The sequence below is a fragment of the Nycticebus coucang genome, chromosome 5, assembly GCF_027406575.1.
Source record: "Nycticebus coucang isolate mNycCou1 chromosome 5, mNycCou1.pri, whole genome shotgun sequence".
NCBI classification, from domain to species: domain Eukaryota; kingdom Metazoa; phylum Chordata; class Mammalia; order Primates; family Lorisidae; genus Nycticebus; species Nycticebus coucang.
This window is the reverse complement of record NC_069784.1, coordinates 103,667,706-103,739,794: the sequence shown is the minus strand read 5'-3', so window position 1 is coordinate 103,739,794 and position 72,089 is coordinate 103,667,706. Positions and strand designations below refer to the sequence as shown.

Sequence of the window (72,089 nt, the reverse complement as noted above, 5' to 3'; positions counted from 1 at the left end):
CCCATGCCAGGTGTAGGTACACCATGATGCAGAGTGTCACAGAGCCAAAGACATGTACTCAGAGCTTCAGATTTTCCCAGGTTAGACTCAACCATTGGCTATGAATGAGTCATAGTCACACCTACTGCAAAGCAAAATGTGTTTCTCCTGGTACTGGAAAAAGAGATAAACTATGGTGATAATAATAATAATGATAAAGTTTTCACTGATATACACATACACTAGGCACCATGATGAGCATTTTATATATCAGTGAATTTCCACGACTGAGTCTTTTAAGATCAATACTATTAATATTAATATCTCCATTTTACAAATGAAGAAACTACGGCACAAAGAGATAAAGTCATTTGCTCCAAGTCAAACAGTTGCCAAGTGAAGAACAGGGAATTAAATCAAGCTGCCTGGATCCCTGGTCATACTTATAACCACCGACATCCCTGGAAGATATCTCACTGCAATATGGTGAACTATTTTTTTAATATTTTAAGTTTGCTAGCACTTTTTAGTGTTTTCCCATCATACATAGGTAAGATTTGTGCTTTTGCTTTTGCTTATTTTTGTGCTTGTGCATGTTTGTTACAATTTTTCTTTATTTTCTATTTTTGTCAGACTTTATGTTTTATACTTTTATAAAATTAGAACTTTTTCATATTTTCTATTTATTAGCATAAATAAAAAGCATTTAACCCTTAAAAATCGAAAAATCGAGCATAAAATTCTTTGAAACTGAAACTTTCTTACAATTAATGAACATACAGCTGTGCAAAGTATCATCTTAAAATTTTTGAATATCCTTCATTTCCGGGATGTGCTAGGTCAGGAATTAATACAATGAGTAAGTCAAAGCCCTGAGAATTAAAAACTTTACCATGAATTCAGTTTTTATTATGTCTGCTTTCTGATTTCCAAATTATTATTTGTAAAGTTGCTTTGAATTTTTACTTTTGAATTTGTAAAACATTTGTGTATTTCATTTCATTTGCTTTCCCCACAAAATCAGTTCTTAGATTCATTAATTCTGTATTTCCTATTTTCTTCTATATAAGTAATTCACTTTAGGGTTTATATTTACTTTCTATCAAAGCTGGAATTTTTTTTCAATTTTAAACATGTTGGTTAATTTTTAATCCCCTCTCAATAAAATGTAAACTCAGGGCGGTGCCTATGGCTCAGCGGGTAGGGTGCCGGCCCCATATACTGAGGGTGGCGGGTTCAGGCCCGGCCCGGCCAAAAACTGCAACAAAAAAATGGCCAGGCGTTGTGGTAGGCACCTGTAGTCCCAGCTGCTTGGGAGGCTGAGGCAAGAGAATTGCCTAGGCCCAGGAGTTGGAGGTTACTGTGAGCTATGACATCGTAGCACTCTACCAAGAGTGATAAAGTGAGACTCTGTCTCAAGAAAAAAAAAAAAAAAAAAAAAAAAAAAATATATAAACTCATAAATCTATAAAATTTTTTTGAATATATGTTTGGTTACATCCCATATATCTTGATGTTAGTATTTTTATATTTATTGAATTTAAAGTGCATTTAGCTTTTTCTTTTGTTGTCAATTATTCTAGTTGTATGAAAAAATTTAATTACACATCAAGATAATGGGATGTTTATGTTTATAATTTTGCTTCTAAATTTGGGTATGTCATTATAATGGCCAAATGTTCCTTAAACACTTGTATTATTTAGAATTTGTTGAAAAATTTCAGTAGTTTTTATAAATGTATATAAATATAATATGTTTATGGAAGATAATATTTTGTGTTCTTTAAGGTATTAGTATTCTATTAATTAAATCCTCTATATCAATACTTTTTTAATCACATTTGACCTGAACTCATATATAAAAATAGTAATTGATATCATTAAACTTTTTTGTCCTGGTTTGTAGACACCCCTGTATGAAGCATATATTAATAGTTAAATTAACTTATTAAAAATTTGCCTTTTCCTTTAATAAAAGAGGTTCAATCTCTTATTGTTATTGTTGAAGATTGTTTTCCTGCCTTCTTTCACAGAATGCTTTTGTTTTGTAAACTTTTTTTGCTATTTTCCTTGTGGTCAGACATTTGCCATGTGATTGTTTCCTTTGTTTTCTCTTCTAGTGGTTATTCAAAATTTTGTAAGTGTTCCTCTTTAAATTTTTGAAATCAAGTTAAAAAAATATGTGAAAGAAAATATATGACTTTTGACTTAAATGACACAGAACTTGGAGGTTTTCACTCTTTCTCCTCTTTTTTTTTTTATAAATTTAAACAAGAATAGATACACATTTTCATATATATTGTGAAATATTAATGTATTATATTATTGTGCATTGAAGTTTTTAATCATAGTAATTATTACAGTGTCACCTCTTTTACTTAAATGATCAGAGTATTTACTGCTTTTTATGCTATGTGTGTTTTGCTCTTGCTCTTGAGTCTATCTGGAGTGTGTGTATGTGTACATATCCATATTTTATATATATTTTATATATATATGTATTTTTTACAATAAGATCTCAGTCTCTTGCCTGGTAGGAGCATTCAGTGGTGTGATCACAGCTCATTGCATTCACCAACTCCTGGGCTCAAGCAATCCTCTTGATTCAGCCTAACAAGTAGCTGAAAGTACAGGCATGTACCATCATGCCCAGCTAATTTTTCTGTTTTTTGTAGAGATAGGCATTTGGTATGTTGCCCAGGCCAGTCCCTAATTCCTGGCCTCAAGGGATTTTCCTACCTTAGGCTCCCCAACTGCTAGGATTTCAAGTGTGCACCGCCACTGCGCCAGGCCTGAAATATATCCGTAAGAAATGTTTTCAGGACATCAACATGATAGAAAAGGAGCTTCCTAATGTCATCCCCCCACAGAAGCATCCATTTTACAGCTACATATTTGAGAGCACTTTTGTGGGAGTCTGAGAGTCTAGCAGAGAAGTTTCCACATACCATTGGAATAAAGATCTGAAAATGCATACATTGAAGAGCATAAGAAAAACAGTCTCACTTTGCCTATGTCACGCCTCCCTTAAGGTGGCACAGCTCAGTGCCAAGTGAGATCTCCTCAGCCCATTATATCTCCCGTAAAGGAAAGTGAGAATACAGTGAATGAAGTCTCAGTGACCTAGCTGTGTGCAATACTACCCAAGAAGCCCACTTCTTTTATCACTTAACCTAGATCACTGAGGTGATTAGCAGAGCTGAGAGGTTGGGATGGTTGGGGCAGGGAAGAGAAGATGCAGACTCTTCTAACTGCTCCAGTGAACTCGACTAGAAAGTTTGCCCACCAGCCACTTGGGATGCCTCACCTATGGACTCTCCAACTGGCCCAAGGACACCTCATATACATCTTTCACTTCACCCACCCCTAGCTCACTCCCTGAGCATACCCCCATGGAAGGTAAATGCAAGCATCTCACACAGACAGGTAAGTCAATGCAGCAGAACAGGGAGAAGGCATATGAGTAAGCATTTCAAAGCACTATTCTAGGGAAAGCAAGCAGATGGCACTCAGAACCTGGTCTGCCTTTGCAGGATTGAGAGAAAGCATACAATCTTAGACTTCATTCTACAAGATGAAGTGAGAGGTATGGAGAGGACATATGTGTAGAAAAAGTCTGAGGAAGCCTCAGAATACCTAGCAAAGCTGACTAGTGAAGGCGTTCCTCTCTCAAACCCAAGTAAAGGGAAGGATGTGAGTGCTTTATTAAATGCAAGACTTCAAGGAATATGAAAAATCTGAGAAACATGACATTACCAAAGAAGACAATAGGATACTTATAACTAACCCCAAAGAAATGGATCTATGAATTTGCCTGAGAAAGAATTCAAAGTAATTGTTCTAAGGAAGTCAGTGAACTATAAGAAAATGCAAAGAGACAGCTCACCATTATCAGAAAAACAATACATGAACAAAATATGGTCAATAAAGAGATATAAATCATTTTAAGATACCCGAACATGTGCACATAACTTTATTATAGTATATTGTTACAACTGTTCTATTGCATTATTATTTATGGTTGTTAACCTCTTATTGTTCCTAATTTATAAATTATACTCTGTCATAGGTATTTATGTACAGGGAAAAATAGTATATTTAGGGTTTGGTATTCTCCATGGCTTCAGGCATCCACTTGTATTCCTGGACATATGCTCTATAGATAACAAAAGAATACTACATTAAAAAAAATGTTGTGCACCTCTAAATAGATATAAGCCTCAATTAAGCCTTAATAAACTTGAAAAACAAGAGCTAAACAAAATTTTAGAAACAATTTTGGGTAGTTTATTTTCTTTTTTCGTATGGATTTGAAAATATTTTGCTGCAGTATTCACATATTGAATGTATAATAAGTTATTCAAAGACAAATGCAATAGAAATCATTCCATTTAATTCTGATACTGAGTGTTATGGAGAATTTTTCATTAGGTTAATTTCCGTAATTTGTTGGTAATCTATTCTATCTCTTTGAAAGTTTTAAGTTGTTTAATCTTGAATTTTTTTAAAGTTTCAACTGCATATCTAAAGTTGGGTATCTTGTCATTCTTTTTTTTTGTCTGGGATTTTTTTTATTTGTTTCTATTCTTTTTTCGACTGGAATATGTTGACACCAAATTATGTATCTTTTTTTTTTAATCCCTTAATGAAGCCTTTCATGACTCAATATACTTATCTATAAATATAAAATAAGAGTAGTATCTACCTCAGAATTTCTGTGAAGATTAAATATTTCCTATAAAGCTGTGAGATTTAGTAAGTGATGATGATGATAATTACATTTCTACATGTGAGGCACTTTCTAGTTGCACAGAATATCAGAATGAATAAGATGCACATCCTTAGTCAATTCAAGTGTATCACTGTCGGTGTCGCTCGGCCCCCGACCAGCAGGGAGGAACACACCAACGCAAACAGCTTTCAGCAAGTTTATTATCGGGGGCAAGCAGCTTGTCCGGGGAGAGCAGGATGGAAAAGCTCTAACCTTGTTTACAGCACTCTATATTTATACTCTAGGACACTTCCTGTTGTGGTTTCTTGACTTAGACATCTCTCCAATGAGCGCAAAGGGCACGGGCGACAAGGTTGTTGCCAGGGTGCAGCCTGCCGAGCAGGTTGCCTAAAGTACGCCTCAGCCATCCTGTTTTTGTGCCTGATCGATACATTGTGCAAGGGCCCTCCACATATCACAGTTTTGCTCTTGCATCTAAGTTATGCCTATTACTGGGCTGTAGACTTGACCTTGCTGATCACTTGGTTGGGTGTTCTCCCAGAAATCCATGCTCAGGAACAACTCAGGAACTTCCAGTAGTAAAGCCTGTTTGAGTACAAGGATGGATCTGTCATTTGCACTAATCTTGGCATTTATCTCCCCTTGGAGATACATCTTTTCTGTGAATGGAAATGAGACTGCGCAGCAACTTAAAACCTTAGAAGGCATAGAGGTTGGAAGGGGTGTCATGGAGCACACAGCAGCAACACAGAACACCACAAAGAAGAGGACAAAAGCCTCTCTCGTTTCTCCACAGCTACTACAGGTTTCAGGGCTACCTCAGCTACTCCCATCTCAGTGAGCAGGGTGGAAGGTGGCAAGTGTCCAGAGTGAAACCACCATGCCTAGCAGTAGTAGGTTTTACATGACCATTTACTGGGCACTTGATCCGACCTGTTGATCAACATGTGTGAGACATTTCCTGGGACAACCAAGAAATATAAGTACTTGTGGGAAGAATGTTATAAAGATTAGGTTCCTGTATGAGCCGCTGTGAGGCAGAAGCCATTGAAATATAGATAGTCCCTCAGTGGGACCCTATCTGAATCCACAGACTGTTACAATATAGGATTACTTAGTTTACACTGAGAATTTAATGATGAAAGACATTCCAAAATGGCGTATAGCATTGATAAGTGGAGTTGGTTAAGCAGAGTCTGAAGAAACCACTCAGTGGACATGTGTTAGATAGAGGATTATTTATTTATTTATTTTTTTATTAAATCATAGCTGTGTACATTGATATATTCATGGGGCATCATTCACTAGCTTCACAGACCGTTTACCAAGTTTCACATATACCCTTGTAAGATGCACCGCTGGTGTAATCCCACCAATCCCCTTCCCTCTACCCACCTCCCCCCTCCCTCCCCTCCCTTCCCCCCTTCCCCCTATTCTTAGGTTGTAACTGGGTTATAGCTTTCATGTGAAAACCCTAAATTAGTTTCATAGTAGGGCTGAGTACATTGGGTACTTTTTCTTCCATTCTTGAGATACTTTACTAAGAAGAATATGTTCCAGCTCCATCCATGTAAACATGAAAGAGGTAAAGTCTCCATCTTTCTTTAAGGCTGCATAATATTCCATGGTGTACATATACTACAATTTATTAATCCATTCGTGGATCGATGGGCACTTGGGCTTCTTCCATGACTTAGCAATGAGAGGATTATTTTAAAATGGAAAAGTAAATGGCCACTTAAGATCCCTTCTAACTCTGAAATTCTTTGACTCTAACACTCTTCAGAACTTTAAAGTGAAGTTCTTTCTATTCACGGGCTGCCAGCTTCTTTTGCAGCCCTTCTGATTTCTGCTTTCTCAATTTTGTCGACAGTTTGCTTGCATTGCATAGTAGTCCATTAGGATATGAGATGTCCCAGGAACCCAACCTCATTCACTTTGTATTGGTAGTGAGGATGACCATGCTGGGAGTTTGGGGGGTGGAATTGAAAGGAAGTGTGTTGGTACTTACATTTTTTCTTTTAAGTTATTTTCTTACTGGTTTTGTTAGTTTCTATTTAGAGATGTTCCTCATTATTGGACTCGGAAAATATCTTTTGACAGTGAGATTAAAGGAAACAAAAGCCTTGTCATGTATCCTCTTGATTGACCCATATAGGGCAAGAAATGTACATGTAATTTTAATACAGTTTAAATATTGAGGCAATGTGACATTTATAAGTTAGTTCCATTTGATATTCTAATGGTTAAAACTATTGCAGAAATTGTTTTATTTGTTGCTCTTTTGTGGCATAATATAGTGGGCAGTGATTTGAAATGTTAAATATCCTTTTGGAAGGAGGGAAAGGCGGGCTAATATTTTAATATGGATCAGACTTTTGAGCTAAATACACGAAGCTCTGGTAATGAAGCCTCTGGCGTGATCATACAAGTGCTGAGATTCCTACCCTCAGAATTGGATCTGGACCCTTCTACAAGGGTGAAATGACTGGAGAAAGCACTTAAACTTTTTAGGTTTCAGTTTCAATTAACAAAATGAGGATATTGAACTAGGTGTAATGCCCTTTTTAGTGCTAGCTTTTTACAGTCTTTCATTACCATTTCAAGTCTATTTTATTTCATTATTTTCCAAAAGTATTAGTGACAGAATAAAGTCCTTTTATATTGCTTATAAAGCTTTTTTCTTGAGTAACAGTTACTTCATAGTTTGTTTCTTACGAAGAAAAGCAACAAAAATGAGGAAAATTTAAATATGAGAATCAAATGAGCAAAGAAGAGACAGAAAAACTGTAGAGGTAGTAATGCTTATGGATTTGGTATTTTATCCTTTGGGTTTTAAGGAGAAATTAATCATTTTCTCTTGGAATGCTCATTTCAAACATATGTGAATTGTGACCAAATTTTATCTCTTGCCACTGACTCCACTGGGGAGCTTCTGGCAATAAATCTCCATGTCAGTATACACTGTCTCCCAGAATTGCAAACATGTCGGAATGAAGAAAATCTGGGCATGTTGGAAATAACAAAGATAGGCCAGGGTCATTGCTGTATGAAATGTCTTTTTTTTTTCTCCTTTAAAGAGAAATGGCAAGGTCTATGTTTTTTATTTTTTTTATTTTTTTATTAAATCATAGCTGTGTACATTAATGCGATCATGGGGCACCAAACACTGGTTTTCTATACCATTTGACATATTTTCATCACACTGGTTGACATAGCTTTCCTGGCATTTTCTTAGTTATTGTGTTAAGACATTTATATTCTACATTTAGTAAGTTTCACATGTATGGCAAGGTTTATGTATGAAATCAGAGACTGTGTTTTGGGAAATGTGATGAAAGACACTTAAAGTCTAAGAAGAATATGGAGCAACCACATTTTAAAAATGTGTATTTTGATCATTCTGTTTTAAATTGAGGGAAGGGGAAGAGCAAAACTTTGGGTGAAGTGCTAACACTTCGAGAGCTAGAGGACACATGAGGCACCAGAGGGCACAATGTCCTGCAGGGTAAGAGACTTGGGAACTAGGGGCTCGTTCCCTAATAACTTTCCTGCAGTTCTGAAGAGAAAGTTGATTTGTGGCTGGGTAATACAATTCAGGGAAAAGAACCTTCTTGGTAGGTTCTTTGCCAAGGACCATTTTCTATGATGGCTTTGAACAGCACGTTATCTATACCTATTTGGAAAGTGTTATTAAATAATAATGATGAACTTCTGAAGAAAAAGGGGAAAGGAGAGACGTCTGTGTGCCTGTGGCATAGAGAAGTAAGCACCCTGGGGATTGGAACCCAAGAAACAATGGAGAGAGATTTGCTCCAGGCTATAGGTGTAACTGGAGAAACCTATGTCAAAGTCATGGAAAAAGTATAGTTTAGCTTGACTTTTTGAATTTACCATAACGTATTTAAGGCATGTAAAGGCATAAAGAATAATATAATGATCATCTGAGCCACCACCTAGTCCAGAAATGAAATGTTATTCATGTAGTAAAAACTGGCATTTCCCCAGCATTCTCCTTCATACATCCAAGTTACCAATATCCTACACTTGGTGATTATTTTTCCATGACTTTCATATAAATATATATGTAATAATATATATTATATTTACATTATGTATCTTCTTAAATATATATGTATCTTCTTAAATAAGGGCATATCCTTAAACAGTATATAATACATTTTTAAACTTAAATAGTTATTCTTTGACATTATTCTGCAACCCACTTTTTTTTTAATTAAATCATAGCTGTGTACATTAATGTGATCATGGGGCACCATGCCCTGGTTTCATAGACCGTTTGACACATTTTCATCACAATGTGCAACCTACTTTTTAAAAACTTTTTGCTCAATACTTCATGTTGTTTCTAAGAATTCTTTACATTTATCCATGTTCCTTTATTTTCTTTATTTACTATATTTCACTGTACGGACATATAGCACTCCATTTATCTGTTTTAACATAGTCATTTAGGTTATTGCTAACATTTTGCTATTACAAATAATATTTCTATACACATATGTTAGTATTTTTCTAGGTTCTCCAATAAATACCTATGAATGGGGCTGCTGAGTCTCAGGATACATAAATCTGCTTTATTAGAATTCACCATATTGTTGCCCAACATTTACATTTAAAGTTATTAAAAATTTAACCCTATTTGCCCATATTCTTGGTTTCTTGTGGGTATGTTGTCACTTCATTTTATTTGCGGTAGTGCCAGTGAATTTTTGTTTGTTTGTTTTTTGCAGTTTTTGGCCAGGGCTGGGTTTGAACCCACTGGCACCCTACTCCTTTGAGCCACAGGTGCTGCCGTGCCAGTGAATTCTTTGTTTCACTTATCTAATTTTTCTTGTTGAGGGGTGGGTTAACCAAATCATCATTATCAATTTGACTGAAATCCACTCTTTTGCTTAAATCAAATGTTAAAAGCAATATTTCAAAGTTATTATAACTTTGAAAAAAATAAAGATAAGAAATTAAAGACAATTTAAACAATGGTTATATTATTATCATCACATATACAAGAGAGCATAAGACAACAAATATCATGTGATTTAAAAAATATGTACAAGAAACGTTGTATAATCAACTCTAGGTTGTTTTTCCAAATTTAGGTACAGTAGCCTAGTGCCACAATTTATCTCTTCTTCTAGAAATATGACTAATCTATACACAAAGACTTTCTCTATGAGAATACCAAAGTTAGACAAAAAAATGTAAAAATAAGTACACAATCATAATTCTAAGGCCTAAATATCTCCAGGTATTAGGTCATTTATCTGTAACACAATCAAATGTACACATACACTAGTGTTTTAGAGTTAAATATTTATGACTACTTATGCCTTTGCATAGTAGCACATCAAATAGTTGTTGAGTGAATGAATGACTTTTCCTATTGTACTTCAAACACCTGTGATTATTTTACAAATGTGAGATTATAAATCCAGCACTTCAGAGACCTTATTTCCTCATGATATGCTCATATGAGGTCATACTCCTGCCAGATAAAAGATAACACTTTTCATATCATATCATAGTCTGAGATTAAACTTTTGATATGAGAATAAATGTAGTAACATAGCTTTCCATTCAATGGGGCTTTTTCCCATAAAAAAGATTTTAATAATTAAATAAAATAGAAATATTAACTAATCCTCTATTTGAAAAAATATCTTTTTAAGGGCAATACTAACGGATTAAAATACATATGACAAAACATATCTTTCCAAGCAGTTTGTGACTTTGACGGATTACTATTACTTATTCATTCATTTATTCAATAAAATTAATGCTTGAGTAGTTTGCTCTAATTTTTAATACATTTTTATTTTCTTCTTTTTGGAATTTCTCACATTTTACAAGTATTCTGCTAAAAAGATTCTCTTTTCCTTCATTGGACATTCAAAGTACATGAACATATTAAGGATTCTAAGAATTTTTCCAGTAGAGAAACTAGATTATTCAAATTAATTTGTTTTAAATTTCAAAATATTAATGGGGTACAGATACTTTTGTTATAGGGAGAGCTTTTGTATTGCATGTCTCAGGGCTATTAGTGTACCCCCATCATTTGAATAGTGTTCATTGAATCCAGCAGTGTTCATTGTTAGGTAGGTTTTTGTCCCTCCCCTCCCCACCTTCCCACCCCTACCTTTCCACCCCTGCTTTCCAATGACTTTTACTTCTTTCTGTGACATTATGTGTCCGTGAGTTAGCTCTAACTTACTGGAGAGTACATGTGGCATTTGTTTTTCCATTCCTGAGATACTTTACTTAGGATAATGGTCTCTAGTTCCACCCAATTTGTTGAAAAAGGCATTATTTATTCTTACTGAGGAGGAGTTCTCCATAGAATATACATCCACATTTTGTTAAATGCAATAGATAGAAACCTGGGTTGATTTCTCATCTTTGCAGTTGTGAATTGTGTTGCAATAAACATTTGAGTGCAGGTGTCTTTTTGACAAAATGATTTCTTTTCTTTTGGGTAGACAACCAGTAGGGTTACCAGATGAAGAGAGTACAGCTGCCTGTCACTGTCAGCCAATATGCAGAGATGGACGGTTAAGTGGACAGGTCCACTTAACCGTCAGAAAGCCAGTGATTCTGGAGAAAATTGAGAGTAGCCTCACCAAGGCTGTTCTGTTCTTCCATTTCCAAAATCACAGTTTTATACATAAAGGTTCAAAGCAAAGACAACATTAACTCTTATTTTAAATAATAATCAGCACAACTCAGTGACCTGTTACAACATTTCCAATGCAAAAGTTAAATTTCCTAAATTGATCCTCCTAAACTATTCCAGGCGGGCATCTTTAGGGTAGGAGCTAAATTTACAAAACAATAAGAATGGGAGACAGGAGGTGAAGGTCACCTAGGACCTAAAGGACCAGACCAGCCGTGTCAAGCCGGCTCTTGCTTGATTGACTCCATCTTACTCTCACCACATACGCTAGCAGTGAGTTGCTAGATCTTTGAGAAATCTCCATATTGTTTTTGATGGAGGTTGTACTAATTTGTAGTCCCAAAAATAGTGTATCATTTGTACACCCACAGTATATAAATGTTCCTTTCTGTCTGCAACCATACCAGCATCTGGCATTTCTGGACTTTTAAATAAATGCTATTCTAATGGGTAAGATGACATTGCATGTGGTTTAATTTGTATTTCCCTGATGATAACTGATAGTTTGACAACCTCTTTCCCATTTTGGATACCTTTTTATTTCTTTTTGTTGCCCGATTATTCTAGCAGGACAGCTAGTACTATGTTGAATACAAGTGGTGACAGTGGGAACCCTTGTTTCAATTCTGAAGGAGAAGCCTTTCAACTTTTCCCCATTCAGTACGAAGTTGGATGGGGGTTTGTCATATATGTCTTTTATAATTTTGAGATATGTTTCTTCTAGTTGACTGAGGGTTTTGATCATGAAATGGTGCTGGATTTTGTCAAATGTATTTTTTAAATTTATTGAGATGATCACATATTCTTTGTTTTTCCTCCTGTTTACATGGTGAATCACATTTATTCATTTACATATGTTAAACCACCTTTGCAACTCTGGGTTGAAGTGCACCTGGTCAGGGTGCATTATTATTTGATGTGCTGTTGATTTTGGTTTGCTAGTACTTTATTGAGAATTTTTGCAACTATATTCACAAAGGATATAGTATTTATCTTTTTGGTTGTATCTTTTTCCTGGTTTTCATATCAATTTGATACTGGCTTCCTAGGATGAGTAGAGGAGGATTCCCTCCTTCTTAATGCTATGAAATAATTTCTGTAGTATGAGTACCAGCTTTTCTTTGTAGGTCTGGTAGAATTTGGCTGTGAGTCCATCTGGTCTGGCTTTTTCTTCGTTGGAAATTATTTTATTACTGTTTTGATCCTGCTGCTTATAATTGGTCTGTTTAGGAGTTCTATTTCTTTCTGCTTGAGTCCTGGCGGTGTATATTTAGGAATTTGTTCATTCCTTTACTAATTGATGTCTATAGAGATTTTGCTCTGGGCTAATAGATTTGCAGACTCTGAGTAGCTAGCTCCCGAACCGTCCGAAGTTCTGAGGTGGTGGAGGGAGGCCCCTCACAGTTCTAGCTGCCTGCTACTTTTACTCCTCTCCTTAAATGTAGCCCCCTGTGAGTTGCTTCTAGACTCCTACTTTCCCTGCTCCCAGCGATGTGAATTATATTGGAACATTCAAATTAACCTTTGAGATGGTAGGTGATAGTCTTGGCTAAGAATCACCTATGCCCTATCTGATTGAGTTAGTAGATGCTATAGTGGGCTGTATAAATTTTCCTTGTCAGGAGGTGGTTGTGTGCAGGAAAGAGTCAGCAGCAGTGTTGTTCTTTGGGGCCTTTGATCATCTCAAGTCTCTTTGGAGAAACACTCAAATGCTCTAGGCAAAGGGTGGGGCCCTACAGCTCCCAGGGATTCCTTGTTCAGCACCACAATAGAGGTGGGTGTGGGAGCAAGGCTGCACAGGGCTGGGGCAGGAGAACCTGTCTTCAGGCAGCCACAAGAATTATCACAGCAGAGATCAAAGGTCAGCTCCCAGGATAGAAAGGCACCATAGAGGGCTTGAGCAGCTTCACAAAACAAAGTTTGTTCATGAGGAAGGGGTCATCTGGCATTCACAGACAGGCTATTGGGAGTGGATTTTACTCTTCTCTCTCCTCCCCTGCTCCATGAGTCTCCTTCCAATGTCTGGTTGCAAATGGGATCCTGAATTTGCTGGGTTTACCAGCAATGGTACCACAGTCTGGGAACTTCCTTGCCCAATGTCCTCCCACTGCCCAGTCTGAAACACAGCTTTCATGTTTGGGGTGTGGGTGTGGGTTGGAGAGGGGGTGTACCATTAGTGCCCCGCTTGACACACACTGCACTCTTTCAGTCCTGTCCATATGGGTTCCCTTGCCTCCTCAGTTCACCAAACTCTCCTCTGTGCCTAGGAGTAACCTGATCTCATTCTATGGGTATGGGATCTGGTCTATGGGCCTGCCTCCTGGACTCTTACATCCATTCCCTGACTATGCAATGAGAACTAGGCTGGTCCCAAGTTATTTGGGGAGTGCTCAAGCAGGCTTAACATCCCTCCACTTCTGGATAAGACCTCACTGAGGAGTGCAGGCAGGCAGACAGCTCCCAAACTCAGCACCCCTACATACACTACAGGTCTCCAAGGAGAGAGATGTGGAAAGCCTCAGTGTTGTGGACACACCGACTACTTCTAAGAGTATTGCCTCACAGCTGCAGTGCCCAGGGCATACTGGGGGGGACAGTAGGGAAGTTAAAGTATGAACGGAGGAGAGCCAGCACTCTAGCCCTCTTCATCCCTCTACTTGGAAGGAAGCCCACATGAAATGTCCAAGCATGGGGATCATGCAAATTTTCTGAGGCCTACCACCATCAGTTCAGAGTTAGGAACCACCTGTACGGGAGTGACATGAAAATCGAAAGGCTACAGCTCTCCAAGTCAGAAAAAGGACGAGTACAGTGTGGTGCCTCTTCTCTCAGCTCCAGACCATTGCCACAGGGACTGACCTCCAGAAGCTCAGAAGTCTACCGGCTACCAGAGGTGTGAAGAAAGGAGAAATAAACCCCCCACTTATTCTCCCTGCCAGGCTCCAAGCTTCTCTGTGGTTTACTCCTCTGATACTTTGTTTCTTCCTGTTCTAATTAATCTGCATTTTTCCCCCTTAGAATCTCAGGCAGGCTCTGCCACCTTTATCTCAAACTATACCTGAGCTGTTTGCCCCCCTTTTATCAAAAACCTTTTTTTCCCCTCTGGATCCATATGGCAACTGATGTCTCTAGTCAGCCATCTTCCCTCTCTCCTTCCCTCCCCCCTCTCTCATTATTAATCTTTCCCCAAATTATTCTGCCACAAAATGTGTCTATTCATGTAATACCTATTGCTATGTACCAACCACAGAACATAGTTTGGGTAACATTTTTCAGTTAATAAGCTCCTCTATAAGAGAGGTATGTTTCAGTTCAGACACTTCTGAATTGCAGAAATATCTGGCACCAAATGCTCATTAGAATAATTTTTTCACAAAAAGTAATAACTGTTGGACTAGTTACTCTGAGAAAGTGGAAGCTGCAGAGTGCCTTTGCTGGATGTTGTGACCAGACCAGGGTGGCTTTCTAGTATTGGATTCCAGAGGTGGCAAAAAGCCAAGGGGAAGATGAAATGTCTTCAAAGTCAGAAATTTCTGCAATGAAGATTTTTGACTTCAGGAGTAAGAAGGGTGAATTACCCTCAGGCTTCTTTACCTGGCAAAAACGGCACTGGCATTGGGGATGAGAAGGGTAATAGTGTCTACTCACAGTCCAGGTATCAGACCTGAGTCAAAAATCTCTGAAAGCTACACAAAAGCTGCTGGCATGAGTAAAATACTAAAGTTCATCATATCCTTTTGATCAGGAAAAAATGTCTTGAATGATAAAGATGACTCCTGGTCAACAGAATGACTCCCCACAGCTGAGATGCTCTAAGTTAAAACAGAAGCAGGTGGCAATGGCTGGGTGAGGGTGCCGTTACAAATTGTGTTCTCAGAAAGATACTGAAAAAGTATCACAAGAGCTCCCTTTTGAAATCAAGCCAAACCAGTTCCTTTCGCTAGTGCCAACATAAACTGCCAACAGAAGTCACCCCAACCACCTTGAAAGAATCAACTGACACAGGGTTTTCTGGTTGCGGGCTTAGAACCCATCCAATCAGAGCTCACCTACCTTGGCCAATCAGTGCTCAACTACATTAGCCAATCAGGGTTTAGTTATATTGACCAATCAGAATTCAGCTATATTGACCAATCAGAACTAAGCAAGTTTCAATACTTCATTTGCATAAATGGGCCTGATTAAGGACGTGGACAGGAACCTTTAATGTAATACTCGGAATCTTCTTTTTGTTCTCTGGATGACACCTTGGTTTTTGCACCAAAGGCAGCATGTTCCCAGTTTTCAAACTGTTCATTATTACTAAAGACTCACTCCTCCAGATTCTTTTTCAGAGAATTTTCATTCACAGCAGGCAGTAGGAGCTACGTGAGCTGGGGGGGGACTGAGCTGGGGGCAGATGTGGGAGAATGACCCTTCCCAAGCCCAGAGCCTGAACCCTCTCCTCAGCAGGGGTGCTCTGCTTTCTGCCTTCCATAGGCTCCACAGCACCTGGGGTACAAAAACTTTGGAAAAGTGGAAATTTCAGGCTATTTTTATGGGCAAGAAGACAAAAAGAAAACTTGAGCTGGTTTTCTATCCAACTGGCAATTTTAAAGTGATTTAACCAACAAAAGTAAATATATACAGTCTTTTACTTTTAATATATACATTTAAAAACCTAATATACAGTAGAAAAGTGCATAATGAGAGGAATAATTTCCATAGCATAGCAAGTGCAGGGCTAAAAATTCTTCAGAAAAAATCCAATACTGGTTTTAGATCAATGAATACCTATATAAAGTACAACGTATATGCTCTTTACTGCGGCAAACTTACTGGGAAATTTTGAAGTGGGAAGATGGTTTCATGTTTTTGAATGGGAAAACTTAATTTTCTCAAAATGTGAGCTCTTTCTATGTTTATCAATTTTACGTAAACCAAATAAAAATATCAAGATTTTTAAAAAAGAAAGTAATAACTGCCAGCTATAATTAGGAAAAATAACTATTCTTCAATGTAATTTTCCAGTGTCTTTAACCTACAGCTGTAATTAGGAAAAATAATTTTATTCTTTGATGTAATTTTCCAGTTTCATTAACCTAAAGGAAGGAAAATATTTTACAAAAAATACATAATTCTGCAATAAGATTTAATACAAAGTAAGCATTTTATGATTCCTTAGGCATTTTCTCAAAATTTGCATAAATGATAAAGCTTATTCATGTTGTAAAAATTCATGTATTTTTTAGAATGATAGTATGGAAAGGAATGGTTAATGTCTGCAATGACAATTGGCTATAATATTCCAGAACTTAAGCCCTGATGAACTGTCAAGATTTTATAATATGGGCAAACCTCAGTGTTCAAGGACTTGAGATTTTTGGTTTGTTTGGCTTTTTTTTTTTGTAAGCAATCAGCAACATGAGACTGAAAATAGAGCACAGTATCTATTAGCAGGTGAAGGGGGTGCTGTGGGGAATTCATTTACTTATTTATTCAGTCATAAAATATTCACAGTCCCTGAGCTCAGGCACCTCTTCATCTCCGGCACAAACGAATAGACAACCACAATGCAAAGAAATGTACTCATATTTCATGGGAGCTTAGGCATGACCTATCACGGATGGGAGTGGAGAAGTTGGGGCTAGTGTTTAGGGTCATTCTACTTCTCACCCTCACCCTGCTTTGTTCTGTACTTCAAGAGGCCCAACCTTAGCAGACTCTGTTTCCTAACCTCTTGAGTCAGCTGGTTTTCCAGAGACTATGAACAGGTTGGCAATAATGGGAAGCAAGGAGGCAGATTACTTTTGTAACCTCCACCAGGATTCCTGCTTCCTCCAGTTGCTTTCAGTAATGATGTCTCCTACTTTTGTTTTCCCAGCTTAGGCACCGTTTTCTTGCTTTTCCTATGCTCAGGGTTGACCCGCTCTGTCCTAATTGGATTTTTAGACTCTTTGCTCATCTGCAAAATCAATTTCCTGTAATAATTTCTTGTGTATTAAATATTTAGAGTAATTTCTGTTTTTCTCTTTGCCCCTTGATGCAGGTAAAATGTGAATTTTGATATTAGTATGTCAATATTTGTACTATCTAAGCAAATAAGAGAAACAGAGCACTCGTTCAAGTCTAATGACAATCTAAATTAAAGCATGTCAACTAACCTTCTTAAAACTAGATAATGTTTTAAGAAGGTTAAAGTATATCACAGTGACCACGTTATTTTCTACAAATTCTATTTTTTGGACAGCCAAAGTAACCTATTCTAAAGGCAAGTTGCATGTTAAAAATTAAAATTAAAACCTATCCTTAATATCTTGGTATCCCTTTGAGCAAGATGACAATAATTTTTTTTTTTTTTTGGCACTAAGTTTGAACCAATTTTATCCTGTCCTAATTGTTTATTTCCATGAGATGTAGAAAGGGGAAAAGAAAGAACTGGTTGGTATACTCTCCCACAAGGTAGTATCTTTAAAGATTATCCCAATCTTTACAATTGAAGACATTGTAAAGTTGTTCAATGTTAGAGGGAAGGAGTTTTACAGTAAATTTTCTCTCAGTAAGCTCTTGGAACTTCCCTGCGAATTTGTCTGCTTCTCACCTGTGTTCAATTTACCGAGAGTTTAGATGAGAAGACGTCTGTAGAACCAGTAGAGTTATTCTATTGTACACTTCTCCCAAGTAATGGAAAATGTTACATAATAATGGAGCTCTTGAAAGTGTTCCCAACAGAATTAATAAATTTCCAGAAACAAAGACATCCTAGCACATTTTAAATAAGATTTAAATAATAGCCTCTTTCATTTATTTATTCAGTCATAAAATATTCACAGTTCCTGATCTCATGCATGTCATCATCTCCTTCATGAGAAAATAGACAACCACAATGCAAAGAGATGTAATCATATTTCATGGGAGCTTAGAATTGCGGCTCCCTGACTTCATCCAGACGTAATCTTAGGCAAGTTACTCAATACCTATTACTCTTTTTCTTTGTGACATGAGAATAATAATGCTTAATTTTATTAAGAGTTAATATGAGAATTGATTGATGAAATATGGTACATAGTTGATAATCAGCAGATACTAACAACTTTAATTTTCCTATCACATCTGCAGGCCTAGTTTTTGAAACACATGATAAATGTTTGCGAGGCCAAGTAGGGTTTTCTGGTAGAATGTAAATTAGTGAGAACCAAAAAATAGTAGTAGCCCATGTATAGTTATAGCAAATGAGGGAGTCATTTATCCACTGATACATTTATTCATGAATATTCTTTCAAATACTTATTAGGTATCTATTATATGTCATAATTAGGGTAGGCCCCAGGATTTAAAAATGAACAAGACATAGTCCTCAATTCATGGTACAGAGGAGGAAGAGAAATATCATAACGGGAGATGTGATCTGATATGAATATACACTAAATGACATGAAAAAACATAGGAGGAGTGACTAGTTGAGTTTTAGAGATACAGGGAAGGCTTTCTGGAGATGTTATCCAGGAAGAATTAATCAGGTAAGGACTAGAGAGAAGGAAATTTCATGAAAGTAAGCAGCAAATGCAACAACCCAAAGGTGAGGTAATAAGGCACCATTTTTAATTTTCATAGGAAATTGGATAAACAACTACAACTCGTCAATGAGGATCTGAATAACCTTTTCTTAACCTTTCCAGCTGTGTCATTCAAAATAATTTTTCCTATACATATCTAATAGCTATATTTTGCTCTGAAAATTAAAAGTATAAAAAAGAATATCAAATAAGCTAATGATAACTAATGCTAACCATAAACATCTTTCTTACTAGCAATTACAATAAGATGTTTCTCTTCATTTCACTGCATTGTTGGCAGATGCTCAACTTATATTCAATGTTATCCTCATTTGTTCTGCTGTTTGCAGGCCTACATCTCGCATACTCCTAGAAAAGAAGTCTGATCCTATTCAAAGCTGTGTTTTTTGGCCTGCGTAGCTTAGACAAATGGAAGTAACATTTAAAATCTAGAAAATTCACATAACATAGAAATTCATAATTTCTTGTGCAATGTCAAAAGTCTCAGCATGGTCATGAGCAGAAGCAGATGTGGAGCCTTCCCTCAGCAGGCTGGGCCTGATGCTGTTAGCTACAATCACCAGCACTTAAGGTCTACAAACCCTGGACCACGTGCCCTCCAGGAATCACACGCCTGCAAAGATATCTGCCTGGCTGCTTGCGTGAAGCATGTTCGTTTATAACTCTATCCTAAATTTCTCTCGTTTTTATCGGGATCTTTTTTCATCTTTTTCCATTCTTCAATTTACTACCTTGCCTTTATCCCCAATGACTTTATCCTGTTTCTGTCAGCCTCTTTCCAGTAAAGTAAGGTTATATTTGCCTTTAATATTTAAAGATTAACTCAGCCAATAGGATAAATAATAAATACTTTTATGTTATAAATGCATTCGTTTTAATGGGCATTTTGCCTGTATTAAAAATGCAAAATGGAGCTGAGATTATACATCAGCTAGTGTATGGGCACAAATGGACTTTTTACACAGTGTGAACCTCTTCAGAAGTATCAAGTTGCAAGAATCCTAATTTCTTCCAAGATATATTGCTGCTTACCACACGCAATGAAAGCTGAAGGTTTAGTTTGGATAAGCAATAGCAGCTTTTAAAAATCTATGTATTTTAAATTATAAATGGTCTTAGTTTAGATTCATCTGGTTGATGGAATTCTTAACTACGTGATTCTTAACTGTATGTTTATTTAAGCACCACGTATAACATTTAATAACATGGGGATTTTAAGCTTAATAAAGCAGATGTAACCTAACTGAAATATCAAGTGAAAAAAGAATTTAAAACATATAAAAGCAAAAAACAACACAAAGTAAGACACAAACCTATTTTTCTAATCAGTTAGCATCACACACACCCCACACACCTGTTTAAGTGACTGATTGCATTGTCTTATTTGAGCTTAGCAACCTGAATCAATTGGATAGATATTCTGAACCCTCTCCTTAACAATTCAGAAAATTCAAGACTAAGCAACCCGCCAAAACTCAAGTAGATTATCTCTTTATTGGGATACCTGGAATTGAAACCCAGGTGTCTGAATTTAGGTTAATTCATCTGTATGATAAATTTTTATTGATTATATGTTGTATGGTGGTTTTCTGCTAAATCCTGGAGCTAGGGTATTGAGGAAAAGAGTTGCTGCCACAAATACACAAATCAGCATCATATGGTATGGTGGAGAAAATAATGAAGATATTTCAAGTGCATGACAGAATACTCATAAGGTTGCCTTGGGGTGGGAAGTCAGGTTAGAAGGAGATAAAATGGGTATGAGGAATGGAAAATGCACGATGAGGGCAGAGGGGCCAGAATAAACAAGGGTGTTCATGGAGGGGAGAAGCAGTCAGACATGGTTAAGATAGAAAGGGAACATGGGAAGGACTCTGGAATGCTGTTTCTTTTATTTATTTATTTTTTCATTAATTTACTTATTTATACATTGTTTTGGGTGCTGATTGCCAGAGTGTATTTATTTTTCTTTGAGGAATTTCCCATTGTGTGAGTTTAGATGGGAAGGAAGGCTCCCAAGGGGATTGGGCATTCTCGTTGTACAAAGGAGCATGAACAATTCAGATGCACCTGCCCAGGAATTGAACCTGGTATGCCATGATATAAGAATATCAAGTGAGCACTCATGACAGTGGTGGGTCTTCCTGAGTCTCATGTGGAATGGAATGAGCAAAGAGAGGAAACCAGCTTTCTGCAAGGTAAACTTGACCACATTTTCTGCTATCTAGTTCCCTTCTATTCCCTCTGATCTCCTAAACTTGCTTTTGCATCCTTCCTAGAAATTTTATGCACCATTAAATATAATTCTATGACTAAGTTTTCTGCTGTATTCAATTTTCTTTCTTCCCCACCCCCACCCCCTGTGTAGTAAAGTCAAAGAGAAAGACCATCCAGGGACTTTGTCTAGGGTGAGCAAAGTAGTGGACTATGGAAGGACTAAAGAAGGTGGCCTGGAAAGGCCAACATTAAAACAAAGGAGAATGAATCTGGAAGGAAGTAGAGAATTGGATCCCCCCAAAAGAAGTAGAGAAGAAAGAAAATGAAGAGAGTGTGATATCTGGGAAGTGAAAGGAGTTGAAAATTTTAGGGAGATAATAGTGCCAAATGAGGAAGAGGCTTCAAAAAATTGTTTGTTTGGAAAATATCTGCTGAATTTGGCAATTAGAAGACTGGTGATGACTTTATAAGCACTGCCTCAGTAGATGATAGAAGGTATTGAGGGGAGGTGTTAGAGAGAGAAAGTGTATGTAATCCAGATGTTGTTCCTTCCTTATAACTCTCCTGTAGATGGAAAAAGTAGAGGTCACCCATAATTCCTTGTGAGCTGTAGACTCAGTAGTTGCCCTTCCCGTGTTGCTTTCAACAACTCTCCCCTTCACTGCTGGTTGTACCCAGTCCCCTGAATAGATTGCTTTCTGTTTTCTTTATCCAGGAAACAATGGGGGAGTGAAAGTAGGGTAGGTCACATTTGCCATTATGGCCCATTTACTTCATTTTCTACAATATCATCACATAAGGTACAAATATATTGGGTTTACTGACTTGGTCAGGATCATTAAAGGGGGAACATTGCTATTTTTTGATGATTGTTTTTACAGTTCAAGGGCAAAACCACCTACTAGAAAGTTTGTCACAAGGAATTCTTCATGAAAGTCCTATGAGAATCCAAAGTTTCTATCTAGCTTTGCAACCCTGTCTTCAGGGTTTTGCTTCCTTTTGAAAGTCTCATCTTTCTTAAATCACCTGGAAGCCACTCTCCATCACCTTCCACAAAATCCCATTTCCTGGTTGTATTGTATGGCCTCTTCCAAAACAGTTGTTTTCTCTTTCTTTCTACATTACAGTTCAGTTCTGACAGAGGAAGTAAGACCAGAGTTTCTCAGCAGGGATTCTACAGCACCTCTAGTGTTCCAGAAGATGACTGGGATTCCATAAGTGAGGGACAGAAAGGAAAAGAAGTTTCTTTATGTTCCCGAATGTTATGTGATCAGAGCACTCAGTGATAGACATTGAATAAAGCTCGGCATTAGTCATTTGTTAGCAGTCATCACCCCCATTTGTCAGTACACAGTAGGATCATTTTCCAATGGTTGAGGGATTTTTAGTTGTATTTTTTTTTACTTTTGACATGACTTTTTAGAGGCCAATTATAATGCATGAGCAGGGAATTGCACAGAGGGGGAAAAGAAGCTGATAAAGTGAGCTTCTCCCTCCTATGGTAACTCTGACATCTTCCTCCTGCATGTTGTCACAAACACTCAGAAGCAAACACACTCTTCTGGCATAATAAAAAAATCAAAACACACAGTTCACTCTAATGGAGAAAGTTTTATATGCGGTGATTTGGCTGCTTCCCGGACACTTCACTCTTATTGCAGAAGCATTGTGAAGCTTTTATATTTTTACACTTTTATCGTATAGCTTTTCTGCAAACTTTTACAATTTATTTATGGTGCTCTGTATTTTGATGGTCAAATAAGGCAATTCTTAAAGATGAGCTAAGAGCAGAAATCTACTCAGCTGAAAATGGAAAGTCTGTGTAGTTATCTCAAATGCAATCAAAAACTGAGTACACATATAGCGTGGTTTTCACATTAAAAAGACATACATTTTGCACATATATAGGTCTATAAAATTGTATTAGGCCGTATGTTTATTTATATTTCTTTAACTTGGGGGTTTAGTAATGTTACTATGCTACATATTAACAAATTTTTATATCATAAATAAGACTAATTAAAATCAATTTACAACATCTATTTAAGTTAAATCTACTGAGCCTACTTTTAGAAAAATATCCCATTTCAGCTTTAGCCAGTTATATAACAGAAATTTACTATGTTTGCTAACTTAGAAAAAGGAAAGAAAAATTTATTTCAAGGCAAGTTAAACTATGTATAACACATTTTTTCCCAAGAAAGTTTGGCTGTAAAGTAATTTTTTGTTCCTAAGATGGAAGAAAAAACATGTATCATGGGACATAACTTGAGAGCACCTTGTATGGTGGAAATTTGTGATATGAGTTTTGGAACTGTTTGGATAAAGTAGCAAAGTCAAGACGAAAATTTAAAAAAGGTAGAGCTGAAGTTTCCCATGCCTCCACTACTGACTGGTATTCAAGCAGCCACACAGAAAGAGCAGACTAAGAAGTAGTTGGCTGAAATAATCAGCTACAGAAAACTATTGTTCTCTACTCAAGAGAGCGTTGACAATTATTAGTGGATTATTACATCTACAAATGATTAATGTAAATGTACCATGAGTTGAAGAAAATTTAATTGTTATGCAGATTTCTCTGAGCCTCGAAAATGATTTCAAATATTTCTCCAAAGTAGAAAGACTGAGAAAGGCCGGGTTAGCCCAAAACTCTGGAGAGTTCCAGGCAGATAAAACGTGGTGGCAGATAAATCCATAGGAAGCAAATTGTCTTAATCCTCTTGAGCTGCTGTAACAAAATACCATAGACAGGGCTGCCTAAGCAATAGAAACTTATTTTTCTCACTGTGGGAGGCTGGAAGTCCAAGATCAGGGTGCTGGCAAAGCTCAGTTCTGATGAAGGCTCTTTGCCTGACTGGCCTACCCATAGCATGCATGTGTAGGGGGAATTTCTTCCTCTTTTTATAAGGCTGCCAATGCTGTTTGATTAGAGACCCACTCTTATAACTTCATTTAACCCAAATTACCTCCTGAAAGCCTTATCTCCATAGAGAGTCACATGGAAGGTTAAAGCTTCAACCTATAAATTTTGCAGAGGGATCAAATTCAATCCATAAAGAAAGGGATCACGTTGGCATACTAAGCCCTGTGGCACAGGCCCATGTAAAAACAAAATCGGTAGGCAGGGTACCCCTTCCAGGCCTCTCCATCAGTATGTAAATATGTGCTTCTTTGCTGTTTTAAAGTTTCTTTCTTTCTTTCTTTTTTTTTTTAATAAATGTGTGGGGTATAAGTTAATTTTGTTACGTAGATGTGTTGCACTAAAGTGAAGTTAGGGATATTAGTGTATCCATTACTGAAGATAATGTGCTTTTCTATCTTTCAGAGTGATCAGCAGGTAACTGTCAAATCGCACTCACACAAACCTTCCTAAGGACAAATATTCATTCTCATGAGTACTAGCATTAAACTTGGAAAAAATGAAGAAACATAACATTAGCAAATAAATAGTATTATAATTGATGTTGTTATATTTTCTGATCTGGTATGTAAAAGTTTCATTGGCAAGCTCATAAAATGGCATTTCCACCCACAACTGGGAAGTGAGAATTCATGTTATTAAAATTATCCTAAAAGTTCCTCAAATTAGTTCTTGATTTATCAATTAAAATATAAATTATTTTAATAGGCTATCATTACATTTCAAAAATTACAAATTTATGTATAGTATTTGTATTAATTCAAGCAAAATGGTTGACTAAAAAGAATACCTCATTTTAAAATCCTTCAAGAAACAGAATCAATTCTCTTTGTCATAATAATTTTCACAAGGTTCCCTGTCATCTCTATACTCATTAGTATATACATTATGAGTGTATCTGTATAATTTCACTAGCTATGTTAGGAACAATGGAATGGCGTATACCAATGGAATAACCAGCATCAAATCTGCCCTTTCATTTTGGCTGAAATAAATCTATTTTCTGTAGAGTATAATACTCAACCTTCCTTTTTACTTCCCCTCAGTGTAATCCCTTCTCTCTGGGAAGTTTCACTTTTTTCTCCCTTTCTGTATAATCTAGACATTGGAAATTTTAGGGGAAGAAGAAATCATAAAATAATTAAGTCTAAATTTAGCTTTGTAAAGATTAAAAAAAAAAAAAAATGAAGCCAAGAGAGGAGGGATTATTTGTCCAAAGTGTCACGTGTACTGATGACAGTACAGAATAAAATTCGGTTCCCATGTATTACGCCGAGGGTTCTTTTTATTGAACCTAATGTGTGTATCACACCGTTCCCACCTCAATGCCTTTGCTTAGTCTCTTTTTACCACCGGGATGTCTCCCTGTTATTCCCATTACCCATTCAAAATTAAACCCTTTTGTCAAGCTCTTATCAAGATTTCAAGTTTTATTTGATGCATCTGCCTTGCCCTACTTCTTAATGTAACCATTGCTTATTTCACAATATCTTGATTGTATCTATTCTATTTTACATCAGTTTCTATATTTTAGCTACAAGAACTCAATTTTAAAAAGATAATAACACCAAAGTATCACTTAAAATTTCAGTCCTCTGAAAATCTGGACTCCAAAATGCTCCAAAATGCAACATTTTTTGAGTTTGCTGATATGCTCTCATAATGGAAAAGTCGACAACTGACCTTATGTGACAGGTGGCAATCAAAACACAGGTGCACAACACATGGTTGATTTAGTGTCCCCAAGGGGAAATAGTACCTGTAGATGGCATGGTGAAAATGTGTGATAGGCTTATTGAAGGACTAGAGAGCAGAGTGCATTCATAGCAGAATAGAAATTATGTCAGTGTATAAAAATATCAGAGAGAGACTTTTAAGGCAAAACCCACAGTTAATAAAGCAGATGACTCTGAGGGAAACATTTTAAAAAGCCATCCAGCAGAGTGCTTCCTCATCCCTAGAGGACCCACTTCCTGATCCCTCAGCTGCTTCTGGTAGTTCTTGTCACCTAAAGTAATAAAATAAAGTGGACAGTAAATTTTTAGTCCAAATATCACACTGTAAGTAAAAACTGAAAGTCTTCTCTTGGTTGCTGTTATTTAACAGCTGACTTAGGTATTGCGGTGATACATGAACACACAATTTGTTTTCACTGTATTAATAGTATGTTTTATTTTTCGCTATTAAATACTTATGTGTGAATAAGAAAATGGGCTGGGTACAGTGGCTCACACCTATAATCCTAGCACTCTGGTAGGCTGAGGCAGGTAGATTGCTTGAGCTCAGGAGTTCAAGACCAGCCTGAGACCCCATATCTATCCAAAATAGAAAAACTAGTAGGTATGGTAGAGGGCACCTGTAGTCCCGGCTACATGGAAGAGTGAGGCAGGAGGATTCTTGAGTCCAAGACTTTGAGGTTGCTGTGAGCTATGATACCGGGGTACTCTAGCCTGGAGCCACAGAGTGAGAGAAAAAATAAAAGATTGCTTATTAGCAGCATACAAATTCAGAGTGGAATGATCACGATGCCAGACAACCACATGTTGTCCATGCAGGTGGCTGAGCTAGTGCGACACTTCTGCTTTTTGATGGTTCAATGTGTAGGACCTTTGTTTCATGCACAAAATTATTAAAAATATTGTATAAAATTAACATCTGTATAAGGTATGTATACAATATGAATGAATTTTGTATTTAGATTTGGGTCACATCCCCAAGAAAGCTGATTATGCATATGGTAATATTCCATAATTATAAAAATATGAAATCTGAAGCAATTCTGCTCTCAAACATTTTGGATGGGTAATACTATATTTTACACTTTTGTGTAATATAAGTAATATTAATATAACTTAATATATTGTACTATATTATACTATCTAACCTATACTATAACCTAATTTTTAGATTATAGATAAGGCAGCTAAGGCACTGAGAAGTTACAAATAACCCATCCAGTCTCACATAGCAATGTGTTAATTTTGCACAGAAACCTTATTATAATGTACCTATATTTCACTGATTTTAATCTGCACATTTTGCTATCTATATTTTTTTTACCTCTGAACTTGGGATAAATATTATAGTCAGTAGCACTAAGTATGCCCTAATTTAATTTGCAGTATTTTTCCTTTTTGAGTCATAGTTCAGTGCATCTTAAATTTGAGGAAACATTTTTTTGCTGCTACATCTCTTTACATCTGTTGCAAGAGTTACTCACGTGCATGTTTTTAGTGAATTTGAATTAACCTCAGGCAAAGAGAGTCCAGTGAATGATGTTTGGGACTGAAGATAGTATGGTCATGTGTCACTAGAGTGGAGAGAGATTCTGAGAAATGTGTCCCCCGGCAATTTCATTGTCATGCAATCATAGAATGTGCTTAACACAGACTCAGATGGCATAGTCGACTACACACTCAGGCTGTGAGCTGTAGCCTGTTGCTCCAGGCTACAAGCCTGCCATGTTATTCTACTTCAAACCAGAGGTGACTGACACAGTGGTAAGTATTCATGACTATAAACATATCCAAACATAGAAAAAGTACACTAAAAACACGGTATTATAATCCATCAGGACCGTGTCTTATATGCAGTACCTCATTGACTGAAATGTCCTTACGTGGAACCTGACCGCACAGTATTAGCTTATGATTTGGAAACCCTTTCTTTGTCTGCTGGCTTTGCATGACCAACCCATGTTCTATAATTTTGGAGGTGGAGACAAAATGGCAGCAAAGACAGAAAACTTTTCCCACAGGCATCCTTAGAATCCTAAATCAAGAACAAAACTGTCGTGTGGAAGGTAAATGAGAAATTTAAAAACATTTGTAGCATGCATACGACAAAGAAAATGAAAAAAAAAAAGACTGTTGAAAGAGTATACTCTTAATTTGAAAGTAGGTGTTATGAAAAGGGGCAAGACAGCCAGGGAAGGTCAACCGTTAATGTTAATCAACCATCTGTCTTTCTTTATACCTACTATTTCTCAGAATAGAATTTAATTTGCAGATTGTCAGAATCTGTGGCGTTCTTAGAGCATTATGCTTAATTGCAGTTGCCAAGAACTGTTTGTTCTTTAAAGTTGTTCACATTTGTAATGTAAGACTTGTACCTTCTTTTTGCTCTGAATTTCCATCATTTGCTATTTGTAATAAATCATTAATCCCTGAACGTAAATTAAGTAAAAATTGATTTATTTCAGTCTATTAAGAGAGAAAAGTTTGTTAATAATGTGGTCTTAGTTTTGTAAAGTTTGCTTTATTCATTTTTAAAAATTGTAATGTTTTAGTAATTTTAATTCTCCTTTGAAATACACATTATAAGAATTTTCTTTTAAATCTAAAATAAATTACTGTTGTTTTAGATATTTCCAGGAAGAAATGATTCAGAGAGAAGAAAGGGTGACACGCCAAAACGTTTTTATACATAGGAACTCAGCTTTTAATCACTCATGACCTGACCTTTTAAAAAACAAATCATTGAGTTTTGAGAGAAATAAAAAGAAAGAACTGGTAAGAAGGAAAGAGAAAATAAGCATTTATTTAATTTATGTCACCTAGACTACATTTTAAAAATGCAGTTTAGATCAACTATGGTTAAAGCTAATATGACTGGAATGTATGATTAATTCATTTTTATTTAGCATGGAGTTAAAGTTATTTATTTTTCCAAATTTTTTGAAAAAATATATACATACAGTTATTCATGGCTAATTTTGGAATATATTCTTTTCTTTTTTTTTTTTACATAGTCTCACTTTGTTGCCCTGGCTAGAGTGCCTTGGTGTTATAGCTCACAGCAATCTCAAAATCTTGGGTTCAAGCAATCCTCTTGCCTCAGCCTCCCAAGAAGCTGGGACTATAGGCACACACCACAATGCCAGCTGTCTTTAGAGAGGGTGTCTCGTTTTTGGCTTCGGTTGGTCTGGAACTCCTGGGTTCAAGCAATCTACCCGCCTTGGCCTCCCTGGGTACTAGGATTATAGGGGTAAGCCACTATGCCTGGCCCAACAGGGATATGTTCTGAATAACGCATTGTTAGACAATTCTGTCATTATGTAAACATTAGAGCATGTACTGTACTTACACACACCTTGTATGTAGTATGGCCTATTGCCCTTAGCCTATAAACCTGTACAACATGTGACTGTATTGAATGTTAGAAAATTAAAACACAATGGTAAGTTTTTGTGTATTTAAATATTTCTAAGCATCTACAGTAAAAATGCAATTTAAAGATAAAGAATGGTACACCTGCATAGGACAGTGTAGTTCTAATATAGTCTCATGGGAACACTGTCATATATATATATATATCTATATATATATTCCATCATTGTCTAAAATGTTATGTGACTTGAGACTATGTGTATTGAGGAACACACATGTGCGCACACAAATATATGGAATAAAGAGTGGAGACTTAAGTCCCATTTGTCTATTTTTGTTGTTGCAATTGCCACAGAAGTCTTCATAAAATCTTTCCCAGACCAATACCTTCAAGTGTTTTCCCCACACTTTCTTCAAGGATTTTTATTGTTTCACGCTTCAGATTTAAATCTCTTATACATCTTGAATTAATTTTTTAAAGTGGTGATAGGTGTGAGTCCACTTTCAGTCTTTTACATGTAATAGGGATTCTTTCCCCCAGTGCATGTTCTCTTTTGGTTTATCAAAGATCAGGTGGCTATAAGATATTAGTTTCATCTCATGAGATATCCCCTAACTCCAGTGAGAATGGCCCACATCACAAAGTCTCAAAGCTGCAGATGCTGGCATGAATGTGGAGAGAAGGGAACACTTTTACACTGCTGGTGGGACTGCAAACTAATACAACCTTTTTGAAAGGAAGTATGGAGAATCCTCAAATAACTAAAATTAGACCTCTTATTTGATCCTGCAATCCCATTGCTGGCCATCTACCCAGAAGTATGGAGAATCCTCAACGAACTCAGACTAGACCTCCTATTTGATGCTGCAATCCCATTACTAGGCATCTACCCAGAAGAAAAAAAAAATCCTTCTATCATAAGGACGTTTGCACTAGACTGTTTATTGCAGCTCAATTTACAATTGCCAAAATGTAGAAACAACCTAAATGCTCACCAACCCAGAAATGAATTAACAAGCTGTGGTATATGTACACCACGGAATACTATTCAGCCATTAAAAAGATGGAGACTTTACATATTTTGTGTTAACCTGGATGGAGGTGGAACACATTCTTCGTAGTAAAGCATCACAACAATGGAGAAGCAAGAATCCAATGTACTGAATTCTAATAGGAAGGCAGTAGATGACCTAATACAAGGGGTGGGGGTAAAGGGTTGAGCAAGTGGAGAGAGCGGATGGGGGAGGAGGATGGGGAGTCACGGTGTCTGGCACACCTCTTGAGGACAGGACACAATTACAAGAGAGATTTTTATCTAACAAATGCAATCAGTATAACCTAATTCTTTGTACCCTCAATGAATCTCAAAGAATAATAATAAAAAAAAACCTTAAGGCTTTTTGGTACTGAACTTTCCTGAACATTGAGCTCAATAACAACAAAAGAGAGAGAGAGAGAGAAAGAGGAGAAAAACAGGGAGAAATGATGACATAAACTTTTTTTTTTTTAGAATTTATAGCATCACTAGATATTATAAATAGTCCCCCTTTAAATATGTGTAAACAAAGACTCTGAAATGTGAAATAATTCCTTCACGTTTATATAGGTAAAGAGGAACATGTCAAAATTAAGTTGTATAACTGAAGAGCCAGTACACTGATCAATAATATCTGGAATGTTGGGTGACAATGCTTGTACTACTTTTCTACAAGCGCCACCCTCCATTAGAGTGGCTAAAATTAAAAGGCTAATAAATTGTTAATGAGAACACAGGGCAACTAGAACACCTATTACTGTTGATAGGAATGTAAAATGGTACCATAACTTTGAAAAACTTTTTGGGAAACATTTTTCAGTTTCTTAAAAAGCTATACCTAGGCCCTACTGTATGATCCAGGCCATCTATTTCTTTCTATAATTAAAACATATATTCAAACAAGACTTGTATATAGATTTTCATAATAGTTTTATCTTTAATATTCCTACAAATGTTCATCAACTCAACTGATGAATGGATGAACAATTATTATAGTACATCCACACAATAAAATACTTCTCAGCAATAAACAGGAATGAACAATTGACACAGGCAACAACGTGGATAAATCTGAAAATAAATATTGTGAGTGATTCCAGCACACAGACGTCTAAAAAATAGAAACTCATCCATAGTGACAGAAATCAAATAAATTGTTACTTGAGTGTGGGAGTGTAGGGAGACATGGATTGTAGAATCACACGGAGAAAATCTGGTCACCAAACTGGCTATCCACATTTAATGTTGTATTTAGATTTATAAGGAAAATACAAGTATCATTTATAAGTGCTGTGTGGAAGCCAGATGAATGTCAGAAGATTAACACACTCATGGAAGGAAAAGCCGAAGCCTGAAATGGCTGTGTGGGCCAGACCTGTGTGCAAATGCTGCATCATCCAAGAAATTCTGTGATTGGAACATATATCTAATTAGACTCTTAATTATTTTCAGTCTCAAGCAGAGTAATACCATGACAACACAGTTGTATTTCTTTATGTCTCTTCTAGATTCCTCTTGGAGAGCTGTCTTTAGCATTTGGTTTACTTTTGTAGTGGCAATATTTTTTCCATTGTTCTGCACGCTAAAACAGCCATTGATTAATATGGAATCCTTGGGCCAAGTTTTGCCTTAGGATATATATTTGATTTCTACTAACGTCAAATAAAGCTGCATACACACATCCTCCAGGGGAATTTGGCTTCTATGGTTAATCATTGAAGTCATGGGAACCATGCATGGATAACTCACAATTGAATTTGGCCCTTAGGGACTGATCAGCTCTTTGGGGACAAAAATCAAAGGTTAAGGTTTATAAAAAATCATAATTCCTAGAATTGAATAGTTTTATCAAGCATTTGACATATTATAGTATCTATCCATTACAACTCTCTGGTGCCAGAAAAAGAGGATTGTAATTTGTCATATAATCCTTTATTCATTTAATAATTGAAACAAGAAAATAAGGAAATATTATTTTCAGATAATTTCATAAAAAGCACCTTAATTATAATATCAGGAAAAAGTTACTGTTTTCTTTTTTTTTCCTTTTTTTTTTTTTTTTATTGTTGGGGATTCATTGAGGGTACAATAAGCCAGGTTACACTGATTGCAATTGTTAGGTAAAGTCCCTCTTGCAATCATGTCTTGCCCCCATAAAGTGTGACACACACCAAGGTCCCACCCCCCTCCCTCCGTCCCTCTTTCTGCTTCCCCTCCCATAACCATAATTGTCATTAATTGTCCTCATATCAAAATTGAGTACATAGGATTCATGCTTCTCCATTCTTGTGATGCTTTACTAAGAATAATGTCTTCCACTTCCATCCAGGTTAATACGAAGGATGTAAAGTCTCCATTTTTTTTAATAGCTGAATAGTATTCCATGGTATACATATACCACAGCTTGGTAATCCATTCCTGGGTTGGTGGGCATTTAGGCTGTTTCCACATTTTGGCGATTGTAAATTGAGCTGCAATAAACAGTCTAGTACAAGTGTCCTTATGATAAAAGGATTTTTTTCCTTCTGGGTAGATGCCCAGTAATGGGATTGCAGGATCAAATGGGAGGTCTAGCTTGAGTGCTTTGAGGTTTCTCCATACTTCCTTCCAGAAAGGTTGAGCTAGTTTGCAGTCCCACCAGCAGCGTAAAAGTGTTCCCTTCTCTCCACATCCACGCCAGCATCTGCAGTTTTGAGATTTTGTGATGTGGGCCATTCTCACTTTGGAAAAAATGATTCTGCATTTTGTATGGAAGCAGAAAAAAACCCGTATAGCTAAGGCACTTCTTAGTAACAAAAATAAAGCTGGGGGCATCAGCATACCAGATTTTAGTCTGTACTACAAAGCCATAGTGCTCAAGACAGCATGGTACTGGCACAAAAACAGAGACATAGACAATTGGAATCGAATTGAAAACCAAGAAATGAAACTAACATCTTACAACCACCTAATCTTCGATAAACCAAACAAGAACATACCTTGGGGGAAAGACTTCCTATTCAATAAATGGTGTTGGGAGAACTGGATGTCTACATATAAAAGACTGAAACTGGACCCACACCTTTCCCCACTCACAAAAATTGATTCAAGATGGATAAAGGACTTAAATTTAAGGCATGAAACAATAAAAATCCTCCAAGAAAGCATAGGAAAAACACTGGAAGATATTGGCCTGGGGAAAGACTTCATGAAGAAGACTGCCATGGCAATTGCAACAACAACAAAAATAAACAAATGGGACTTCATTAAACTGAAAAGCTTCTGTACAGCTAAGGAGACAACAACCAAAGCAAAGAGACAACCTACACAATGGGAAAGGATATTTGCATATTTTGAATCAGACAAAAGCTTGATAACTAGGATCTATAGAGAACTCAAATTAATCCACATGAAAAAAGCCAACAATCCCATATATCAATGGGCAAGAGACATGAATAGAACTTTCTCTAAAGATGACAGACGAATGGCTAACAAACACATGAAAAAATGTTACTGTTTTCTTAATTCCTTTTGGGAACATCTTTATATGTTTGTAAAAATATCTACTTATTGAACTCAAAAACTTTTGTTAGAAAAGGAAAAATTATATTGAAGTCAATTTTATCAAGTTATTTCAGAAATGCATAAAGTATTAGCCATTTTCCCTTTCAATTTCCCTGCTTTAATACCACCTAAGGAAAAGCTACAACTCTGTCTCTTTTGAGTTTATGGTTGTCTCTGGTGTTTATTTCATCTGGGAGCATTCTAGAATGAATACTTTGAGGAATTGATTTCATTTGATGCTTCTTTTTTCTTCTCCTTGTAGACAAATGCGATGTCTTTCTGAAGGTAGCAGTTGTTCTCCTAGTCCAGATTTATAAAAAAAAATTTCTCAAATTCTCCTTATAAAAATTTCAAATATTAAAAAGATATGAAAGGATATATAATATATATTCTCATACCCATTATCATGATTGTATACTATTCTATTGTCCCTTTCTGTTTTTCTCTTTCTTCCTTCCTTCTGTCTTTTCCATGAATTCTCTGCTGAACTATTTGAAAGGAAGTGGAAGTCATATTGAGATATTGCCCCAAAAGACTTCAGCATCATTTCCATAGAATAAAGATGTTCTTCTGCATAGCCACATTATTACTGCATCTAAAACAGTTAACATTATTTCTCTAATATCATTTACAATGGGTCAAAATCAAATTTTCCCAACTGGCCTCAAAATGCCTATTGGCTGATGTTAGAACAAGCTTTTAATCAATATTTTTATAGTACATTTGTTTATTATGTCTCTTTTACCATAGGATAATCTTTCCTGCTTTTTTACCTATGATGTTGATTTTCAAAGAGACGAGATTAGTTGTCTTGCCCCATGGCTGCCAGGGATTCTCCCAAATCCCTTACACAGCTGGAGGGCAGGAGAGCAAGGCTTGATGGGTGTGTTTATCCTGCGGGTAAAGGATCATGTGATACAACTTTTTATAGTAAAAAATCTTATATTGAGAATAGCATTTATATCAATGAATTTCTAATTCATAGAATTTCGGTAATATTATGAAAACTTCTTTTCCCTGCCATGTAGTTTTCTAGTCTTTTATTATATCTAATATCTCCAACCCCTTTACACACTCAAAAGTCTGTTTCCCTTTAACTAGTCTAGACTAGAGGGAAAATGCTCCACATCATTTAGCAGCAACTACACTCACATCCATGTATATGTTTCAAGTCACTCTATATTCTTCCCATGATTTAAAAAAAAAAAATTAAAGGAAGAAAGGAAGCAGCCCACGGTAAATAGAGTTGCCGTTAACTTAATGTACTTTGAATTTTCAAAGCTTAAATCCTATTCATAGATTTGAGGAGTCTCTTTTCTAAGACTTTTCTTAAAACTCAGATTCTCTCGATTTTGATGCGATGCCAAAACCCTCCAGTCTTGTTTTTGGTTCAGAGATCAAAAAAGAAATGTATAACTTCTGTTTATTACAATATTGGTTTTCACCCAATGCTCTAACCAAAGAAACTTTACTTAGTTCCAGAGAGCTATTTTTCTAACCCTATCTTTGTCTGGCCCTTTGCTTTCTGAGCACATGAATGGCTGCCACAGACAGTGCTCTAAAAGAATCAGAGCCTGGGGCTGGCAAGGCAGTATGGGCAATCTCGTTATTTTTTTTAATGCATTGAGAATTATTTCAACTTTTTTTAATGCAGCTATAAGCCTGGTTAAAGGTATAGAAAAAGAGATCTTGTAACTCAAAGGATTTGGGATCTTAAACTTTTATATTTGATTACATTTGAATGCAATTATGGAGGCTTGTAATGTAATATTTTCTTTCTACTGGATGAAAATTACAGATATGTAATATGGGTTTACTTACCTGATTGCACATTAACTCTAATACTTTCAGATAGCCTGCGGCATGAAGAAAAATAAAAAGGCTATGTTGTTTGGCTTGGAATGAAGTCAGGTATATCATTGGTTAAACACTCTGCCTGTTTCCTGAAAAGATGCACTTTCATGTAGAGACGGTATGATACGTATAGTTTGGCTTTCAAAAGAAAAAACATATTAATATCCAGAGCAAAGATGAAACAATTCACAATAAATTTTAGGGTCCTAGTTATCGTCAGGAAAATTTTGATTCATGAAGATTTTTCTTCACTGAAGCCTGAGTATTATGTAATTAGATGATGTGAAAAGCCAGGCCTGTAGCCTTTTTTGCTAAACCTTACAAATTAGAGGATTTCCAGGGAGTAGGAAACCCTTGATTGCTTATAGAAAAGAGACATTCAATCCCTACACAGTACTAAAATCATCTCTAGGACCAAATTTGGAAATTTTAGAATTTAGAAACCTTAGAAAGCTCCCGTGGTGGTAAAACAAGATGTCAAAATTATAGCATTAGATCAAATTATAGAAGAAGTAATAATTGGGTACAGAAGGCACTTAAATGCACTTATGTGGAAAAGGAAAGAACTGAATGAGGTTTTCCAAAGAAATGAAGATTTAAGGGGGAAAAAAGTGGCTCCTGTCTTCTAAGCACTGACAATCTGAGGAGATACGCTATTTATAATGTCACAGAAGAGCTTGTGATACGTGCTGTAACAAAAGGACACACCCTTTTGTTAGCGATGGGAACACTGGCCATGGATTCCAATTCTGTTTATATTTGAATACATTTTGGTATTGTAAAGTGGTGACACTTTTGTAGTTTTATTTCTCAAATGATCACTCAGCAGGTAATCACCTGGTTCACACATTCCTATATTTCCACTATCTCTGAGCTGACCTGAATTGCGGATTGGTTTGCAATAGGAAGATTATTTATTGGACTGCCAAGTTGGAAGTAAATTTATTGCTCTCCCCTCAATTCTTTTTTTCTTGCTTGGTATTTGTTGCTATTTACCTTTATCATCTGCCTACAAACCTATTTGTATGTGGTTTGAAGTTCTGAATATTACTCTAAGGAGTAGTTTCGCATGCCATCAAAGTAGCACCTAGTAATGTGAGTTCTAAGGAAAGACAGCGTAGTTTATTAAAACCAGTCAGAAGCTTTCTAAGAGGGACTGCACGGGACTCTAGGCTTTGGCAGGAAGAAGGGCCCCTGCCTCCTGTTTTTCCTTATTGTCACTTGTCTTCACAGGCTTTGCATCTGCATTTTTGTAATTACACAAGCTATTCTGGTAGGGACTTATTCCTCTACAGAAATATAATATTAAACATACATAACTATCAGTTCAACCAAGAACTAAGCCTAACTGCATGAATATAATTTCAATCTAACAAGGGGAACAATGTTTGCCATTTTTGTTTGATATGAGATCTTTTTTTTTTTTTTTGAGACAGAACCTCAAGCTGCCACCCTGGGTAGAGTGTGGTGACATCACAGCTCACAGCAACCTCCAAATCCTGGGCTCAAGTAATTCTCCTGCCTCTGCCTCTCAAGTAGCTGGGACTACAGGTGCCCGCAACAATGCCTGGCTATTTTTTGGTTGCAGCCATCATGTTGTTTGGTGGGCCCAGGCTGGATTCGAACCCACCAACTCAAGTGTATGTGGTTGGCACCTTAGCCGCTTGAGCCACAGGCGCCAAGCCTGATATGAGATCTTAAGAGTCCTAACTACAATTTTTTTTTATTACTCCCCTCAAAACCAAACAAGATTAAAAGCAAAAGCAGAAAACGCAGATAGACATTTCCAGAATGTCTATATACAGTAGAACCTCCATAGTTGACCATCTCCCTACTTTGATCACTTCCTTAAATTGACCTAATTTTCAGAGATTGGACATGCATCACATGTACATGGGTCATGACAAGTTTTGAGGTACACAAAAATCAAGAAAAGTAAAATCTGTATTGATGGAAACAAATGAAGCCCTCCCAGCAACACCAACAAGCCCAGCAGGGTGATACCTGAACAGCTGAATCAGAAAAGATGCTGTCAACTGTGTCTCTTGGAACAGAGATAATGGACCATAACACAGACTGTCTAAAAACTTTCCTAGCATCCCACAAACGTCTCATGGAGTAGGCCTAGTTCTTTATGTTATCCATATCTTATGTTATCTGTAAACTGATTTGGAGTTTAAGAAAACTAGCTTAAATATTTTACACACAGTAATTGAGAATCATTTTTAAGTGGTTTGTCCAATATTGGAAATGATTGAAGCCTTAAATAATAAAAAAAGGTCTTTCTATTCTACTATGATTATCCTTACATTGGTATTTATTGAAGAATATATTCTACTAAGAAAAAAACTGTGGGCCACTGCGGGGTCTCTTACTACTGATTCAATGAATCTAAGAAAAGAAATACAAGAACTGAAAATACTTTCTTTTCCCCTAAGCATTTACCTTGATAAAATTTTTGTCATCATTAACTTTGCAACTAAGTTTTTGGAGCTGTTTCTTGAGTTATTTGATAAAGAAAGAGATGTTAGAGCAAATTAACCTTAATTTCTTGCTGACATCCACTAATACGGTGTTTTTGTTAGATAAAAAGAGGACACCAACATAGTGAGTAGCAACCCGAAAGCTTTTGACATTGCATCACAATGTCAGGGTTGCCTGAGGTTGAGGGAGCTAATGGAATAACTTGATGGTTCTTGTCATCAACTCAAGCAATAACCAACTTTGTGCCTGATGACATTAAAGGGCAATTAGTCTTCATTTTCAGCCAAAAGAACAAAATTGGGTGTATTTTCCTGTTGTCCCAACTTTTAATTTTCTAAAACTTCACATAAATTTTGCACCAGGATGCGTTTAGCTATAAATAATAGACTACAGAAGGCAAGGGCGAGGAAGTATTCTGAAATCAGACGGTTCCAGAGCTAGGGAAATATCTCAGGCTTTTTCCATTCTTTCATTTTGCCTTTCTTAGTAGTTTGGTTTTTTATCATTCCTCTAAAGTTTCAATTCGTGGTCACAAGATTGCTGCTACTGTTCCAAGCATCACGGTTTCACACACAGGAAGAAATGAAACAGGCAGAAAAAAGGCCAGTTTCCCACATATTTCCTCATGCATCAGGGCAATACATCTTCCTCTGATACCCCCAGTACTCTCTGCACAACATTTTCCACCTTGTATTTTTAGAATAGTATCATATGACCAATGCTGGATCATTCATGAGAAAGATAGAACGTGTTTTTCATGACCAGTTGAGAGGAAATGTGATTTACCTCCTGAAACCAAGGGAGAGGCTTATGTTATCAGGCCACACTGCTAACTGATCAATATATGAATAAAAGAGGATTCTATTAGCAATGTATGAACATATGAAATGCCATCTACCATGGACACCAATTAGGCAGTAGAATTTTATGAGATCTTAAGATGGGAATTCTTATTAAGACCAAATTAACATGAAGTATACAATTCTTACTCTCCTTGGATTAGAGTTGCCTTCTGCCCTAAAATTTTATTCCACCAATACTTGTTTACCAGCTGCTCTTGCAAATATTGACATAATCTATTTGGTAGGGATCCATGATGATATCAAAACTCCATGAGAAATAGAACACAAAAAGAAGTCAAGATCATGTTTTACTCCCAGATAGATTATGATTTTAATGTGGGGAAGAGTTTTGGATAAATACTTATCTTATTAGAAATAGCAAGTCAAAATAATTATGGGAGTTTTGGAGCAGACTCACAGATTACAAGAGTTTCAATAGAGTTGATTCCTTATGGCATACAGTGGGCAAAGTAGAGCTGTTTGTGTAGAGAAGGGAGATTAATAACAAAACAGAACCTGATTAAAATAGATTGAACATAGTTTTTATGTCATGTACATGCACATGGCTGGTTTGTCCAATTTTTAGGATGTAATCTGTACCTGCCAGTAAGAAGTGAGTGCATATCTTGTATTGTGGAAGTAAATTAACTCTTTCAACCCATTAAATTCTTATCTGCTAGAAGAGATTAACTGGTGTATAGCTGCTGTTTTCAAAACTTTACATATGTTAGAAACATAAGAAAATGTAATTGACAGTGCATTCACATATATATTCTTTATAGAATAATGTTATTCGAATTTCTAAAATTCATCTTATTTTATTATAAGATTTATCTTTTGAATCACTCATTTTTTTCCCCTCTAAGTTTGGATTTGGGGCATGATTCTGTCTCCCACTCTCATCTCAACTTTCTCTTCTAGTTCTCACTCTCTCCCAGCATTTGCTCACCCTGAGCCTTGTGGCATCCTATTTCCTTCCTGACCTGGGATTGGACACTCTACCAGGGGTTGCTCTTCTCTGAGGATAGGAGTCAGGGGCTGAAGACAAACTGGGACACGTGCGTTCAGCTCTTATGTGGGGAATCTCATCAGCACAAAATGCAGATAAGTGAAATGCAATAGTCATTGCTAGCGGTGATGAAAAGCAATCATTTTTATATTACTCAGTAATAAACTTTAATATCCTTCTCGTGGAAGAATAACAACGGAGCCATTGACTGATGTTGGTCTCAGATCTAGCGCTTGGCAAACTGCACTAAATGTAACCTAATGATTTCAGGGAGTTAACGATCCTCAAAACGTAGGCAATTTACTCTCTTTTTGGAGCCTATTACTCTCAGACATTTTAAGAACCAATTTTTTTTTCATTTATTCATCCCTTATCCCGTGTGATATCCTCTGACCTCCTGTGATGCTCAGTGAGCTAGCACTGAACACAGAGAGAAAAGTATGTGTGCTACTGAGATTGCAGGTAAGCAAGGAAACAAAAGAAAACAAACGTGTCAATACAGTGTCAATGCCAGTTAGCCAGTTAGCCATGGCCCAGGGAAAGATGGAAGCACTTTGTAGAGGGACTTAGCAGGGTGCATAGGTTGTGGTAAGAAGTACTGAGGGCAGCTACGGTTCTAGGAACAAAATGGAAAGACTGTTTGGGTGAGTTCCCATGTGCCATATCTCTAGAATATGTCAACAGAGTAAGGAAGCTTCTTCCACAAGTAGATGGATAAAATCTATCTGTGTGGCCATTCTGAAACCAAGAGATTGTGTTTCAATGGGATAAAGATTATACTGGTGGCTTTGGCCTCTAGACTAATGCAGCAGAATATTCGTCAGTAGCTATCTATTTATTTTATAATTTGCCACACAGAGTGTATTGCCATTGTATGAGAAAGTCCCTTCTGGTTAAAATGAATGCTTACCAAGCAGGATTTTATATCTTTTCCCATCTGTGAGGAATTTGTCACATCTTGATATAAAATCCCTTGTTGCCCTAAAGTTTTGAAGACCAAACACATTACAGTTTTAAGGGAATGTTTGTTCTTGTCTGTCATCTTTTTTTTTTCTTTTTACTTTTAAAACCATGTTTATTTATTTTTGTATCAGAATATGCATGACTTTGTTCTGACTTCCTTTTCCTTCTCCCAAGATAGTCTGAAGAATCAGATACTGGATCTTGAGAGGTTACCTCAAACTATTTTAGGAATGCAAGAAGAAAATGTTTGCCCAGCTCTCTTTTGTTGATTTGCCCCAGCGAGTGGGTTTAGTAATAATTGCACCTCACAATTTCAACTGCAAGGTCAGTCCTTGGGATTATGGCGACTTGCATGACCACAGGTATCCTACACCAAGGGTCATGAATATTCTATAGGTAGGAGTTTTATGGTAACATATAATCACAATTTTCTTATTTTTCCCCATAGCTCCTCTCCCATTTTTGTTTGCCAGCTATACTTGTATTCTGCAGAATTTCATTTCAAAAAGTTGTTGTCAAAACCACTTTTATAAGGTGATGCATTTATTCAGTACTGTCAGAGGAAAAAGTTTCATATTTTATTTCCAGAATGTGATGTGCTAAGAAGTCCCAGTCTTTCCCATTTCTTTCCATTATGTTCCTGGAGTCCGAAAAGAAAAGCGGCAAAACTGTTGGTAAAATTGCCTGGATTAAAATGAGTGATCCTGTTACATATACTTTCATTTTTTATAGCTTAAATTTATTATTAAACATTATTAAAGGTAAAAGTTCTAATCGAAAAGTAAAAACAACAACTACTGGGAAGTATTTATAATGTGTTTAAAATCATAGAAGTACCACAGTTTTACACTGGGAAAGAGACATTGAGCCTGCCTTCCCACGTAGGACGGAGAAGCCCCTTATATAAAGCAGATCAGACCTATATGCTGAAATGTTGTGGTCTCCAAAAGAGTTCATCCCAGGTTGAATGAAAGCTGATTACATAAAGATCTTCGCTGAGTGAACCAGAGAAATTTCCCTGTTGGTTCTGGTATCCTTTTAAGACGACAGGAGGCAAAGCTGTATGCCATCCTATTATCCTTCTCATAAGATGTATGAGATAACACATTTAAGTCATTAAATAATTTTTGTACGATAATAGATACCGAAATATTTCAATTCTCATTATTTCACTCTGTTATATCAATATTCTTCATAATATAGAATGCTCATAATACTTGATGGAATATTTATGTGAATGCACTGTCAATTCTATTTTCTTATGTTTCTGTGTATTTATAACAATGTAATACGTGATGTTTCCATTTTAATGATCTAATTATCCCACATACTAATTAGTAGGGCAATAGTTTATCAGAATTCTATTACTGTGAAATGTTTTATGGATATGACAGAATTTTCTTTAAAGTCATAGTCTTCTCTTGTTAACAAAATGTACACTCTCGGTAACCAGTCCATTCTGCTCTTCACAATATACCTAAGGAAATTATTTGAAATATCAAATTAAAATATTAGGCACATGGAGTAAAATTCTAATATTATGAACAAAATTGTAGATATATTTAATTGTCCAAAAGTAGAAAATGTTGAAATAGTTAATAAATCTATCTATGAAATGAAAATCCATTTTATGGATATTATGCACAAGAATGATTATCTCACATGAAAATTATTATGATGTGGTGATTAAAAAAATACAAAGAATATGTATGATAAATATACATATATACAATGCTATATCTAGATATATGCTCATATACACATTAGGAATGCACACACTCACTTTTTTCCAAAGATGTTGGCAATGAAAATGTCAGAATTATCTTTGCATGGTACTATTTCATTTTTTATTCCTTCTATTTTTATATATTTTCCACATTTCTATAATTAGCAAATATTACTGAGAAAAACAACATATTTTTAATAATTTTTACTTTAAAAAGATGGGCTTTTCTACATTGAACAAAATTTCTTTGAGATGCTTTTTGAACAAATTCTCCCTGTGTCAAACCACTAGAAAGTTTTGGGTTTCATTGCTAAATTTTTGATGTTAACGTAATGGAAGTCAGGGCAACTATACCATCATACAAACTTACCCCAGTACCCAGCACAGGCAGAAGCTTTTCATCATGGAAAATGGATCTATTTGGGGTTGCATGATACCCTCTTAAAATTCCTGTGTTCTTTCACTTTATTTTTGTTTCTTCTGGAGGAAAGTACAGATGAGGGGGAGAGAGAGAGAGAATGGGGGTATATATATATAGAGAGAGAGAGATTGGATGGGGAAGGCAGGAGGCAAACTATGTCGCAGAAAGGGCAAAGAAAGCTAATGGCCATAGCTACTTTGCTTATCTGAAAGTTTTAACTTGACTCTCGTTCACATCCCACGTGGCCAGCTAACAAAAATAATTTAAACTTTAACAAAACAAGGATACTTGATAATGTGGAAACTGTAGTCTGACACTTATATCAGCATCAGAAGCATGATTTCTGAAAATTCATTAGGGGAATGAAACTACCAGGGGCACACAATTTAATACCAGCCTTCTTTCCATCGACCCCTCCCCCACTGCTGCCAACTCAATATCAACATCAAAGCTTTGCACCAAATTTATAAAATTCTCTCTTTCATTGTTGGTATTGTTTCTAAAGTAACCCTAAGATCATATCATTTTTTCTCTTTTCTATGGAAATACTTTAACAATTCAAGGCTTAATAGTTTTTAATAAAAATTATGGCTAACACAAATCTGTAAGTATTCAAGTGACCTGACTAAACATAAGTTATCCCATTTTTGAGCTAGAATATCTAGTACATATACTTCAAAATTATACTTTTCTTAGAAAGAGGGCCTCTTTAACTGGTAGTGTCTTATAAAAAGGGCAGATTTTAATATTTTTTATCCTCATTGAATTAGAGAAGAAATTAATTTGCTAAATGAAAAGCTACTATCATCTAACATACTGCACCAATGAACATACACATGGAGATTAATCCAAAAAAGCACAGCACCAGCTTCGCAGCAATGTCATGCTTAAAATGAACTTACATTTTATTCTGCCTTCAGAATATACAGATTGTTTTATTTTCATGGCTTCTAGCTATCTCTATTATATAGCATAAATCCTCAAAAGGTTTTAGTTCACCGAACAACTTCTATAAGGAAGGAGTTTAAAACTGCTGATGGAGCAAAAGTTGGGTTAGTCTGTCTATTTCACATTTGTGTTTAAATCATTGTGGGAGAATTGGAATGACTGGACATTATCTAAAACCTGAATGTGTCCAAAGCATCTCTAAAGATGCATTTCAAATGACAGGTAGAGGTTGTTTAGAGTTCCTTAATAGAATTGCTAAGGGAAAAATTAATTATGGTTCATTAACTATGGTTCTGGAAGGCAGTAAGTTAAACCTGTTATTAAAAATGTACATCTTTAATCCAGTGAGAGTCTATCTTAGTTAATGGTGAAAGGTGTGGGTCCAGTTTCAGTCTTCTACAGGTTGCCAGCCAGTTCACCCAGCACCATTTGTTAAATAGGGAATCTTTTCCCCACTGAATTTTTTTAATTGGCTTGTCAAAGATCAAATAATGTAAATAGCTGGGTTCATCTCTTGGTTCTCTATTCTGTTCCAGACATCTATTTCTCTGTTTTTGTGCCAGTACCAGGCTGTTTTGATCACTAACTATTTGTAGTATAGTCTGAGGTCTGGTAGCATGATTCCTCCTGCTTTGTTTTTATTTCTGAGTAATGTCTTGGCTATTTGAGGTTTTTTTCTGATTCCATATAAAATGAAGTATTATTTTTTTCAAGATCTTTAAAGTATGACAGTGGAGCTTTAATAGGGATTTCATTAAAATTGTATATTGCTTTGGGTAGTATGGACATTTTAACAATGTTGATTCTTTCAAAGAGAGTGCAGGGAAAACCCTTGAAGAAATCGGTCTGGGCGAGTATTTTATGAGGAGGACCCCCCAGGCAATGGAAGAAGCTTCAAAAATACACTACTGGGACCTGATCAAACTAAAAAGCTTCTGCACAGCCAAGAACACAGTAAGTTAAGCAAGCAAACAGCCATCAGAATTGGAGAAGCTATTTGCAGGTTATGTTTCCGACAAAGGTTTAATAACCAGAATTCACAGAGAACTCAAACGTATAAGCAAGAAAAGAACAAGTGATCCCATCGCAGCCTGGGCAAGGGACTTGAAGAGAAACTTCTTTGAAGAAGACAGGCACATGGCTTATAGACATATGAAAAAATGCTCATCATCTTTAATCATAAGAGAAATGCAAATCAACTAACTCCAGTAAGATCAGCTCATATCTCAAAATCCCAAGACCAGAGATGTTGGTGTGGATGTGGAGAAAAGGGAACACTTCTACACTGCTGGTGTAATACATTCCTTTTCAAAAGATGTTTGGAGAACACTTAGAGATCTAAAAATAGATCTGCCATTCAATCCTATAATTCCTCTACTAGGCATATACCCAGAAGACCAAAAATCACATCATAACAAAGATATTTGTACCAGAATGTTTATTGCAGCCCAATTTATAATTGCTAAGTCACGGAAAAAGCCCAAGTGCACATCGATCCACGAATGGATTAATAAATTGTGGTATATGTACACCATGGAATATTACACAGCCTTAAAGAAAGATGGAGACTTTACCTCTTTCATGTTTACATGGATGGAGCTGGAACATATCCTTCTTAGTAAAGTATCTCAAGAATGGAAGAAAAAGTACCCAATGTACTCAGCCCTACTATGAAACTAATTTATGGCTTTCACATGAAAGCTATAACCCAGTTATAACCTAAGAATAGGGGGAAGGGGGAAAGGGAGGGGAGGGAGTGGGGAGCTGGGCGGAGGGAGGGTGATTGGTGGGATTACACCTACGGTGCATCTTACAAGGGTATATGTGAAACTTAGTAAATGTAGAATGTTAATGTCTTAACACAATAACTAAGAAAATGCCAGGAAGGCTATGTTAACCAGTGTGATGAAAATGTGTCAAACGGTCTATAAAACCAGTGTATGGTGCCCCATGATTGCATTAATGTATACAGCTATGATTTAATAAAAAAAAAAAGAAAAAGAAAATGTACATAAAAGCTTTTGGAGGCATTTAAGTTTTAATTGGCAGGCAACTGAGAGTGAGAAACAGAAGGTTCAGTCATGTTTCTGTCACAGAGCTACCATGTGACCTTCATTAAATCAATTTAACTTTCTGACCCTTGGTTTCCTCATTAATGAAATATAAGTCATAATAATTGTGCTGTCTAATTCATGAAGCTACTCTTAATATCAGTAAGATAATGAGTATAAAATCATTTTATAGCTGCTGACAACAGTGAAAATTCATTCACTATATAGAGACTGAATTCATGTGCATTTGTACAGAACATTTTATAGATATGTGATAAGAAATAAGAAAGCTGGAATTCTGATTTGTAGTTGAAATGCCTGGGTTTAAGTTCAAGCATTCATAATAACTAGCTCTGTTATGAAGAGTAAGTTAGTTAGTGAGTTTAAGCCTCCATATTAACATTCTTATGGTGGTGAAGTTAGTAATACTTACCTATCAGGTTATCTGAAGATACCATGACCTCCCTTTCATAAATCATTATCTAATGTTACTGTTAATGTCATTTTGTTTCCAAAACAAAACTCTCTTGGGGATCAAAGACTAAGATAATTTCTATCTCGAAAACCAAGATTTGGCTTTATATCTTTCTTCCTATATGTTTAAATTAAATCTCCATGCAAATTAATTCCTTTAGGAAGCTGTAAATGTTCATCGAGAGTTTAGAATTTTGTTTTTCCTTTTTCTTTATATGTGGCAGCGGAATAATTTTAGGTTAATTCACCTAATTCCTAAGGATATTTAAGAAAAACAAGAGTAACCCACAAAATTAGTAGATCAATGGACTAAAGGATCAAATGAATTGGCAGAGTAGAAGAATCCATAGAAAGATCATCATGTGTCCCCTAGAAGGCCATCCCCAAAACAGCTTTCTCCAAGAGAAAGGGGCTCTGGGGGATTTGCAGGAAGAGGTGACCTAGGTTCTAGCTTTGATTTTGAGGCTAATTAACTGAACCTTTTTTTGTTTTTTCAATTTGTAAACCCGAAGAATTAGAGTAAATAATACATAGTACTTTCTTCCTTTAACATTTTTTCTATTCTTTGAGTCTGAGAACTTTGTGGATAATTCAGGGTCCAGGGCTCTGAGCATTACCTTATTGGTCAGTATAGGTCAGCCAGATTTCAGAGCTATTTGATGAGTACTGAGCTGCCATTTGGTAATGTTTTAGTTTTTATCTTAGGAAACTTACTTTTTCAAATCTTACTGGAAGATTACAGCTGTCAATTGAATAATACTCTCAGGGTGAGGAAACTTTCATGTGGGTTCCAAAGAAGGCCAGCTTAGTCCTAGAGAGTAACTTAAGTTCTGGCAGAATAGGGTTCTATAAGTACAAATTAGTGAAAGATAAAATAGGGATTTTCATCTTTACAACTTTTGGAAGGGGAAAGTTTATTTGATAGTATTTTTCTATCATAAATTATTTCATATCTCTGAGGAAAAAATATATATGTGCCAATATATCTAAAGTTAGTGATTACTTTAAAAAGCAATTACATATATGCAAATAACTTATATTTGTTCCTGGCACTATAAAAGGCATAGAATGCTAGGTGTTTGTTGCTTTAATGCTCCAAATCTTAAGTAATAAATTCTAAATATTTTAAAATAAAATCTAAATGAAAGTTCTGTGAAATAAACAAACATTTCTGTAGTTCACAATTTCCAAATATCCTAAAATATAGCTTAGTTTTTAAATCTAAAATTTAACTCAATACATTTTATTTAATTTATCCCAAAGATAGTTGATAATATCAATTTTTAGGGATAACACTATGAATTAATCTATAATGTTCCAAATAAATCACTTTGGTATTTTAATTCATGTTATGAACTAGTTAACGATTGCATATGGAATGTGCCTTAGTCATGAAATATACAACATTCACACACCCAGGCAATTTACTTAGTGTCAGATCATCTCATATGTCCTAATATGCTATTTTTTATTTTTAGACAGTATGTAGGAAAGTACAACGATGTCTTTAGTTCCCTAATTTCAGATAGTTTCAGAACTATAGATTGGCTATAATTAACATATGAATTCAAAATACTGAGTCAATACTTAGGTACTAAATTTCAAATCTTTTCTTTTGGGGGGAAAGTGTATGTCATAATACATTATAGAAAAGTATTAGTCAGATGTTATGGTGAATGAATACTGAATAAGTCATACTCTTCTTCTGATACTTTCACCCTCTTAATAGGTAAGAAATATAGGAAAACTCACTATATTGAAAACTGAGGTCAAACATGGAGGTTAATCGGTATGTAAGTTGATGTTACCTATAGGTAGTATTTATTAGTGTTTAAAAATGTTCTACCTAAACATTCTTGTGAAAATTGCAAGGGTACATGTCAAATTTAAAAAGTAGCATATACATTTCTTAACACAACAATTAAGTAAGGCTTAATTGAGGTGAAGGCTATGCTAACCAGTTTGATGTAAGTATTCCAAATTGTATATAAAATCAGCACATTGTACCCCATAAATGCAGTAATGTACGCAGTTATGATTTAATAAAAATAAAATATTGTACCTTTTAAAATCCTCATTTTATAGGATAATGAAAAAAATAAACATTTCTCAGTACCTAAAATTATTTTCTATACTTACATTTCTTTGTGTATTAAAGTTATTTTAGAATCCTTCTAGAATTGCTCTGTTACCAGAGAAGAAAAATAATTCTATAAACGCAAACAATCTATCAATTTTGTTCTATTCTGCTGCTTTCTAATTTCCTTTAGCCCGGAGTCCAAGAAAAATGTGAGGCACAGAGTACTAGAGAAAAACTTCCAAAGAAGCTTGGGGAGTGAATTTGACCTACTAAATAGCAAATGTCCACATGTTCAAATAATAATAGTAATCCATTGGCAGCTGTTTAATAAGGTTTTTGGGAAATAACATTGTGAAAAGGATTGCCTTACATGGCTCACTCACAAATACTGGGGACAAAAATGATTAAAACTTTATTAATTTAAGGAGGGGTTTTTTTTGCCCAGTTTCTTCTTGGAATGAATAATAGTATACACACATGTATACACACATGCATGCACACACATGTGTAAATATACACATATGTACAGATCTCTAGGCAGAGAGACATGGAAAATTAAAGGATAAAACTTAATTTAGAATGTTGGAACACCAGTTACATAGTAATATGTACTGAGATATAATAGTGCTATTGTTGTCTAAGATTAATATCTTTATCCAGGTTTCATTCTCTTTTATCCCCTGATGAAGAAAGTTCTTGACTATACCTAGGACCACTCAGTCCTAGGCACAAATCACCTTCCAAGATCTTTTTTTCAGAAAAGAAAGTGAGAAATGCTTTTGCTTAAGTGACACTTACGTTCCCACAGGCCTATAGAGAGGGGAAAAGGAAAACATAATGCACCTATGTCAAGACCCACACTTATTTCCAAGTTCTTGCCTCTTTAGAAGTCCTGTGCTGTAACATTATATAAACATAATACCATGTTCACGTATTAAGGGGAATGAGTATACAGTAAATCATATACTGTTCCCTCTGACACTTCTCAAGCTCTTGATCATTAGGACATAGAGAAAAATGTGTATTGGACTTGATCAAATTAAATCTTTATAATTTTTTTTGAAACTGATGACTCATTATATTGAATTGGCTCAGGAGGATAGGGGCTTTTTTAATTTAGGATTTGATATAATAGTGATTTTGTTATTGATTTCATTTTGTCTCAGGTGACTGGTCTATCAATTTATGGTTGTCAAAATATTCCTTTTTCCTGGCCAGGGATTGGATCTTGGAAGGGCATGTCTAAGACAGTTTATGCTAATACTACTAGAAGAGAGACCTGCTCAGATCTTCTTTGAAGAGAACCAAGATTTGTATTCATCCCCCTGCACCCCCGTTCCCTCTTTTACTCATGTGCACACTAATATAAACAAAGAGAAATTCCTCCAGTGCCTACGGGCAGCCATATCATTCTACTGAGGAAAGCAAAACTGTAAAACTTAGTATGTTTAATACTTTGGGAAATAAAAGGCACATATAACAAATGATTAATACAATGGTATAAGAAATAAGAGAAGAGGCTCGGTGCCTAGCACAGTGGTTATGGTGCCAGCCACATGCACCAAGGCTGATAGGTTTGAATCCAGCCTGGGCCAGCTAAACAACAATGACAACTGCGCAAAAAAAAATAGCTGGGCATTGTGCTGGGCACCTGTAGTCCCAGCTAACCTGGAAAGCGGAGGCAAGAGAATTGCTTAAGCTCAAGAGTTTGAGGTTGCTGTGAGCTATGATGCCACAGCCCTCTACTGAGGGCAACATAGTGAGACTGTCTACAAAAGAAAGAAAGAAAGAAGAGAAGAAAAATTTAAGTGTTGTTTTGTATTAGTTATGCAAGGACTTTCATTATATGAATACATGTAGTTTGAATAATGGATATAAAGAGAGCAAAGCTAATCCTATGAGAGTCCAGGATGAAAGTGGAATGCAGACTACAGGATAGAGATGGTAAAATTGAAAGATGGTGAGGAAACTGCATTGGTTTAAGTCATGTCTTTGTGCTGAGGAGTTAGGTTGGTAGAGAGACGGAGTGCAAATAATGGCAGACTTCTGAATTCTTGGACTTCATACTTTGTGAATATTAACTCAATTGCTTGTCACTCCTGTTGTTGGCACCTGGAGGGAGAGGGGGAAAGTATGTCAATTACGCTGACTGTATCACTACTTTGGAGAAACGATCCTCCTCTGGCCCACGGAGTCTGGGTAGGACTGTAATCATGGAAACCTGCTAGCAGTCCTCAGGGTAGGGAAGCTGGGCCAATTATTGTTGTGAGCCAATTATTATTTTGAATTCTTTTACACAGAGTCATAATTGTAATGATGGCATGAATTTCAAACACTAGGAAGCCAAGTCCTTTTCAGGAATTGATGCATAGATCCTAAGAGAAAGAATTGCTCTTGCTAGAAAAATAAACACTGATTAAGCCAGAGTTCATCTTGCCTACTATATGAAGAGAACTAACAAACCAAAGGGAGCAGGGAGGTGGAGAAAGGGAATCAGAGCCCAGTGGCCCATGTCAGCCCCCGACTCCAACAGTGCCTGCAGGTAGCAAATTCTACTTTGACTTTTCCTAGTTATAATACATTCCCTTTTGGTTTAAGCCAATTTGACTTAGACAAGACTTGTCACTTACAAGCAACAGAATCTTAATTAGTACCATATTCAACCACTCATGAGAGAACTACAGTACCAACAGAAGTATAATCACAGATCACAGCACCGAGCGTTGCTCGATGTTGCTTTTATTCACCTATCATTATTAAATCATCCTCCACAAATATGAATTTGTGATTTAAAGGTTTCATGAACATTAATAGTTTGAGATAATCAATTTCATGTCCCTTGAAATGTTGTTGGCATAAAATGCAACTGGAATAAAAATGAAAGAAATGAACTAAACACCAATCAGGCATGAACTCTCTATTTAACCAATGCAATAAATGAATATAAGACCAAGTTGTCTATCTGTGTGATTGTCGTTAGTCTTCATATTGTTGCTAAAGAGTCTGTATTTTTAATAAAGCTTTAGGTTTTAGAAAACAATTTTAAAAATAAAGATATTTCAGAAACACTGAAATTAGCTATGTGGGTTGTTATATTAAAGCGCATTCCACCTCCTTGCTTCTTGGCTCTGTTTCCATGCTATCAACACACCACATAATTTCAATGAGCCCACTGGGTGGATAAAAGACATCAGCCAGCTCACCTATCTGGCATCAAGTAAATGAAATGACTGCTGATGGAATAAACTTTTGTTTCCAATAAGTAGCTGTGTCACTAAACTTATAACTAAATGAAATATAGGACAATTTCCAATGAGATATATATATCTCACATATATACAACTCTGCATTTAAAGGTTGGAACTCTTAGGAGTGGAATTTTGGCTCAAAGAGAGCTGGGTTTCAGGTATTTACGTGGATGTGTTTGTGAGAACAAATTTCAACCTCTATCCTTCTTACTGATGTACAATCATGAACTAGTTTTAAGAAACACTTAAACCAAAGCTGAAAAGAAAAGTCTCCTAGAGCTAATATACAATTAAACGACCCAGTCCTGGTGTTGTAACCACAATGCAATTTGATACCAAGTGTGGAAAGATCTACTTTGGGGGTTGGGGGCTTGGGAGCTGTCAGGGGACTTGCTCCTTTGGCAGTGATTTACAGTTTGGTAATGAGGGTCTGCTGTGTAGGGGTAAGAACCCAAACACTGTGTCAAATGGGTAGCTGCTCTCTTACTGACCCCAACACACATAGCCGCAGCCATCCTAGGGCAGAGGAGAGGAGCGAAAGAGAGAGACCGACTACCAGCATGATAAAAGATTCAAACCTCCTTCCTCGGATGTTACACAAAGATGGAAGATTGTTTTTTATTGTGGTCTGTCCACTACTTACTCCTACCCTATTTCTCAAAAAAAAAAAAAAAAAAAAAAATTCTAGTACTGTTATCTATCTGATAATAAGAATAAAATAACACAGATAAACAAATAAGAATGAAGCTATTTAGCAGTATAGTTCAGAAATTGTTAAATTAGTTAACAAAATATCTTTTTTTTTGCTGAAAAATACAACTTGAAAAAGAAATACCTTATTTAAATATGGTTTTAAAAATACATTCAGAGTAGATTCAACTTCCCTGAGAATGTTCTCATTTACTAATTAGTTTTATACTTCAAAAACTGATATCTTCACTCAGTTTTGTGTGAAAAGAATAACAATAATAATAATGATAATAATAATAAAAGAATCATGAAGTGTAAATGAAACTAGCTCCTTGGGAAAATATGAAGGGAAAAAAAAATCTAACTCCCAGCCAAAGTGTGTTTTTATTTATTGGCTTGAGGTCAACCTGTTATGAACTGTCTTGGAAATTGTGTCCATAATGGCTATATATTTTTTTTCTTTAGCTACATTTTCAGAACTTTGTCATTCATAGAGGGACAGAAATATACCTGGGCATGAATTCCATATACTGTATTAGTGGTGACCTTAGGAAATCACATTATCTTGTTTTCCAGTAATAATATTATGATAATGCCTCTCTCTTACAGTTATAAAGATTGAATGAGATAACATATACAATGCCTGATACATAAGAAATCATGGATAGCTATTAGGACCGTTTCTTCACTTTTGTCCTACTCAACTTAGTATAGTCTTATTTGGTTAATTCTGAGGGAAAAAATATGCTTGCCAAAATATGTTATTCCCTAGTATGATGTTACACAGTTTAGTTACTAAGGTGTTTTGATGTAATTAAACAATGAACACATTAGTTAATAACCTCGGCAACAATAACAACAAAAGAATGGGAAAAAACTTTGAGAGGGAAAAACCTCAGTTATCAAGGTTCTTTTGTTCAAACATCTGCCTGTAAATGAAATGGAGTGTAAATTTCAACTTAACATAAAATTTTAATGAATAAATTACAAGACTCACACATGGCTCTTTAAAACCCAGAAATGTCCAACATGGATTTTGGCTAAAATTATCTGGACACTTGCCTTGGTAATACAAGGCCAAGGCAAAGAATTGCCTGGGCCAAAGGAAGCCTAAGTGTATAAATATGAAACTACTGAACTCTGAGGAAATAAGTACATGAGTCAAACACTGAGGCAGGAGCTCTTGGTCCACTTTTTGTCACCAGGATATTTAACTGTTCTAACCAGGCATCTGGATTTTATGTTTTCCAGAAAAGACTAACAATATGGAAAAGGTAAGACAAGAATGTGTGTATTCCATCTTCACCCCCCTTTTCTTCTATCAATACCCTTTTATGAATTCATTAAAGCTTATTACAGTTTATGTAAACTAGACTGTCTCCTAAGAAGGACTAAATAAACCTCATCTTGAAGGTGATGTTTACATTTTGCTTTGTAGTAAATAGAGATTTTCGTTTAAGTAGTCTTTGTTTAAAAAATATTTTTTAAATCAACACATTGTAATTGTGTGTATATATGTATACACACACACATATATATGGGGTACGATTTGATGTTTCAACAGGAAACGTTTACGTTTTATAATGATCTATTCGGGGTGGTGATTATATCCATCATCTCATACATTTATCTTTTCTTTGTTGTGAGAATATTAAAAGGCTGAGAATATTAAATGTCTTAGAGTTATTTATTTATTTTTTTTTTTTGCTGTGCTTGAAATTAATTTATTTCAAGGCTAAGATTAAGAAATGGCTTCCATTCAAAGATTAAATCCAGCATGTCCACGAAAAACATGCCTGAAAGATGAGGCCAAAGATAAAAATGTCTTCTAGTTATTCGGTAATATGGAACATTTTGCTATTAACTGTCCCATTATCACACTGCTGTGCATGCAATAGAGAAATATAATTTTTATATTGATACACAGCAGAAATTATTTTTTTCTACCAGAAATTATTTTTTGTACTTGTAACTTTGTAGCTGTTGACCAACCTCCCTTTCCTCCTTCCCTAATGTCTGGTACCTAGTAACCAGGGCTCTACTCTCGGCTTCTAGGACATCAATTTTTATTTTTTTAAGATCCCACATAGGAGGGAGAACCTGCAGTATTTCTCTTTCTGTGTCTGGCTCATTTCATTTAACATGATGTCCTCTGGGTTCATCCATGTTGTTGCAATGACAGCATTTCATTCTTTCTTAGGGCTGAATACTATTCCATTGTGTATGCCACCGCATTTCCCTTGTGCATGGATTTATTTGGGACCCTTAGGTTGCTGCATATCTTAGCCATTGTAAATAGCATTGCAATAAACATGGGAGTACAGATATCTCTTTGGTATACTTATTTCCTTTCCTTTGGACGTATATCCAATAGTAGGATTCTGGATCATATATTTTTTTTATTTTTAGTTTTTTTAGAAACTTCCATACTGTTTTCCTTAATGGCTGTACTAATTTAAAAATCTTACCAAGAAGCCAGGCACAGTGGCTCACGCCTGTAATCCCAGCACTTTGGGAGGCCAAGGTAGGTAGATCACCTGAAGTTTGAGATCAGCCTGAGGCAGAGCGAGCCCCTCTAAAAATAGCCAGGCGTTGTAGCAGGCACCTATGGTCCCAGCTACTTGGGAGGCTGAGGCAAGATAACTGCTTGAGTCCAAGAGTTAGAGGTTGCCGTGAGCTATGATGCCAGAGCACTCTACCAAGGGTGACAAAGTGAAACTCTGTCTAAAAAAATATACAAAAAACAAAATCTTACCAACAGCATACAAGGATAATCTAACATTTTCTCCACATCTTCACCAACATTTTTTTCTTTTGTCTTTTTGTAATAGTCCTTCTAATTGGAGTGAAGTGATACTCATTGTGGTTTTGATTTGCATTCCCCTAATAAGTGTAGTAAATATAGTTTTTTCTTCTGTCTCTCTAAACTAACTTTCTAAATATCAGTTGTTGATGTTTAGACCTCCTTGATCTGTGCATACAGTTCAGGAGATACATGATGGAGAAAAATTACACTTTTGTTTTTTAATGTCCTCAAAGTGAAATTTAGAGTTTTCACAGACATTTTATAGCATATGGTGAGTACTGCAGATACCTGGGAATATCACTTGTGGTCAGCACTACTTTGAAGTTGTGGTAGTTATTAGACTGCCAGTGGGGTCTCCGGCCAAAGCAAGGATAAGGACCCTCACAGTAAGCCCATATAGTTGTACCTGCTTCAACTCATGAAATATGTGTAAACTTAGTGGATGTATCAGTTGGTAAGATAAGTGAGTCCCAGGTCCAGATGACTCTGTAATCTAAGCATTTATCAATTCATTCGCATTGTCCTTTATACATAACCTCCTTAAACAGTCTCAGCATAAAGTTTGATTATAGAGTAGTGGCAAGAGTTTCCCTAGGCACAACTGAAAACTGATTATGTTTTCCTTAAAACCCTTCTTTTGGAGCAGCGCCCGTGTGGGTAGGGCGCCAGCCACATACACCAGAGGTGGAGGGTTCAAACCCGGCCCAGGCCTGCCAAACAACAAAGACAACTACCACACCAAAATAGCCAAGTGTTGTGTTGGGGGCACCTGTAGTCCCAGCTACCTGGGAGGCGGAGGCAAGAGAATTGCTCAAGCCCAAGAGTTTGAGGTTGCTGTGAGCTGTGATGCCACAGCATTTTGCTGAGAATGACATAGTGAGACTCTGCCCAAAAGAAAAAAAAAAAAGAAAAAAACCCTTCTTTTGCATACAGTGTCCATCAGCCAGCCAATCTAAATTTGGAAAAGGAGAATGCAGAATTTTAAGCTATTAGGTCAAACTTCAGTTGTCTTCTTGATGTATCAGAGAACAGAGCAACCAAGAGGCTTTGTCAAGTGGCTAAAATTGCACGCATGAGTTGTTATCCTCAGGAAAAGTACAGACTGAACAAAGTGATAGCTCCTAAAAATTAAGGTGCTATGTCCCCCAAATGAAGGTGGTCACATGTCATGTCAAGGAAAACCTGTCACTCTCCCTAATTTTTCACTAAGTTAAATGTGTTATAACTTTAATCAGGAAAATGGTATATTTAGTGTTGAATTTATGAGCTCAAACGCCCATTAAAGCCCCCATATTTGTCGCATTGTTGGGTCATTAAAATGCTTTGGAACTTTAGCACTGGAAAGAAACATCACTGTTGTCAGATACATTTCTGGCGCTCTTCCATTTTAGTTGGGAAGTTTTTTTGCTGTGAAATAAAGATTTCAAAATTAGCTTCATTTCCAAGTATAGTCAGTGGCAAATCACGGACCCACTCAGCTGTAATGAGTTTTATTAAGGCCTGTTAAAACTCCAAAATTCTATTATGTCTATGACATTCAAAATAAGAGATATTTTATTTTGTTAGTTGTTAGAAAGGTTTATTTTCACAGGGTATTTCAACTTAAAAAAAAAAAAAGACCAAAAGCAACTAAAGTAGAAATTTATTTTTCAATATTGTATAAAATACTATATGACCTTTTCCTTACATCTATCTTGGGAGAAAAATATCCCCCTCAGAGGAAAGCTTTTCTTCGTAAAGAGCTGACCAGCAGTGCGGTAAAACTTTGCTAGTCCTCCTCCCGAGACCAGTTTAGCTACACTTTTTTTGAATAAGGACCTCTGGGATTAGCCTTGGAAACATTTTTATTTCCTCCATTAAATGTGGAGAAGAAAGTGTGGTGGAAAACACGGCTGGAATTCGTGTTTCTATTTCAACCCACCTAATAATATAACCTTGTCTAAAAAATTTTTCACTATTTGTTCTGAGTCAACTCCTATAAAATGGAGACATACTATCAGCCATATAGTTCTAGGAATAAGGGAGATAGGGTAAAAACAATATTCATTTAAATCAATTTGTAACACGCAGTTACTACAGTACAGCCTTTGAGGTAGTGACTTGTCTGAGTACCTAACCCTGAACAGGCTGAGTACCCTAAATTGCATTTATGGTAACATCTAAAAAGTTAAAGAAATCAAAGAACTATCATAGCTTTTTGCTTCTGCTCAGGATATAATTGAGGGTCTATGCCTGAAAAACCTTAGCGAGGATGAGGAATATTTGCAACAATGCCCTAGGCTGCATTTTTAAAAGCACCATGTTTGTGCAGGGGGAGTGTGATGCCTTAAAAACACCAAGTATCATTATGCAATAGAGTATCATGAAATATCATGTGCCTCTAATAACTTCCTTATGCTCTGAAGTCATTGCACAACTCATTTATTCTTTCATTCATGACAGCTTGCCATGAGCTCTAGGCACTGGGATACAGAAATGAGCAAAAATCTCTGTCTTCATAGACCTAGCTTTGTAGTAGGAAGGGACAGGCATATGTTTATAAATATTCAAGATAATGACCAGTACTGATAAGGGCAAGGAATAAAAAAGTAAAACCTCCTGGAAGATGAAAATTGAGCATGTGGTAAAGGAGTGGAGAGAGAAGAAAGTGAGCAGAGAAAACAAAGTGAGTGGGGGAGCCAGGAGGAAAACAGGAGTAAGCACAAGGGAATTCTCAAGAGGCATGAGAACATGGAAAGGGCCTGCGGTCTGTTCAAAGAGGAGGTCAATCGGTCTGGAGAAAGAGAAGGTTGACCAAGTAGAGTATGTTAAAAAAGAGACCTGAGAAAAGGAACAGGTGCGCCCTCAGAGCTTTTAGCCATCGTAGGGTGTTTGGTTTTATTCTAAATGTGATGGGAAAGCAGTAGGTTTAGAATGTGGGGAGTGGTTAACATTGTCTGATTCATATCTTAATAAGACTATTCTACAGCTGGGTTTAAATATATTATATATAGTTTCTATTTTCTTCTATGGTTTGTATTTTCCAAAAGAAGTTATTCTACCGCAATTTATACCATCTTTACAACAAAAATAGTTCCCAGTAGTATTTTTTACTTTATTTGTCTCAATCACTGAAATATTCTGTAATAAAATAAAGACCTATAGTGTATAGCAATGGCTGAGACCTTGGCAACACTTTCTGTTCTGTTTGTTTCCTAAGTTCCATGATGCTTTCATGAAATAGAGACAGAGAGAATATTACTATGCTATGTTACAAATGATAGCAAAGTATGTGTAATATTTGTCAATATTATAAAAGGCTGAGTTGAAAAGTAGCTTTATAATGATTGTAAAAACTCCAAAATTTGCCTAGCTTAATTATGCTTTGAGAAGTCATTATGGAGATTGGAAATGAATGAAGTCAAGATATCAGTAGTAAAGGGGCCTCTGATTTGGTTGGTTAATCAGATCTCTTTTGACTACCTAGTGTGTGCCAGACATGGTGCTAAATTTGGGAGGTTCAAGTCAATTACGTTATTGTTCTTTGATTTAAGGTACTCATTATCTAGGAAATGAATTGTTGTGAGGCAATTTGAATTGCAACCCTAGAAAATGAAATGTTTCATTAAAAATGTGTACAAAACAATAAAGTTACCTTTCTAGTCCTGTCCTGAGTTTAAATCATCTTTCCTAACAGAACAGATGAGAAAGATGTTCTAATCCGGCCAAACAGCAGAAAGCACTGGATAGCAAAAGAATGTCCAAGATGTGTCAGAGAAGCTCTCTGGGTTCAATATAGGACAATTCACAGTCAGTGAAGCAGTGCAATGTTTTGGAAACAAACAGTTTTCAGAACCATCCAGACACAGGGTGAGACATGCAGCTTTCTTTTTATGAAGCACTCGAACTTGGCAATTTCGAAGTGTTTGACCCTTAGATAAGGTGACAATGACAATAAATTCCTTGCCAGGTTATAATGAGGTATAAATAAGTTAAAATGATTCAGGTGCTCACCACCGTACCTCTCTCACAGTAGGTTAGCTCTCCTCCCAGCTACACAACAAACATTAGCATTCTTCTGTGGCACAGAGCTAGTTTTATGGTGGACAGCTCTGTAGCTATTATCCCGGTCACAAAACTGCAGCGAGTACTAGGTTCTGGTTATATAATCTACCTACCATATAAGAATGTTGGGAGGATTAATTAATTGACGCTTACAAGGCACTTTATGATTCATTAGTTAGAAGCACGTGTGAGTGCAAAGGTCCCTTAGTAAGTGTCACCACCTGCGGATTCCACTGCTTCCCTCAGAAACCTTCCAGGAGAGAAGAGATGCCTTTTAAGAAAGCAAATTTTCTCATGTTTTCCTTCTGCCATCATGGGAAGAAAAATGCGGCATTTCAATGAGAAATATTACCACATCGCTTGTTCTTGAGAGATTTCCAGAAGAAATACCACAAAAATGCTTTTCTTTGGGGGTATTCAGACTAAAATTCTTACAGACTGAATATATGCCAACATAGCTCATATGTAATATATAGTCTGGTTTTTATCGTTACTGTTGTTCCAGAAAGGTGATGTGGAAATCCTAGGAATTTCTTTATTTGATGGAGGACAGAGGGTGATCAGTTAGCTAACATAAAAAGCAAACTTTGCTGAATAATGCTGGGCAATCCAGAACTCTGACTTACAAGGTGAGGGAAAAAATCCCCCCGAAGATTAAATAAAACAATACCAATGAAAGTATAAGCGCACATTTTCCAAAGAAAATGTCTTTATGTTTTAAATGCAGAAGGTGATGACAGATTTTATAACTTCCTTCTAGAAGGCCTCTTTCCAATGAAGAATGTCATTAGCACCCCAATCATTTGACAAGAAAATAGTAACTTCCCTTACCCCTCCCTGTACATAAAAAAAAAAAACCCACTTCATTAATTTGAGCATAGATAATGGGCAATATTGAATTAACCAGAATCATCTAGAATCGTGGTATATTAAAATAATGAAACCTATCCTTTGAGCGGCTGGCTATGGACATTCCATGTTGCTCGGGCTGGGAACTACCAACAAGCAGGAGGGTGGTGAGAATGAGTAAAAGAGTCTCTGGGCCCTGGAATCCGCACTCTAGCACTGGCCCTGAGTGGCCAGACGCGGTGGGGCTAGCTGCTCTACATTGCTAATCTTCACCTTCTCAGTATGAAAGATGGAAGAAACAATTTCACCCCTCACATTTCTTGGAAGGATTCGTATAAAGAGAATTTTATGTACAGACTGTTCGAAATTCAATCATACTGCTGCTCCTGCTGAAAATGAAGTTATGTTGTTATTCAGGAGCTTATAGTCTATGTGTGGAAACTAAACAAACCCCCAAACAGATTTTATAAATTAGGGATTAGAGAGAAGAACATACTGTGTCAAATACTAAATCAAGACCATGGCTAAGATCAGAGATTTAGAATTTTATGATTAGTAATAATTAAACTTTACAAACCGCAGTTCTCCACATGCTCACTTTTAGCCCTCCTTTTTCTTTCTGCCAACAGACTATACCTATTTAACTCATCTTGAATCTTGGTGTTTATTTGTTATTGGTTAGTTGGCTGGAAATTTATTGTTATCTGCATGACCAGATCGATTAATGAATAATAAGATAATGATAAAATGTGAAATTATGCTCACTGTCCTCGAACACAGGTTCTGAAATTCCAACTCTAGATACCCTGTTTCCCCAAAAATAAGATATCCTCCGAAAATAAGATCTACTCACAGGAAAGATAAGACATCCCCTGAAAATAAGACCTAGCGCATCTTTGGGAGCACACCTTAATATAAGACCCTGTCTTATTTTCGGGGAAACAGGGTACTAACATCGCCATGACTAACCATTCAGTCTTCACTGACACAAAAGGTCTGGGTTAAATTTTTCCTCTCTACTTCAAGCCAAACAGACCATGTTCATTCTCACAGACAACATGAAACATTTTAGATTGATGACTTGGTCTATTTTCTTTAAATGAGATGGCTCTGCATGTGTGCCTGTCTGTGTGTTCATTTGAGTAATAGGTTAGCTACTTGAAAGAATTTCAGCCATCTATACTTAATGAAAAAGGCAAAACACAAGTTTTAATGTCTTCCTATATTCTCATTACTAAAAATTCTTCTTCACTATCCCAAGTGAAACCTTTCTTCTCTGCCCCCAGCCTTGGTAGTGCTGCCACCTACAGGAAGATTTGGTTGCAAAACAATGAAGCATTCATGTGAAACCGCATAACGGACTGTATTATACCTCCCGCCTTCTGCCCCTACACTAATCTCTTTAAGACATTCCTAACACCTTAGCAAAAAGGTGCACACACATGCATATATGCATGATTGTACCCCTTTTATAAAGTTTTCTCACTTGGGCCTTTCATGTCCAGATGGTTTACAATGACTTAACACTACTAAAAGTTAGCATCCTAAATTGTTATAGTCCTTTCCTGTCCTTTAACCTAGTCTATATATTTTTGAAAGCAAAAATTGATAGCCTCTCGTCTGCCATATCCATGGATTGTATTTTTATATCCACTTATACTCATGCTGAAATGTCAGGCTAAGCATTCACGTTGTAATTATATAGCATGAGGAAAAAGTTTGAGTGATGTGGTGAATAAAGCTTTGGCTTTTTGCCAGAGACATGCAGGTTTTACTCTGACCTGTAGTTCTACGTGGGACCAGTCTTTGTCCTAGAGGACAGTGGTCTATGTCAGAGAAACCTCTGTAAATAATTCAACACAGTAGGTAGTGTTATTGAGAACAGGAACTCTGTTTGCAAAGAGGATTAAACACTTCCCCACCGAGAAAGTCAGAGAGAAAAAATGAGAAACTTTCTTACTAAGACTTCAAGTCACTGTGTACATTCACACCCGAGTTGCTCGTACTTGTCTCAGCAAAGCAATGGTGCCCATTTTCAATACCTGGTTAAAATGTCTGTATATGTTTTTGCTTCATATAACTAATCTGATGATACTTTTGGTAAAAAAGTAAAGCAATTTCCTCTCAAAACCTTTGGCCAACATCACCATCAGGAACATCTAAGTTCTCCAATAGCCAAAGGATGGGCCAGAGAGGTGTATGTGTCAACTCTCGTGTCTGTTCAGTCCAACTGGTTATAGCTTCCCGAAGAGCTATGCTGACAAGGAGGCTGAGACAGAACCAGAGTTCAACAGGAAATTGTGCCCTGATTAATATAATGGCTGCCAGAGGTGGGATTTACAGAGGGAGTCTGTGTGTAATACTCTTTTTGCCATCTCTTGTCTAGGTGCTATGAAATTAGGAAGAGTTTTTTTTTTTTAAATATTTCCCCATTAAAGTCTACAGGATATATAGAAAAGGGTGATATAAACTTAAATATATAACACATTCCCATCATATATAGACAAGAGGGCAACTGTTATTGGCAGGGTGTTGAGTGAAAACAGAATTGTGGGTTTGATCCATTTGAATGGAGTTGGGACAAGTTGTAAGTAGGGCAGAATGGAGCAAGCAGACAGAACCACTTTCCTAATTTAAGTCTTGTTAACCAATTTGCCAGCACTCAGAATGACTCATGCGGTCACACTAGAAGATCCTCATATACATAGGGCCATAGCCTGAGATTGGCTCATATGCTACAGGATTTCCTTTCTGAGGTAGTAATTTTTCTAGTCATCATTCTACTTGAATTATTCTAGTCTTCGTTCTACCTCTCTCTCCTCCTGCCTGTATGGTGCTGACCTTTTGACTTGCCTTTATCTGACTCTGATACCTGTCGTCTTCCAGTCCTAGATTCCTCACTGGGTTTGAGTCCTCATGGACTCCTCGCAGTTGTGTCTTGGCGATATACTCCAAGTCTCTAGTAAAGTAAAGCCCTTAGGAGAGAGGTAGAGGCACAAATGAAAATAGGTCTAGGGTAAATCAGATTAGAAGATTTCCTTGGAGAATGTGGGGAGGACAAACTAATTGTAAGATCTCAGGGAAAATGTTCTGTGTGGTCTCATAAAAAAAGTGCAAGTAGATAATTAAGGAATGCTTTGGTCACGTCCATTGTAAAAAATAAAAAAAAAGTTTTTTTTAAATCATTTTTTCTCAAGAACTTGGAAACTCGGTGCCCTAATGAACTGTTGAAGGAAATTCTGGGCAACATAATGGTATAGTGTCAGGACAACAGTGAGGGAAGGAAAAAAAAAGGTGTGATCAGGAAGGAGGGAAGAAGGAGACATACACTCACTTTAGGTAATGTGCCATGCTAATTCTGCACTTCCCTGGGGAGGTTTGGTGATTCTTAATACTACACACTCCTGAGTCTCTGATGATCATTTTAGTGGTTCATTAGAGTGAATATGTGTGTGTGTGTTTTAATAAAGTAGGCTTATGTGAAATTGTTTCAGGGGAAAAAAACATCCCCAGAGCAACATGGATTTCATTCTCAGGCCCCTTCTTTTCTCCTCCACCCTCTGACTCTAAGATTTAGTTTGAGAATGCCTGGTTTAATCCCTGCTGTTAGGATTGGGTCAATCCACATGCCAGAAAGCAGCAGAACAAAGAACACTTTAGTCAAATCCTGAATGGGAAGGTGCTTCTTAAATTCACTGTTTCTCCCTTACTGGTAGTCACACAAAAGTGTCAAAAATCTTACCCACTTCTTAACCATAAATTTCTGAAGGCCGAGGAAGAAGAAGGTCTCTAAGACATGCAAATTTTGTAGGTATGTGTTGATAGATAAAGCACCAAGTAAACAAGAGACACTCCTAAAAAATGGTTTTAAAGAGATTAATTTACTCTATTTTTTAAAGAACATGACAGAAACAAAACACAAAAAAGCATGTATCAATTTAACTATTTCATAAATAAAATGTAATTAAAGAGTTTTTTAATTAAATCAACTTGCAAGAAATAACTCTACTTACATTTATTATTATAGTTCATTTTTTTGGTCTGAAACTTCTTAAAATGGCATGAAAAAGTTATGGACAAGATTATCTCCCCACAACTTACAGATCTCAACAGACTTTTTATCTTCAAGGAGCGGAACAGAGAGTGCAAAAAATTACACTAATTACAGAAAACAAAATCTTCAAAGTTGTTTACACATATTTTTAGCTAATCTAAAACTTCCTAGAATAAGATACAGAAAAAATGCTTGGAATAAAATCTGAGGCCATCCATGGTTTGCCTGAGAAGAAAATCTCCAAATTAGTATATTATTGTTCATCAAATTCTGTGGTCCCCAATCCAGAGCAGCATCACAGTCGCTAGAAATCACCAGGCCTTAAAGAGCCTTGAACTCTCACTTGATGCTTGCTCTGTGTTACATGCATGGCGGGATTTAAATACCATAACACTTTAGTCTCAGAGAAGGAAGTGCAATATTAAGTGATTAGTTTCCATTCTTTTCCAAAAAAAAAAAGAATGAGCCAGCAGAGAGGAAGCCCTGTAATACCTCTCAGAGAAAACAGAAGGAACTCAAAAAGCACAGTCGAATCATTTGTACTGAACCATATAGTTGACAAATCTCACCAAACATGATAAGCTGGTAATATCCTGGAGACCATATCTAGGTAAAATGTTTGCAAAACAAAAAGATTGTTGAGTTGAATAAAGTAATAATTACAGAGAGCAGCTGGCTAAAATTTTATTGTTTTTCTTTCTTTTTAAAGTTCAGAGTATTAGGTGGTATCGTGTTAATTTGTTTCTTGCACAAAATGAGTCAAATGTTATTAGTATCCCCCCCCCCAGTGTGCATCATACCCAATAGATGTGAATTTACCCATCCCTTCCTTCCCCCTCTCCCAGTTGCTTTTATATGAGATTTACTTCCAAATGTGCACTTAAAAGTAGAATTTTAATTGTGCCTAAATAAGAAGAGCTCAGGGTTGAGGGGAAGCCTCAAAATCAGAACAATACCTATTTTACTGCAAAGACAAAATTAGAGTAAAGCCAAAATAATTTTTAAGATTTCAAAATGAAATTTTCCTCTTTATGTTACCTCAAGAAAGACTGGAACTGGTTTTTGACCATAAAAAATTCACATTATTGTTATTTTGGATAGGAATGGTTTAGGTTCTTTTTGCACTTGTGGTGATGTGACAGCATTAACAGCATCAGCGGTTTAGGCCATTCCTGTGCTCGGAGTCCAGATCAGCCTTAGGTGTAATTAACTACCTGACCATTTGTTTTCTACTGTGATTGGCTGGCTCAGAAGCAGGAAAAGGACATGATCCCAGGGGATACCCTGAGTGGAGTTATAAGTAACGGTACATGCTCTGCTATGTCACCTCTCACAGGCAGTGAGTCCTTTTTTTTGTAAGTAGTCACCAGGAGGTACATTGGAGTCACAGAACTTATTTATCTTATTAATTTATCTTTTGAACTGAAAGTCTGTACCCTTTGACCAACATGACCCATTTCTCTTACCTTCAGTCCCTGGCAATCATTGTTCTACTCTCTGCTTCTGTGAGTTTGACTTTTTTCAACGCCACATCTAAGTGAGATCACATGGGATTTGTGTTTATGTGACTGGCTTATTTCACTCAGCATAATGTGCTCCAGCTTCATCTATGTTGCCACAAATAAGTAGATTTTCTTTTTTTTATTTTTATAGTTGAATAACATCTCTTTTCTTTCTATTTTTTTCCTTTCTCTCTTTCTCCTTCCTTCCTTTTTTTTTGAGACAGTCTCCCTTTGTCATTCTCAGTAGAGTGCTGTGGCATCATAGCTCACAGCAATCTCAAACTCCTGAGCTCAAGCAATCCTCTTGCCTCAGCCTCCTGAGTAGCTGGGACTAAAGGGTCTGCCACAACACCCTGCTAGTTTTTCTATGTTTAGTAAAGACAGGGTCTCACTCTTGGTCAGGTTGCTCTCAAATGCCTGAGCTCAAGCGATCCTCCATATTGACCCCCCAGAGTGCTAGAATTACAGGCGTGAATCACTGCTCTTGGTCTAGGCTGACTAACATTTCATCTTATTATGTATGTGTGTGTGCATGTGTGTGTCTCACGTTTTCTTTACTCATTCATCTGTCAACACAAGTGGTTGTTCTCATATTTTTGCTATTGTAAATAATGCTACAATGAATATGGGAGTACAGATATTTCTTTGACGCGCTAACTTGATCATTTGTGAATATAAACCCAGAAATGGAATAGCTGGATTGTGCTGGATTATATTTTTACCTTTTTGAGGAATTTCCATACCATTTTCTATGATGGGTGTACCAATTTACATTCCCACCAACAATGTACAAGGATTTCCTTTTCTTCATATCCTCATCAAAAACCTAACTCTTCTCTTTTTTTTTCTAATAACTGTCATAACAGGTGTGATTTGGTATCTGATTATTGTTTTTAACTTGCATTTCCCCAGTGGTTAGTGATGCTGGATATCTTTTTAGATATTTGTTGACCATCTTTGGTATGTCTTCTTTGGAAAAAAAATGACCTTTGCCTGCGGTAAATTCAGAGTATTTTCTTTCTTTCTTTCTTTTTTTTTTTTGGTATTGAGTTGGATAAATTTCTTATATACATTGGACATTAACCCCTTATCAGATACATGGTTTGCAAATATTTTCTCCCATTCTATAGGTTGCCTTTTCATTTTGTTGACTGTTTCCCTTGCTGTTCAGAAGCTTTTAAGTTTGATGTAATTCCATTTGTTTATTTTTGCTTTAGTTAACTAGCACTGAGTTCTTTTTAGGTCCTCTTGTTTCTGGTATTGTGTTTCTTTGACTCTGCCCGGCCCTTTAATGGTAATTTCGTGCCAGTATTTTACCACCTCACCACTTGATTTTGACTTTGGGCATCTACATCCCTCTCCATCTCCTGTTTTGCATAAACTCTTACTTGTCTGTGCCGACTTTTCATTCACTCAATTCTGCCTTTGTTTTACCTTTCTTAATTTCTGGGCAAGTAATCCCAATATCCTTGGATGGGAAATTATCCCAAGAACTCAGAATTCCTAGGACAATGAAGCATGGGAGAAAACTGTTAAAGTAATTGCCCCTTTAGTTTCATAGCTCTAAGTTTTAGGAGTGGACATTTAAATCACTAAATTGATCAGTGTTTTGAGAAATTTACTGTGTAGGCTTTTACTAAATACATAAATTATGATAGAATCTTGCAAAAATATTTTAATATAACGCCTCAATATAACTAAAGATTACTTAATCTGAAAAAGTGATCTAAAAAGAGAAAAGTGCAAGAGGATCATTGCAACGAAAATTTTGGGAACAGTAAAATGGTTCAATGTAAGAAACCAATATGGTTTCATCAACAGGAATGATGTGTTTGTACAACAGACTGCCACAAAGAAGAGTGACTCCGGGAAGTCCCTTCACAGTGTAGGGGATGGGGACACTGTGGAGTTTGATGTTGCTAAAGGAGAAAAAGGTGCGGAGGCAGCAAATGTGACAGGCCCTGGTGGAGTTCCAGTCCAAGGCAGACGGTGACCATTATAGGCGCTATCTATGTTGCAGGGGCCTCCATGCAATTACCAACAAAATTATCAGAATAGTGAGAGTGGGGGAAAGAACGAGGGATCGGAGAGTGTCCTAAAGGCCAGGCCCACCAATGCTGGCCCTACCGCAGGTGAAGGTCCCATCTTACTACATGCGGAGACCCTGGGGGTGGTGACCACAATGTTCTAACGGGGAGAAGAGATGGAGGTGCTGGCAGCCAGGGTGCAGGAGAACAAGGTAGACCAGTAAGACAGAACATGCATCGGGGTTACAGACCACCATTCCGCAGGGGCTCTGCTCACCAAAGACTGCCCGGAGAGGACAGCAATGAGGAGGATAAAGAGAATCAACGTCGCACGAACGCAGATGCCTGGAAAACCCTAAACCACAAGGTGGCAAAGAGACCAAAGCAGCCCATCCACCAGCTGAGAACTCGTGCACTCCCCAGGATGAGCAGGGCCGGGTGAGTAAACGCCACTCACCATCTCCACCATCATCCGGTTTAGTCATCCCACAAGAAGAAACGGACTGTGACAACTGTGATTTGTAACTCTGTTACAAATGTAAGAATAACCCTTACTTAAGAGCGGTGTGAGAAAATGTGCTGTCTTAAATTCATTTGGAAATGAATGAGTGGGGCTTTTAAAATTAAATGATGAAGGAACTAGACCATTTGTCTATCATACAAATGTACTATATTAGTGTAAAGTGTTTATAATAGTTGCACATGGTTGTATGTCATATACTAATGCTGTACTACATTCTCAATTTTAATATAATTTAAAATTGATTTAAAACATGAAGTTTGAAAAAAAAAAAAAAAAGAAAGAAATGAACAAAAGATTGGAACTGAAGGCCTTAAGTGCTTGCTTTTTGCCGGTTGACCAGATAACTAGAACTATCTGAATTATATGTAGCATGGTGTTTTTATTATTTTTGACTAAAGACATCTTTTTTTGGTAATAACAAACTTGTTTTTTTTTTTTTTTTAAAGCCTCATTTTTCTCAAAACACCTTTAAAGGTTTTTAAATTGTTTCATATCTGGTCAAGTTGAGATTTTTAAGAACTTCATTTTTAATTTGTAATAAAAGTTTACAACTTAATTTTTTTCAAAAAAAATCAACAAACTGCAAGCACCTGTTAATGAAGGTCTTATGTAATTTTTAACAAGAGAGAAAATAAAAAAAGAGAAAATATTATAAATCTTGGTAGTAAAATCAAGGTTTAAAAAGTTAGAGGCTAGTATATACGTTTACATAAACATAGAAGCATATATAATATAGTTAATTATATATACATTTAGGCGTTCATGTAAGAGTTTTTAATAATCATATCATGAAATTACTGCAGGTAAAAAAATTATTCTATAATGAAGAAGAGGGGAGTTGTAAAAAAGAAAATCGTTATCTGTTTGTCCAAAAGTTGTGAAATGTGGCTTCATTATAAATTCAATGGAGTTTCCATTTTTTACCATTTCTATCTCTTTTCGGGAAGTAATTAATCCCTCAATTTTACTTCTCACTTCAGTTTCAGAGGGCCTTGTGATTATAAATCATCGTCTCTTTCAAAACAGTAAAAGAGAAAAGACATTAGTTGGCACTTTTTGGCAAATTGAAGTTCAGAGTCAATATATTTTGATCTACTTGAATTTCTGTTTTTTAAAACAGTATTGTTATGTTTCCATATCACTATAATGTACAGCTGACATTATGAGACATACCCAATATGTCTGACTTTATTTTTACTTCCAATAATATAATTACAAAAAAAAATTAAGATATACAGGAATAACTTCCAGTGTTTCTTCAGATAAAACACACAACACAAATACAATTGAAAAGCCTGCACGGAGCTGCCTCTTTGCATTTGCCTCCTTATGGGTCTTTGTTGCCTGCTCTCTTATTATGTCTTCCTTCTTTTCCTTTCCACCACGAGCCACTGTCCTTGTTGTTTCCTTTTTTGCCCTTCATACAATCCGTCTTGTTCTGGATCATTTCTTACTCATTTTAAGTTGGGCTCATTTGATATATTAGTTTTTTCTTCATATGGTATAAGTATTTTTATTTTTAATTATTTGAATATTTTCCATGGCAGGGACCATGTTGATGCTTGGCAATCTTCTAGATTCAGTGTTTAGCATGGTTCCTTGTATATGGTGAGGACTCAACAAATATTTGTTCACCATAGAAATGAACAAATAAAGAATGAATTGAAGAACTGAAATTCATTATCATTCTGTTACTAAGAATTTTGCTTTTTCCCAGTGTTTTTGCTTTTTTAGGTCAAAGTGAAAATGTAATAAAATCATATCAAAATATGGTGGTGTAGATGCTTATGGGAAAAGAAATAGAAAATAATGAGCATCACATCTAGTTGGTCTTCCCATTACGACTCTCAGGAAAATATGAGTAGGATAAGGCCAAACCACAGGGTTGATCACAGATTTCATTGAGAACATTGAAAAGCCAGGCTGTACACGAGGGATGCTCCTTTAATTAGGCTAAATTGGCCTAAAAATGAACAGGCCACAAGATTTGATTTTGCTCCCTCTACCAATTTCTTTTGATCTTGGATCTTATTATTCTGGTAATAGAAAGACCACCAATGCTTTATTTTTATTTTTTTTTTTTTTGTGGTTTTTGGCCGGGGCTAGGTTTGAACCTGCCACCTCCGGCATATGGGACCGGCACCCTACTCCTTGAGCCACAGGCGCCGCCCAAAAGACCACCAATGCTTTCTCAGACATCAAGAAGACAACAGAATAGCCCAGCGTCTTGAGCAGGCACAGGGGTCTGAGAGCCTTTGCTACAAAGCTTAGGTGGAGGGAAGGAGCTGGAAGAGGGGCCCACGTTGCTGGTTGAAAACTAAAGTCTTTTTTTTTTTTTGGAAAATAAACTCTTGAGAAACTATTGTTCCAGTGTGTATATACAACCTAAGTTGGAAAACAATGATCAAATTAATCTCTATTTTTCTGGGACTCTCCACAACTCCATGTGACTGCTTTTTAATCATTTAAAATATATTTGAAAATAAAAATGTTACTAATACTTTTGAATTCTATGAAACTTTGTTTTCTTTTTTTCTCTATTATAGAAATTTGTATACTTCCATCAAATGGATAGATATATTTTTTAATTTCAGGTTAACGTGAGGGTACAAACAACAAGGTCACAATATTTTAGTTTGTTTGGGAAAGTCTCTCTTGTAGTTGTGTCCCACACCTAAAAAATGTGCCGTACAACCCTACCTTAAGTGGGAGTACACCAACTCTCCCCCCCCAACTTGAATTTTTTAATCTATACGGGCATGTGTTAGATCATCTACTGGCTTCATAATAAAATTGAGCACATTGGATATTTGCTTTTCCATTCTTGTGACACTTTACTAAGAAGAATGTGTTTTAATTCCATTCCAGTTAATAGCAAAGGTGTAAAGCCACCATCTTTTCTTATGGAGGAATAGTATTCCATGGTATACATATACCACAGGTTGCTAATCCAGTCCTGAGTTGATGGGCATTTAGGTTGTTTTCACATCTTGGAGATTGTAAATTCAGCAGGATTCTAAGTATATTTATTAGCTCAGATAGGTGACTATCTGGGAAACCTTGACAGTAGTATTTTCAATTAAAGTATCTCTTCATTTGTTCCCTCATTAAATGAATATTACTGAGTTCCTCTTATGTCCGAGGTTGCTATATGTATTGACCATGCCAAGGGTAACTATCACAGTGCCCTGCCTTGATGGCCTTATGCAGCTTATCTTTCATTAATGGAGTCAGAGAGCAAATGAATAAGCAAACATATAAGTCAGAAAGTATTGAGACAAAATAAAGACATACAAAAAAGATGGGTAAAACAGAACTAGAGGTGAGAATGTATAAGATCCTAGTAAAGTTATTCAGGAAAGACTTCCTGAAGAAAATGCTATTTGAGCAAAGAGCTGAATGCTGTTAAAAATCTGGGGAACCAGCATTCCAGATGGAGGAAACAGCAAATACTGAACTGGGGCAAAAACAAGCCTGCCATGTTCAAGGAATAGCAAGGAGGTCAGCGCAGTTGAAGGGTAGTAGGAGGCAGAATATAAGAGACAACACTGAAGAGCTAGACAGAGACCAGATCATGCACATCCTGCAAGCATACAAATTTTATCTGAACGTTCTGGAAAACCATTGGACAGTTTATAGCAGGAAGTAACATGATTTGAATTATACTTTTAGAAGCTTCCTCTGGCTCCAGAGAGGAGAATGTACTGA

General features: G+C 36.3%; 1 pseudogene; it reads left to right on the top strand.

Annotated features, from left to right (window-relative positions):
* Positions 1-63,191: 63,191 nt before the first annotated feature.
* On the top strand, positions 63,192-68,383 carry LOC128585557 (Y-box-binding protein 1-like; annotated as a pseudogene).
* Positions 68,384-72,089: the final 3,706 nt, after the last annotated feature.